Source organism: Conger conger, chromosome 16 (assembly GCF_963514075.1).
Source record: "Conger conger chromosome 16, fConCon1.1, whole genome shotgun sequence".
In the NCBI taxonomy this organism is placed as follows: domain Eukaryota; kingdom Metazoa; phylum Chordata; class Actinopteri; order Anguilliformes; family Congridae; genus Conger; species Conger conger.
Genome location: NC_083775.1, coordinates 33,776,872 through 33,837,819, shown reverse-complemented (window position 1 = coordinate 33,837,819; position 60,948 = coordinate 33,776,872). Strand labels below are relative to the sequence as shown.

Below are 60,948 nucleotides of genomic sequence, written 5' to 3'. Positions count from 1 at the left end.
TGTGGAAGCGATGGACCAGCGGATGGCAAAGATCTGGCCCATGGTCCGGGAGCACATGCAACAGGCCCAGAAGGAGCAGGCTAGACTGTACAACCGAACAGCCCAGGTGAGAGAATTTCAGCCGGGGGATAAAGTCATGGTGCTGATCCCCACCAATGAGTGCAAATTTCTGGCCAAATGGCATGGGCCCTACGAAGTAGTAGCCAAGGTTGGGCCAGTGAACTACATGGTAAGACAGGTGGGCCGGAGACACCAGCTCCAAAAGTACCACATTAACCTGCTAAAGAGGTGGCACGAACCCGTGCACGACCCTGCTCCCCTCTGCTTAACCACAGGCGGCGCCACCGGAACACCAGAAGTGGCCACTGGAGACCTGCTGACCGACCGGCAGCGCCAAGACCTCCGCGAGCTGGTGAGTCAACACCGGGATGTGCTCTCCCACCTCCCGGGCCGGACTACCAAGGTCCACCACGACATCGTCACGGAGCCAGGAAGGAGGGTTCGACTGCGGCCCTACCGGATCCCGGAGGCGAGAAGGCAGACCATCCGGGAGGAGGTGGCGAGGATGCTGGACCTGGGGGTCATAGAAGAATCCCAAAGCGCCTGGTCCAGCCCGATCGTGTTGGTCCCAAAACCGGACGGCAGTTGGAGGTTCTGCAACGACTTCCGGAGGTTGAACGAAATCTCCCGGTACGACGCCTACCCCATGCCCCGGGTGGACGAGCTGATCGAGCGGCTGGGACCCGCTCGCTACCTCAGCACCCTGGACCTCACCCGGGGGTACTGGCAGGTACCGCTGACCCCCCAGGCGAGGGAGAAGACGGCTTTCGCCACCCCGGATGGCCTGTTCCAGTACCGCGTCTTACCCTTCGGAGTGCATGGAGCCCCCGCCACCTTCCAGAGGCTCATGGACAACCTGCTGAGGCCCCACAGGGAGTATGCTGCTGCCTACCTCGACGATATCGTCATCCACAGCGCTGATTGGGAAAGCCACCTCAGGAGGCTGGAGGCGGTGCTCGGGGCGCTCCGGGAAGCCGGCCTGACAGCTAACCCGGCTAAGTGTCGCCTGGGCCTGGAGGAGGCCGACTACCTGGGCCACACCGTGGGACGAGGGTGCGTCCGACCCCAGAGTCAAAAGGTGGACGGGATCACCAACTGGCCACGACCCACCACCAAAAGGCAAGTGCGCACATTCCTGGGCCTAGTGGGGTACTATAGGCAGTTTATACCGGACTTTGCCACCAGAGCGGCCCCCTTGCACGAGCTGACCAAGAAAGACCACCGGCACACGGTGATATGGACCGAAGCCGCCGACCGCGCCTTCCTAGACCTGAGGGCCGCCCTGGGGAATGAACCAGTACTGACCACCCCTGACTTCTCCCAAAAGTTTGTTTTGCAGACCGACGCCTCTGAAACCGGACTTGGTGCGGTCCTATCCCAGATCCAGGACGCCACCGAGCACCCGATCACCTATATCAGCCGGAAATTGCTGAAGCATGAGAGGAATTATAGCACGGTGGAGAAGGAGTGCCTGGCCATAAGGTGGGCAGTCGGGAAGCTCAAATACTATCTGGTAGGAAGGGAATTTATCCTTATAACTGACCATGCCCCATTGCAATGGATGTATCGGTGTAAGGACACTAACGCCCGGGTGACCCGATGGTTTTTAGAACTACAAAGTTTTAAATTCACGGTGGAACACCGAGCCGGGAGACTCCAAGGGAACGCGGATGCCCTGTCCCGGATGAACGAGGGCCTCTTTGGTGACGCTCCCGCCGAGGGCGTGGAGCTGAGGGGGAGGAAATGTGGTGGCCCGATCGGAAATCGGTACACCACTGGTGTGGAACGGCCCGTGCGCCGGCGGCTTCTGCTAGGAAAAGTTATTAACCACGTGTATTTCCCCAGGTCGTATCTAACAGAGCCGCACCGGAGCGAGAGCCGGCGAGGAGTCAGAACCATGGCCAGCGACACGGGGAAAGACGCGTGGGGAATGTGAGGAAGAGACAATTAACCCTTCTCATTGGACAGGCGCAGCCGGACCGACTCCGAGAGAGAGCGGAGCCGTACAAAAGGCGAGGCGCAACCACAGAGCGGGGCTGAGTACGGAGGGAAACGGAGGCGAAGCCCAGTGAGGAGGAAACAGCCACGGGAAAGCAACTAACGACACCACGGTGGAAGCGGGTCTTCGGAGGCCCTACCAAAAGGCGCGGCCGGCACGGACCACCCAGAACCACCGACGGACCGGGAAACCTAATTTTTTGGCCGGTGACTTTTTTTTTCGTTTTTGTGAGAAAGGAAGTGTTGTAAAAGTGCCCTGAAGGCACACCAGAACCTCATTAAAACTACCCGTTGAGGAACTACTCTTGCTCTCTCTGCCTCTCTCTCCCCACGGGGCGCCACAATACGAATTGAGAATCATTTGAATTCCAAGCAAAACAAAGCATTGTTGCTGGCCATGTGCAATACCTTCATGACGATAATTTTTCAATCCGATACTTCCAGCAGGGTAATGCATCGTCACAAAGCACACGTCATCTAAAGCAGGTCCCACATACATTCCTGTGTCTTCACTATACTCCACTGGCCTGCACATTCCCCACAACTCAATGAAATAGAGCACCTTTGGGTCCCTTTGGGACCAGGAAATTCGCAGTATGAATGTATAACTGCTTAATGCTATCAAGGCAGCATGGGCCAAAAGCCCTATGGAATGTTTCCAGCACCTTGTTTAATCCATTACGAGACGAATTGAGGCTGTCCTTGAAGTAAAAGGGGTCCTATCCAGTATTAAATTCATGTAGGCTCCCTAATAAAATGGCTGGTTAGTATATATTGTAGAGCACATTCGTAGCCTATAATTCACATGGTCACTTAGGTTCATTTGATTTAGTGAACACATTCCTTGCAATCGTAAGGATAAATGAATGCAACTAAAACTTTGCACGGAAAACTGACACAATGCTCGGGGCGTCGTTAAGATAATGTTTGATAAATATATAAGTGAAATCGGTTTAAAATAAAGGGCACGGAGCGTTATCTCCGGTAAGTTGAAAAATGTAAACGCAAAGGGCATTACACATAAATTAGTAGAACTATAAGTAGGCAGGTTACTCACAGGTTGCTGAATTATCTGAACATTCTGATGATCTGGATACAACTGTTGTGTCTGGGCGTATGTGTCATCTGCCCACGCCATTGGAATCAAGTAAAGAAATAAAGTAATAAATGTAACTGCGGCGTAAGTGGCACCTAGCTCCAGTGATACAGCTTCGCCGTGGAACAGGTGAGCCGGTTGAGTTGTCATAGCGCCAGAATGAAAACACTAACAATAAACAATCCTCTTTTGCTACAGCGGCGACCGAGCTCGCAAGTTTGTGCACACCGCACATATGGCGAAATGATCATTTAAATTATCAAGAATAACACCGCTTATGACCAGCCTTGAGACCAACTATATACGAAATTCCGTGGATTGATTTGGTCATAACTTAACTGTTATGACTTAAACACAAAAATAGGTTGCCTATGAAGCTGAATGTTCACAGGGGTGAGGCTCACCTGCCCATTGTTCCCTTGCCTTGATGTCCAAGTGGTCTTCTCAGTTGTTCAACTGAGGGCACTTTGCCCCAAATATTCAGAATACCCTCAAAGTTCTATACATAATTTAATCAATAAAAATATATTATGACTGCTCGAATAAGATGAATGTGTCTGCTTTTGTCAGGCCAGTCACCCTGCTGAACATTCCAGCTAAGACCAACTGATTCTAAGCTGGTTCCAGCTGTGTCTTTGACACTTCTAGCTGATCAAAACTGGTCTCTAGCTAGACAAAGCTGACACGCTGTTGGTGAAGTGTTGGACTAGCTGACAACATAAGCTTGTTGATCAGCTAAAAGTGTCTAAACTGCTTCTCAACAGTGTGTCACTAACATGTTCTCTAGGTTGATATTTTTGCTAGTTTCGTTTGGCTACGTAAGCTGTTTATTATTCCTACATAAGTGTATATCATTCTGTTGCATTATGCTGTATAAATACTGTTTTAGATATAATCCATTGTCAGATTCATCAAATAGGCCCTAGTCCTTATCTTTGTTGTGCACTTGAAATTGTACTTCCCTCTTTCAGCGTGATTGTTCCTGGTGATGCGTATGCACTTTTCACTTTGTTGTACGTTGTTCTGGATAAGAGCGTCTGCCAAATGCCAATTATGCAATGTAATGTAAAACATGGCTTAACCCTCTTGTATAGTCTTAACATTCTCTATACTCCTATTGGAAAGGGTAAAAAATGACCCACCTTCACTAAACCCATAAAATAAAGCAGCTTAATTGAATTTTAAACTCCAAATGTATTTTGCATGATGAAACACCCATTCACTCATCACAAACTTTATCATCACATTTCAAGTTGAAAAAATATCTTTAGGGGGTTTTCTCTGGTTTTAAACAGAAAATAGTATTTTATGCTATTCTAAGCTGAGTTCTAATTAATGTTTCACTTTCAAAATTATTTATATGTACATATGACCGGTTTAATTATCCAAGGTTAAAGTGGATTTTTTTTCCTAAGAATGTCAGTTATGATCACTGGGTGTTCCTGGCAACAGATGTTCCGAAAAGCAAGTGTCACCAGATAAATATGAAACACAATGTCTGCAGCTGCCAGTGTTTGTATGCTTTTTGCCTTCCTCATAACCGCCAATCCTCTCACCCGGTGAATTCACTCTTCATTAGGCAGGAGATATATAGGAGCATAAAATGCACAACCTCTTGCTTCAGTAAACTTCCCTGAAGCCATAAGGCACTTTAATTCAGCTCATAGCTTTTAGAAACACATCAACTTCTTGATTGATCTGAATTTTTCTATGATGATCCTGTGATGTTGGTGTATTGTATAAAGTTATCGTATGTTGTCTTGTGTCTCTGTTTTCAATCTGAGCTGCACAAAGACAAATTCCAATAAACTTTGTGTTGACATGTTAATAATGCATTGAATTCAATTATCTTTATTATTAATAAAAATTGTGGAACTAAATCAAATTATTATTACATTATTTTACACTGGATCACTGAGGCCATGTGTTTGGTTTCTGATAACTCTGCACTGAGCATCATTACATTACATACTGGGCGCTGACTTCAGGTGTTTGGATCCTGATTACATTTAGGTGCGGGACACTTTATACACAATATTTCCTGTGCCCCCAACTGCCACACAACCCCAAAGCGTAATGGATCCACCTCATTGCTTCACAGTTGGCAAGGTGTTCTTCTCTACGAAGGCTTCACCCTTTTTTCTCCAAACATACCTTCTTTGGTGGTGGCCAAAAAGTTCAATTTTGGTTTGGTCAGTCCAAAGCGTAAGGCTTCAGGCTTCTCAATGCTTTCTTTTGCATACTTCAGATGCTTAATTTTGTTCTTTCTGGCAACTCTGCAATGTAGGTCTTTGTTGTTTTAAAGTATGTTGTATTGTTGTCCTGTGAACAGCTAGACCTGTGTTTGCTACTCTTTTTTGCAGGTTTTTTGCAGCCATGTGTGCGTTCTTCTGAGCATTTCTCACCAGGCCTCGGGGCATTCTATCTGAAATCAGTCTTGGTCTTCCAGACCTTGCCTTGGCTTCAACTGTTCCATTTATCTTCCATTTTCTAATAATGTTTCTGACAGTGGAAATGGGTAGTTTGAAACATTGAGAGTTTTTGTAGCCTTCTCCTTCTTGGTGGAAATGAACCATCTTCATTCTGAAATCATTTGGCAACAGTTCAGAGGAACCCATGGTTGTTAACAACAGGCAGAACAACCACTGCTGGATACTTTAGAAGGCATCGAGTTACATATAAATAGTTCAGCCCTGGAATTATAATCGCCTGACACATTGAATAACTTACAAATTGTCGGGAGTGTTGCTTTGATGGGGTGCGAATGTTGTAACATGAATATCTTTTGTAGGGAATGTATTGCTCTCTGAACTTGATTTTAAATGTATTTAAAAAAGAAAAACTCTAACACCTCCACCCTCCTAGATAGCATTGGTTCACCGTCCACCTATGGGGAGCAGAGTGGGGTAGTTATGTTTGACACCAACAGTCTTGCATTCCTGAGCAGTATTTGTGATTATATTTTAAATGACTGCCACGCCTGTTACAGGCCGAAATGCATGCTACTGTCGGAACAAGTATTATTTCCCGGCCGGGGGCTTTCTTGCTGCAGAGGCAAACCGGTGAATGAAATACAAAACCACCGTACCATCCTTTTAAAAATGGCCCACCACCACCCACACTTCCAGTCCACAGGGGGGAGCAAGAGTACAGGCAGAAAGGCAAAATAAGGTAATTCAGCAAAGGAAATAAGACAGGAACCAGGGAAAACACTTACATGTATGTTTTATTTATTAGATAGAGTACATTATCAGACCAGAAAAAAGGGGTTTGGGGAATAGCAAAAGGTCCTGCCCCACACACAACATGCCGCTGACAGCACCATAGTGGTCAGCATATTAGCATGCAGCATGAATGCAGGGAAACATAAACAAACAACACCACAGGGAGGTGAACTTATCACCTTATCACCTATCAAAATGTGCTGTTTTGATTCTGAAATGGGTGAAGCAATTGCCGCAGGACTACACAATGTTGTCGGCTCTTCAACCGATTGTTGGGCCAAAAGTAAGGAAGCCAATCATGTTATCAGCAGCTCCGTCACTTTGGGAACCTAGATGCACATGGCAGCTGACAGTGGAGTCTGACCACAGAACTGTGAGTTCTGTATGAGTTCCACCTTACAGGAGGTAAAAAGTGGTGCAATATCTCTCACATGTAAACTACCTGTAAAGGGGACAGCGTCCCCTGGTGAGATTGAGGTGTGAAAGTAGTCTCCATGGGTCAGGTTGGGCTTGGGAATCCCTACATGGGCCTGCAGGCTGAGCTGTGGGGAGACGTGGAGCCGATCATGCAGCTTCTCCAGGTCTCCTCTGGAGTTCAGACTGAACTGCTTCAGCTGCACGACCAGAACTCCAAGTTATCCTATTTTAACCAGGTAAGTACTGAAAATACAATAAACAAACAGCACATTAAAACATCAATTTAACTTCAAGTACTTTAATTGATTGCAAACAAAAAAGGCCCCTGTGTTTAGTGGAGGTTTGTATTTTTTCTCAACACCAGTATCATCATTCTAAATTTAGGCGATGAATGACTTCTTTTTTAATGACAATACTGCTACGGGTAGTTTTTTTTTTTACTCCTGATTGTAGTATGCAGATTTTCATAGTTGTGCAAGGTCATTTTATACTGGATGATCAACATATAAAAACTAAGAACAGACATTGTATCTTTAAAATACTGCAACTAAAGGCTATTTTCACTTATTTGGAGTTTCAGTCATCAGCACTCGCTTATCAGGTTACTTATTCAGGTGGTGCAGTATGATTTTTCTGCCTCATCCATTTGTACTGTTTTTGTTCCAAAGTCATGATTCACCACAGTTTTTCTCAGCACACTTAATACCATCTAATTTGAATTTAATATTGCAATATCTCTTTGCCTCCATACCCATCTGTAAGCTAGCTACCGTACATTGGCTGCCATGGGAAATTGACAAGCTGCTTGCATGTTACCATGGTGATGTATTTTCTATGATCAGAACTGGCTTTTATTTTCATTTTTATGTTTTTGTTCCCTTTCCGCTATTAAAAGAGGCTGGGTTTTACAGACTCTGCATGTAATGTGGGTTTTATGATATACATGAAAAAGGATTTATGCTAAGTTAATGAAAGTTCATTTTCATATTTCATCACTTTCTCCTGTCAGTTATCCTCAGGCTACTGGGCAGATTAACTGAAGGACTAAAAGAGAAGGAAGAGGCTGCACCTACTGAGGCAGCAACTGTAACACCTTCTCAACAGAGGCCAACTGTCCAGAGAAAACACAGTAACAACAAAATACAGCAACACATTTAACACAGAAATGTCCCCTGGTCTAAGTCCCCAGAAAAACTGTTATAATCCTCCATTTTGCACACTTTCACCTTGCAGCTTTTGAGAGGGACCCACAGAGACACAGAACTTAATACTCACAGCCAAAATAAAATCTGTTTCTGTTTTTAGATTACGATTTCCTGAACTGACAAAATTGAAATGAAACTGACACACCAGGCCTGACTCATCATAAATCACTGATTTACTTAACACAACTTTCTTTAGGCCTGCCCTTCAGTTCTCTGGCCCTGTTTGTGATTGGTGGACATCCCCAAATTTAAATCAAGAGAGAAAGTGGATGATTTATTTTAACTGAGCTAATAGAAGAGACTGCAGGTCATGGCTCACCTCAGGCATGTTCTGGTGGACAGCAGGTAAAATGTCAAGTTTTCCCGGATGCTTGTCCTCAGGGAAACCCCCACCTCCTTCAGCTGGGACAACAGAATGTGTCCTACAGGAAGACGGGGAGAACTCATGAGGGCAGGAGCAGGTCTTAAGGCTTCAACAGTGACCTTATAGACATAGTCTACAGGCCCTAGCTCTTAGAGACATGGTCTACAGGCCCTAGCTCTTAGAGACATAGTCTACAGGCCTTAGCTCTTAGAGACATAGTCTACAGGCCTTAGCCCTGAGAGACATAGTCTACAGGCCCTAGTCCTAAGAGACATAGTCTACAGGCCCTAGCCCTGAGAGACATAGTCTACAGGCCCTAGTCCTAAGAGACATAGTCTACAGGCCTTAGCCCTAAGAGACATGGTCTACAGGCCTTAGCTCTTAGAGACATAGTCTACAGGCCTTAGCTCTTAGAGACATAGTCTACAGGTCCTAGCCCTTAGAGACATAGTCTACAGGCCTTAGCCCTTAGAGACATAGTCTACAGGCCTTAGCCCTTAGAGACATGGTCTACAGGCCCTAGCCCTTAGAGACATAGTCTACAGGCCTTAGCCCTTAGAGACATGGTCTACAGGCCCTAGCTCTTAGAGACATGGTATACAGGCCCTAGCCCCAAGATACATAGTAAACAGGCCCTAGCTCTAAGAGACATAGTAAACCGACCCTAGCCCTTAGAGACATGGTAAATAGGCCCTTGTTCTTAAAGACATGGTTCACAGGCCCTGGTAGAGACATGAGTCCTTAGAAAATGAGAATGAAGATACTGGAGACTTGAATTCATAGAACAGCTGTTTCCTATTTTAAAGAATCAGTGAGTTATTATTCTGTTACTGTACATACAGTACTGTGCAAAAGTTTTTGGCAGGTGTGAAAAAATGCTGTAAAGTAAGAATGCTTTCAAAAATAGAAATATTAATACTCTATTTTTATCAATCAACAAAATGCAAAGTGATTGAACAGAAGAAAAATCTAACTCAAATCAATATTTGGAGTGACCACCCTTTGCCTTCAAACCAGCATCAATTATTTTAGGTGCACTTGCACAATGTCAGGGAGTTTGTGGGCATATAATCAGGTGTGTGATTAACCATTTATACCAAACAGGAGCTAATGATCATCAATTAAATATGTAGGTTGAAACACAATGATTAACTTAAACAGAAACAGCAGTGTAGGAGGGTTAAAACTGGGTGAGGAACAGCCAAAGGTGAGGTTCTAAGGTGAGGTTGCTGAAGACTGTTTAATGTCAGAAGTCACCATGGCAAGACTGAGCATAGCAAGACACAAGGTAGTTATACTGCATCAGCAAGGTCTCTCCCAGGCAGAAATTTGAAGGCAGGCAGGGGTTTCCAGGTGTGCTGTCCAAGCTCTGTTGAAGAAGCACAAAGAAACGGGCATCGTTGAGGACCGTAGACGCAGTGGTCGGCTAAAGAAACTTGAAAGACACATCATGCTTATTTCCCTTCGCAATCGGAAGATGTCAAGCTGTGCCATCAGCTCAGAATTGGCAGAAACCAGTGGGACCCAGGTACACCCATCTACTGTGCGGAGACGTCTGGTCAGAATGGTCTTCATGGAAAAATTGCGGCCAAAAAGCCACACCTCCGACGTGGAAACAAGGCCAAGCAACTCAACTATGCATGAAAACACAGGAGCTGGGGTGCAGAAATATGGCAGCAGGTTCTCTGGACTGATGAGTCAAAATTTGAAATATTTTGCTGCAGCAGAAGGCAGTTGTTCGCCGAAGGGCTGGAGAGCGGTAGAAGATTGAGTGTCTGCAGGCAACAGTGAAGCATGGTGGAGGTTCCTTGCAAGTTTGGGGCTGCATTTCTGCAAATTGAGTTGTGGATTTTGTCAGAATTAATGGTCTCCTCAATGCGAATGCAATGAGAAGTACAGGCAGATACTGAACGATCAACCAATACCATCAGGGAGGCATCTGATTGGCCCTAAATTTATTCTGCAGCAGGACAATGACCCCAAACACCCAGCCAATGTCATTAAGAACTATCTTCAGCGTAAAGAAGAACAAGGAGTCCTGGAAGTGATGATTTTGCCCCCACAGAGCTCTGATCTCAACATCATCGAGTCTGTCTGGGATTACATGAAGAGACAGAAGCATTTGAGGCTGAAGCACAGAACTGTGGCTAGTTCTCCAAGATATTTGGAACACCTACCAGCCGAGTTCCTTCAAAAACTGTGTGCAAGTATACCTAAAAGAATTGATGCTGTTTGGAAGGCCGAAGATTTATTTTCGGCTGTACTTACAAACATCAAAGTACAAGCATGGACTGACGAGGCAGAGGCAGTGTCCACCTTCTTATAATCAAAATTAATAACATGCTTAATTCTACCTCTAACTGGTACTGGTTACCAAATAAAGACATGCATGCAGTGTTTATGACTAACTTCTTGCTTTTATTGGGAGGCTGATACCCAGAGAGCACAATAGAGGTAGGGAGCGAGACCTTGAAGGTTTATTTGGAAAACTTGGGACTTATTGCTCTACCTGTTCCTTGAGAGGCCTGGCAGGAGGCATGATTTTAGCGGTGAAACAATTTTCAATACTGCTCTTCCCTTCAACAGTAATTATTACTTAACTTAGTGAGCTGTCCTGTAAAGGTTTAAATTAAACATGACACTTAAATGAGTAATTCTGGTACAAAAGAGCTAAGGAGCTGGCTGAAGATGTGGATCAGTGTTTTGCACAATGAGAGCATAACCTTTTCATGACTAATATTTTTTTCAGTATTGTTTCATGGTTTCATTTCACGGACAACAGGTATTTTGTTCATTACTCATTACTACAATGTTTTCATTCATGAATACAAACTCTACCAACTGGAGAATAAACCTCCTCTCTCTGCATCAAATGGAAAGAGTATCCGTGGGGTTACTACAAAAAACTATGGCATAACCTAAACTGAAAAACTTAATTGAAAAAGCCCATCAATGTATGCTCATCACATATCAGTTGCAATCTTGAATGAGCTTTGAATTTAATCATTCAGTCAATTTGAGTACAATCATGTATTCCCTGATAAGCATTATCAGGAAAAGAGACAAGTTGTCGGTGGACAAATGATGAATGAAAATCACGCCTAGCTCTGCTGAGCTGAAGGATGACATTACAAGCTGAAACCAGACATCAAAGATGACATCAAAATGGCAAACAATTGCCAACAGGCAAAACAATTGGTCTTGTCTCTGATAAGAAAGTTCAAATTGAACAAAGGGATTTATGAGGATAGAAAAATGAAGCAGACAAACAGTACCCTCAATAATGTGCGCCAAGATTAATCCATTATTTCAACTGGACAAAGCAGAGCAGAATCATCTGATTCGATTTACCAGTCATTTGAAAAAGTGACACTGTTCACAGAATCACAACACCTGTTTTACAACAGGCCAAAAACAGTAAAAAAAAAGAAAAAGGTTGCTGGAGATTGCCAAGGTTTCCTTCAAGTCAGGAGTACTTGGCCTTTAACCAATTCCACTCTTCCAGAGGGCAATTTCCACCTATTTGGTACTAGTCCTATAAAAGTGTCAATATCTCAAAAACTATTTACTGCACACACATGGTTGAAGATTTTAAATAAAGAAAAGGCTTGTATCATTCAAACATTTGAGACAGAACAAATTTATATCAGAGCATGTACAACTCAAGGAGCAACCCATAACTACTTTATATTTGAATATGACACATTCGACAACCTTAGACATTATATGGAAAGGGTAGGAAACCCAATACAAGAAACCTACCATGTTTTACATTAATTTGGTACTGAATTGACATAGCATTGCATTTGAGCAACAATAAGAAGTAGTTCAAGACACCATTCGCTTAGGTATACTCTGGGCAAAAATATAGATCTCTCGAATATGGCTGAATGGATGACGAAATAAAAATCAACTGGAGTAAGAAAACAGTTGAAGCTTCATAACCAGGTGTTATTTGGTTCCATAAATATGTCTATCAAATAAGCAAATAATGAGCAAAACAAACGTATATATCTACCAAACTCCAGAATCAGTGTCTGGAGCGACATGGCAAGGTAGTAAGAGCTGTTGTCTGGCAGTTGGAGGGTTGCTGGATTGATCCCCCGCCTGGGCTGTGTCGTAGTGTCCCTGAGCAAGACACCTAACTGACAAATGATCCTGATGAGCTGGTCAGTGACTTGCACTGCTGCCAGGTGCTGTCGGTGTGTGTGTATTAATGGGTGAATGAAAAGTATCAATCCTTTTGGATAAAGGTGCTATATGAATGCCAACCATTGACCAAACCAGAAATATGTTGGTTGGACATGGAATAAAAATGTTCCATCAGGAAACTTTGGAATTGTATATATTTTTCTGATATTAGAACAGAATTATTTTACATTGAGAAATGCTATCATGGATTGCGTCAATATACTTTTTACTGTCTGACTCTGTGGCAAGGCAAGGCTTGTAAACAGTAAGCGTGGCATGGGGGAGGCTGGAGTAGAATTGCTCGGCTTTGCAAATGAGAGGCCGAGCATCTTTAAAAAAGTGGTAGAGCATTTGACGACAGATCACGAGGTCCCTTGTTCAAATCTGGGTGCCCCCTTGTGAAACTACTTGGGCTTTCAGATTTTAAGTTTGGAGACAAGCAGATGTTGTCCTGAAGAGTTCTCATGGTCGTGGGTCTTCTGTAACATCATGGGTGCAGCTTTCGCCGCTCCACAGGACTATTGACGATATCAAAACAGGAGGCATCATTTAATGAGTAACACCAAGGCGAATTTAGCTTTGATAATTTTGTAAAAATTTGACTCTTTTGGGTGTGGTGTCAATTTCTTTGGTTGAACAATTTATTTTCCAGATTAATTCACTGCAGGAACAGAGCCAGTATTTTTATGGAATTCCTGGACTTTCACTTTGTCCTGAGGTCATATCATTTGTAGCCTTTTTTTTTTCCATTGTTTTGATAATGACTGGGCAGTGGGGGTATAGCTCAGTGGTGGAGCATTTGACTGCAGATCAAGAGGTCCCCGGTTCAAATCTTTGTGCCCCCTTTCAGACTGTGTGAATTTTCTGATTTTAGACCTGGAGAAAACCAGACTGGAGAGTTGTCATGGTGGTGGGTCTTCTGTAACATCATGGGTGTAGCTTTCACCGCTCCACACGACTATTGACGATATCAAAATAGGAGGCATCATTTAATTAATAACACCAAGGTGAATTTAAGCTTTGATACTTTTGTAAAAATGTGAGTCTTTTGGGTGTGGTGTCAATTTCTTTGGTTGAACAATTTATTTTCCAGATGAATTCACTGCAGGAACACAGCCGGTATTGTTATGCAATTCCTGGACTTTCACTTTGTCCTGAGGTCATATCATTTTTAGCAATTTTTTTTACATTCTTTTGACAGCTTTTTTACAGTGGGGGTATAGCTCAGTGGTAGAGCATTTGACTGCAGATCAAGAGGTCCCCGGTTCAAATCTTTGTGCCCCCTTTCAGACTGTGTGAATTTTCTGTTTTTAGACCTGGAGAAAACCAGACTGGAGAGTTGTCATGGTGGTGGGTCTTCTGTAACATCATGGGTGTAGCTTTCACCGCTCCACACGACTATTGACGATATCAAAATAGGAGGCATCATTTAATTAATAACACCAAGGTGAATTTAAGCTTTGATACTTTTGTAAAAATGTGAGTCTTTTGGGTGTGGTGTCAATTTCTTTGGTTGAACAATTTATTTTCCAGATGAATTCACTGCAGGAACACAGCCGGTATTGTTATGCAATTCCTGGACTTTCACTTTGTCCTGAGGTCATATCATTTTTAGCAATTTTTTTTACATTCTTTTGACAGCTTTTTTACATTGGGGGTATAGCTCAGTGGTAGAGCATTTGCCTGCAGATCACGAGGTCCCCAGTTCGAATCTGAATGCCCCCTTTCACCCTGCATGAGTTTTCTGATTTTAGACTTGGAGAAAACCAGACTGGAGAGTTGTCATGGTCGTGGGTCTTCTGAAACTTCATTGGTGCAGCTTTCGCCGCTCCACAAGACTATTGATGATATCAAAGGAGCAGGAATCATTTAATGAATAACACCATTGCGAATTTAACTTTGATAATTTTGTAAAAATTTGACTCTTTTGGGTGTGGTGTCAATTTCTTTGGTTGAACAATTTATTTTCCAGATTAATTCACTGCAGGAACACAGCCAGTATATTTATGGAATTCCTGGACTTTCACTTTGTCCTGAGGTCATATCATTTGTAGTAATTTTTTTTCCACTCTTTTGACAATTGTTTTGCTGTGGGGGTATAGCTCAGTGGTAGAGCATTTGACTGCAGATCAAGAGGTCCCCAGTTCAAATCTGGGTGCCCCCTTTCAAACTGCGTGAGTTTGCTGATTTTAGACTTGGAGAAAACCAGACTGGAGAGTTGTCATGGTGGTGGGTCTTCTGTAACATCATGGGTGTAGCTTTCACCCCTCCACACGACTATTGACGATATCAACACAGGAGGCATCATTTAATTAATAACACCAAGGTGAATTTAAGCTTTGATACTTTTGTAAAAATGTGAGTCTTTTGGGTGTGGTGTCAATTTCTTTGGTTGAACAATTTATTTTCCAGATTAATTCACTGCAGGAACACAGCCAGTATTGTTATGCAATTCCGGGACTTTCACTCTGTCCTGAGGTCATATCATTTTTAGCAATTTTTTTTCCATTCTTTTGATGGCTGTTTTGCAGGGGGGCTATATCTCTGTGGTAGAGCATTTGACTGCAAATCAGGAGGTCCCCAGTTCGACTCTGGGTGCCCCCTTTCAAAATTTGTGAGTTTTCTGATTTTAGACTTGGAGAAAACCAGACAGGAGAGTTGTCATGGTGGTGGGTCTTCTGTAACATCATGGGTGTAGCTTTCACCGCTCCACAGGATTTTTGACGATATCAAAACAGGAGGCATCATTTCATTAATAACACCAAGGCAAATTTAACTTTGATAATTTGGTAAAAATGTGACTCTTTTGGGTGTGGTGTCAATTTCTTTGGTTGAACAATTTATTTTCCAGATTAATTCACTGCAGGAACACAGCCGGTATTGTTATGCAATTCCGGGACTTTCACTTTGTCCTGAGGTCATATCATTTTTAGCAATTTTTTTTACATTCTTTTGACGGTTTTTTACATTGGGGGTATAGCTCAGTGGTAGAGCATTTGACGGCAGATCAAGAGATCCCCAGTTCAAATCTGAATTCCCCCTTTCACCCTGCATGAGTTTTCTGATTTTAGACTTGGAGAAAACCAGACTGGAGAGTTGTCATGGTCTTGGGTCTTCTGTAACATCATGGGTGCAGCTTTCGCCGCTCCACAAGACTATTGATGATATCAAAGGAGCAGGAATCATTTAATGAATAACACCATTGCGAATTTAACTTTGATACTTTTGTAAAAATTTGACTCTTTTGGGTGTGGTGTCAATTTCTTTGGCTGAACAATTTATTTTCCAGATTAATTCACTGCAGGAACACAGCCAGTATATTTATGGAATTCCTGGACTTTCACTTTGTCCTGAGGTCATATCATTTGTAGTAATTTTTTTTCCATTCTTTTGACAATTGTGTTGCTGTGGGGGTATAGCTCAGTGGTAGAGCATTAGACTGCAGCTCAAGAGGTCCTCAGTTCAAATCTGGGTGCCCCCTTTCAAACAGTGTGAGTTTGCTGATTTTAGACTTGGAGAAAACCAGACTGGAGAGTTGTCATGGTGGTGGGTCTTCTGTAACATCATGGGTGTAGCTTTCACCCCTCCACACGACTATTGACGATATCAAAACAGGAGGCATCATTTAATTAATAACACCAAGGTGAATTTAAGCTTTGATACTTTTGTAAAAATGTGAGTCTTTTGGGTGTGGTGTCAATTTCTTTGGTTGAACAATTTATTTTCCAGATTAATTCACTGCAGGAACACAGCCGGTATTGTTATGCAATTCCTGGACTTTCACTTTGTCCTGAGGTCATATCATTTTTAGTAATTTTTTTTCCATTCCTTTGACAGCTATATTCCCGTGGGGGTATAGCTCAGTGGTAGAGCATTTGACTGCAGATCAAGAGGTCCCCAGTTCAAATCTGGGTGCCCCCTTCCACCCTGCGTGAGCTTTCTGATTTTAGACTTGGAGAAAACCAGACTGGAGAGTTGTCACGGTCGTGGGTCTTCTGAAACTTCATTGGTGCAGCTTTCGCCGCTCCACAAGACTATTGATGATATCAAAGGAGCAGGAATCATTTAATGAATAACACCATTGCGAATATAACTTTGATAATTTTGTAAAAATGTGACTCTTTTGGGTGTGGTGTCAATTTCTTTGGTTGAACAATTTATTTTCCAAGTTATTTCACTACAGGAACACAGCCGGTATATTTATGGAATTCCTGGACTTTCACTCTGTCCTGAGGTCATATCATTTGTAGTAATTTTATTTCCATTCTTTTGATGGCTGTTTTGCTGTGGGGGTATAGCTCAGTGGTAGAGCATTTGACTGCAGATCAAGAGGTCCCCAGTTCGACTCTGGGTGCCCCCTTTCAAACTTCGTGAGTTTTCTGTTTTTAGACTTGGAGAAAACCAGACAGGAGAGTTGTCATGGTGGTGGGTCTTCTGTAACATCATGGGTGTAGCTTTCACCCCTCCACACGACTTTTGACGATATCAAAACAGGAGGCATCATTTCATTAATAACACCAAGGTGAATTTAAGCTTTGATAATTTTGTAAAAATGTGAGTCTTTTGGGTGTGGTGTCAATTTCTTTGGTTGAACAATTTATTTTCCAGATTAATTTACTGCAGGAACACAGCCGGTATTGTTATGGAATTCCTGGACTTTCACTTTGTCCTGAGGTCATATCATTAGTAGTAATTTTTTTTCCATTCTTTTGACTGGTGTTTTACAGTGGGGGTATAGCTCAGTGGTAGAGCATTTGACTGCAGATCATAGTGCTCCCAGGTCAAATCTGGGTGCCGCCTTTCACCCTGCATGAGTTTTCTGATTTTAGACTTGGAGAAAACCAGACTGGACAGTTGTCTTGGTCGTGGGTCTTCTGAAACTTCATGGGTGCAGCTTTCGCCGCTCCACAAGACTATTGATGATATCAAAGGAGCAGGAATCATTTAATGAATAACACCATTGCAAATTTAACTTTGATAATTTTGTAAAAATTTGACTCTTTTGGGTGTGGTGTCAATTTCTTTGGCTGAACAATTTATTTTCCAGATGAATTCACTGCAGGAACACAGCCGGTATTGTTATGCAATTCCGGGACTTTCACTTTGTCCTGAGGTCATATCATTTTTAGCAATTTTTTTTACATTCTTTTGACGGTTTTTTACATTGGGGGTATAGCTCAGTGGTAGAGCATTTGACTGCAGATCAAGAGGTCCCCAGTTCAAATCTGAATGCCCCCTTTCACCCTGCATGAGTTTTCTGATTTTAGACTTGGAGAAAACCAGACTGGAGAGTTGTCATGGTCTTGGGTCTTCTGAAACTTCATTGGTGCAGCTTTCGCCGCTCCACAAGACTATTGATGATATCAAAGGAGCAGGAATCATTTAATGAATAACACCATTGCGAATATAACTTTGATAATTTTGTAAAAATTTGACACTTTTGGGTGTGGTGTCAATTTCTTTGGTTGAACAATTTATTTTCCAAGTTATTTCACTACAGGAACACAGCCGGTATATTTATGGAATTCCTGGACTTTCACTCTGTCCTGAGGTCATATCATTTGTAGTAATTTGTTTTTCCATTCTTTTGATAATTGCGTCTCCCTGGGTGTATAGCTCAGTGGTAGAGCATTTGATTGCAGATCAAGAGGTCCCCAGTTCGACTCTGGGTGCCCCCTTTCAAACTTTGTGAGTTTTCTGATTTTAGACTTGGAGAAAACCAGACAGGAGAGTTGTCATGGTGGTGGGTCTTCTGAAACATCATGGGTGCAGCTTTCGCCGCTCCACAAGACTATTGATGATATCAAAGGAGCAGGAATCATTTAATGAATAACACCATTGCGAATTTAACTTTGATAATTTTGTAAAAATTTGACTCTTTTGGGTGTGGTGTCAATTTCTTTGGTTGAACAATTTATTTTCCAGATTAATTCACTGCAGGAACACAGCCAGTATATTTATGGAATTCCTGGACTTTCACTTTGTCCTGAGGTCATATCATTTGTAGTAATTTTTTTTCCATTCTTTTGACAATTGTTTTGCTGTGGGGGTATAGCTCAGTGGTAGAGCATTAGACTGCAGCTCAAGAGGTCCTCAGTTCAAATCTGGGTGCCCCCTTTCAAACAGTGTGAGTTTGCTGATTTTAGACTTGGAGAAAACCAGACTGGAGAGTTGTCATGGTGGTGGGTCTTCTGTAACATCATGGGTGTAGCTTTCACCCCTCCACACGACTATTGACGATATCAAAACAGGAGGCATCATTTAATTAATAACACCAAGGTGAATTTAAGCTTTGATACTTTTGTAAAAATGTGAGTCTTTTGGGTGTGGTGTCAATTTCTTTGGTTGAACAATTTATTTTCCAGATTAATTCACTGCAGGAACACAGCCGGTATTGTTATGCAATTCCTGGACTTTCACTTTGTCCTGAGGTCATATCATTTTTAGTAATTTTTTTTCCATTCTTTTGACAGCTATATTCCTGTGGGGGTATAGCTCAGTGGTAGAGCATTTGACTGCAGATCAAGAGGTCCCCAGTTCAAATCTGAATGCCCCCTTTCCCCCTGCATGAGTTTTCTGATTTTAGACTTGGAGAAAACCAGACTGGAGAGTTGTCATGGTCGTGGGTCTTCTGAAACTTCATTGGTGCAGCTTTCGCCGCTCCACAAGACTATTGATGATATCAAAGGAGCAGGAATCATTTAATGAATAACACCATTGCGAATTTAACTTTGATAATTTTGTAAAAATTTGACTCTTTTGGGTGTGGTGTCAATTTCTTTGGCTGAACAATTTATTTTCCAGATTAATTCACTGCAGGAACACAGCCAGTATATTTATGGAATTCCTGGACTTTCACTTTGTCCTGAGGTCATATCATTTGTAGTAATTTTTTTTCCATTCTTTTGACAGTTGTTTTGCTGTGGGGGTATAGCTCAGTGGTACAGCATTTGACTGCAGCTCAAGAGGTCCCCACTTCAAATCTGGGTGCCCCCTTTCAAACGGTGTGAGTTTGCTGATTTTAGACTTGGAGAAAACCAGACTGGAGAGTTCTCATGGTGGTGGGTCTTCTGTAACATCATGGGTGTAGCTTTCACCCCTCCACACGACTATTGACGATATCAAAACAGGAGGCATCATTTAATTAATAACACCAAGGTGAATTTAAGCTTTGATACTTTTGTAAAAATGTGAGTCTTTTGGGTGTGGTGTCAATTTCTTTGGTTGAACAATTTATTTTCCAGATTAATTCACTGCAGGAACACAGCCGGTATTGTTATGCAATTCCTGGACTTTCACTTTGTCCTGAGGTCATATCATTTTTAGTAATTTTTTTTCCATTCTTTTGACAGTTATTTTCCAGTGGGGGTATAGCTCAGTGGTCAGCTCCCTCCTAGCCGGTCTCCCAGCGTGCGCCATCAAGCCCCTCCAGCTGGTCCAGAATGCTGCAGCCCGCTTGATCACCAGTCAGCCCAGGTCGGCTCATGTCACCCCGCTTCTCATTGGCCTCCACTGGCTTCCTATTGCCGCACGCATCCGATTCAAGGCCCTAGTGTTGGCATTTCAGGCTGCTAAGGGGACTGCCCCACATTACATACAATCCCTGATCACTCCCTACTCCCCAGCTAGACCACTCCGGTCTGCCAGCTCTGGTCGCCTTACGATTCCCTCTCTACGGGCACCTGGCGGTCGAGCTGCACGTTCACGCCTGTTTTCCGTTCTGGTTCCTCAGTGGTGGAATGACTTGCCTACCACTGTCAGGACAGCAGAATCCCTCCCCCTATTTCGACGCAGACTCAAAACACACTTCTTCAAACTCTACCTTAGTCCCCCCTCCTGACTTACCCCGCCCCCCCCTTCTGATACCCCTATTCCTGTCTAACCCCCCCCCCCAAAAAAAAAAAAAAAAAAAAAAAAAAATTGCACTTATGATGACGACTATATGTTTAAAACAGCAGTCCAGGTGTATTTTTCTAGTTCTGGATGTGATGCTTTGACTTGTGGTAGAACCTATGCACTTGTAAGTCGCTTTGGATTAAAAGCGTCTGCCAAATGACTAAAATGTAAAAAATGTAAATGTAATGGTGGAGCATTTGACTGCAGATCAGGAGGTCCCCAGTTCGGCTCTGGGTGCCCCCTTTCAAACTTTGTGAGTTTTCTGTTTTTAGACTTGGAGAAAACCAGACAGGAGAGTTGTCATGGTGGTGGGTCTTCTGTAACAACATGGGTGTAGCTTTCACCCCTCCACACGACTATTGACGATATCAAAACAGGAGGCATCATTTCATTAATAACACCAAGGTGAATTTAAGCTTTGATAATTTTGTAAAAATGTGAGTCTTTTGGGTGTGGTGTCAATTTCTTTGGTTGAACAATTTATTTTCCAGATTAATTTACTGCAGGAACACAGCCGGTATTGTTATGGAATTCCTGGACTTTCACTTTGTCCTGAGGTCATATCATTAGTAGTAATTTTTTTTCCATTCTTTTGACCGGTGTTTTACAGTGGGGGTATAGCGCAGTGGTAGAGCATTTGACTGCAGATCATAGTGCTCCACAGGTCAAATCTGGGTGCCGCCTTTCACCCTGCATGAGTTTTCTGTTTTTAGACTTGGAGAAAACCAGACTGGACAGTTGTCTTGGTCGTGGGTCTTCTGAAACATCATGGGTGCAGCTTTCGCCGCTCCACAAGACTATTGATGATATCAAAGCAGCAGGAATCATTTAATGAATAACACCATTGCGAATTTAACTTTGATAATTTTGTAAAAATTTGACTCTTTTGGGTGTGGTGTCAATTTCTTTGGCTGAACAATTTATTTTCCAGATTAATTCACTGCAGGAACACAGCCAGTATATTTATGGAATTCCTGGACTTTCACTTTGTCCTGAGGTCATATCATTTGTAGTAATTTTTTTCCATTCTTTTGACAGTTGTTTTGCTGTGGGGGTATAGCTCAGTGGTACAGCATTTGACTGCAGCTCAAGAGGTCCCCACTTCAAATCTGGGTGCCCCCTTTCAAACGGTGTGAGTTTGCTGATTTTAGACTTGGAGAAAACCAGACTGGAGAGTTGTCATGGTGGTGGGTCTTCTGTAACATCATGGGTGTAGCTTTCACCCCTCCACACGACTATTGACGATATCAAAACAGGAGGCATCATTTCATTAATAACACCAAGGTGAATTTAAGCTTTGATACTTTTGTAAAAATGTGAGTCTTTTGGGTGTGGTGTCAATTTCTTTGGTTGAACAATTTATTTTCCAGATTAATTTACTGCAGGAACACAGCCGGTATTGTTTTGGAATTCCTGGACTTTCACTTTGTCCTGAGGTCATATCATTAGTAGTAATTTTTTTTCCATTCTTTTGATGGCTGTTTTGCAGGGGGGGTATAGCTCTGTGGTAGAGCATTTGACTGCAGATCAGATCTGGGTGCCCCCTTTCAAACTTTGTGAGTTTTCTGTTTTTAGACTTGGAGAAAACCAGACAGGAGAGTTGTCATGGTGGTGGGTCTTCTGTAACATCATGGGTGTAGCTTTCACCCCTCCACACGACTATTGACGATATCAAAACAGGAGGCATCATTTCATTAATAACACCAAGGTGAATTTAAGCTTTGATAATTTTGTAAAAATGTGACTCTTTTGGGTGTGGTGTCAATTTCTTTGGTTGAACAATTTATTTTCCAGATTAATTTACTGCAGGAACACAGCCGGTATTGTTATGGAATTCCTGGACTTTCACTTTGTCCTGAGGTCATATCATTTTTAGCAATTTTTTTTACATTCTTTTGATGGCTGTTTTGCAGGGGGGGTATATCTCTGTAGTAGAGCATTTGACTGCAAATCAGGAGGTCCCCAGTTCGACTCTGGGTGCCCCCTTTCAAACTTTGTGAGTTTTCTGATTTTAGACTTGGAGAAAACCAGACAGGAGAGTTGTCATAGTGGTGGGTCTTCTGTAACATCATGGGTGTAGCTTTCACCGCTCCACAGGATTTTTGACGATATCAAAACAGGAGGCATCATTTCATTAATAACACCAAGGTGAATTTAAGCTTTGATAATTTTGTAGAAATGTGACTCTTTTGGGTGTGGTGTCAATTTCTTTGGTTGAACAATTTATTTTCCAGATTAATTTACTGCAGGAACACAGCCGGTATTGTTTTGGAATTCCTGGACTTTCACTTTGTCCTGAGGTCATAGCATTTTTAGTAATTTTTTTTCCATTCTTTTGACTATTGTTTTGCTGTGGGGGTATAGCTCAGTGGTAGAGCATTTAACTGCGGCTCAAGAGGTCCCCACTTCAAATCTGGGTGCCCCCTTTCAAACGGTGTGAGTTTGCTGATTTTAGACTTGGAGAAAACCAGACTGGAGAGTTGTCATGGTGGTGGGTCTTCTGTAACATCATGGGTGTAGCTTTCACCGCTCCACAGGATTTTTGACGATATCAAAACAGGAGGCATCATTTCATTAATAACACCAAGGTGAATTTAAGCTTTGATAATTTTGTAAAAATGTGAGTCTTTTGGGTGTGGTGTCAATTTCTTTGGTTGAACAATTTATTTTCCAGATTAATTCACTGCAGGAACACAGCCGGTATTGTTATGCAATTCCTGGACTTTCACTTTGTCCTGAGGTCATAGCATTTTTAGTAATTTTTTTTCCATTCTTTTGACAATTGTTTCCCAGTGGGGGTATAGCTCAGTGGTAGAGCATTTGACTGCAGATCAAGAGGTCCCCAGTTCAAATCTGGGTGCCCCCTTTCACCCTGTATGAGTTTTCTGATTTTAGACTTGGAGCAAACCAGACTGGAGAGTTGTCATGGTCTTGGGTCTTCTGAAACTTCATGGGTGCTGCTTTCGCCGCTCCACAAGACTATTGATGATATCAAAGGAGCAGGAATCATTTAATGAATAACACCATTGCGAATATAACTTTGATAATTTTGTAAAAATTTGACTCTTTTGGGTGTGGTGTAAATTTCTTTGGTTGGACAATTTATTTTCCAGATTAATTCACTGCAGGAACACAGCCAGTATTTTTATGGAATTCCTGGACTTTCACTTTGTCCGAGGTCATATTATTTGTAGTCATTTTTTTTCCATTCTTTTGACTATTATGTTCCTCTGGGGCTTTAGCTCAGTGGTAGAGCATTTAACTGCAGACCAGGAGGTCCCCAGTTCAAATCTGGGTGCCCCCTTTCACCCTGTATGAGAGTTCAGATTTTAGACTTGGAGAAAACCAGACTGGAGAGTTGTCATGGTGGTGGGTCTTCTGTAACATCATGGGTGTTGCTTTCACCGCTCCACAGGACTATTGACGATATCAAAACAGGAGGCATCATTTAATGAATAACACCAAGGTGAATTTAATCATTGATAATTTGGTAAAAATGTGACTCTTTTGGGTGTGGTGTCAATTTCTTTGGTTGAACAATTTATTTTCCAAGTTATTTCACTTCAGGAACACAGCCGGTATTTTTATGGAATTCCTGGACTTTCACTTTGTCCCGAGGTCATATCATTTGTAGTTTAAAAAATCTCCAGTCTTTTGAGAGTTACTTCTGAGAGGGGGTATCGCTCAGTGGTAGAGCATTTGACTGCAGATCAAGAGGTCCCCAGTTCAAATCTGGGTGCCCCCTTTCACCCTTTGTGGGTTTTCTGATTTTAGCTCTGGAGAAAACCAGACTGGAGAGTTCTCATGGTCGTGGGTCTCCTGTAACATCATGGGTGCTGTTTTAGCCACTCCACAGGACTATTGATAATATAAAAACAGCAGGCATCATTTAATGAATAACACCTAATTTGGGCGTGGTGTCAATTTTTTTGGTTGAACAATTTATTTTCCAGATTCATTTACTGCAGGAACACAGCCAATATTTATATGTAATCTATGGGCATGCACTCTGATTCTGATTTGCCTTCTTTTGCCATATGAGAGACAGAGTGGGGTGTAGCTTAGTGGTAAAGCATTTGACTACATACACACAAGAGAGAAAAGGGATAAAAGATCACAACTGATGAGACACTGCTGAACAGAAGAACCAAACTACGAAGACACAGGTGACAAAACGAATAGAATAATTTATACTCATAATCACAAGGTGGGAATATAGAGCGCAATCATTTTGCATTCAAATTATTTGGCATACTATTGGCTTGCACAAATAGGCATCCTCTGTGTGCCATAAGCCCACAATAATGACACAAACATTTTGCTTGCCCTCACACAGGTAGAATATCAGCAATCCAAATACACCTTTAAAAGGCCGACAATGAGAAACATGAATAACCTGTTATCCTACAAGACAGCAGCCAATCACATTATGACACGTTATGATTAGCGACATTGCCAGAGTAAGCATGAAAAATGTCGCTTTTTAATCCTAGTGTAGCCTACTATTGACATTGCTGTGGAGGAGGTCATTCAGAATGTTCATTTTACAGGGTACAACCTTACCGCAGTAATACTAGCCTTCTCTTTTACAGCTTGCAGTAACTTCTTTGATGCACCAATTGCCTACAAGAGTCATATTTTACCATTTTCAACAGGATGACACTCAGGTCCTTATAATAGAGGTAAGAATAGGTAGAAACATGTTAGATATGCCTCCCAGAAACTTTATTTTATAGGAGCATCATTTTTTCATTTTTGAATAAAATGCTAATGGATGGCATCCAAATTTGCCATGTTCACTGGGTAGGATTCAGATAAAATTCTGTAGGTATTGTTTCCAATATCCAATGTCTACCAAACTTGGGGAATACAAAAAAATAAGTTTGAAATCCATCCTGGGACCAGCCAACCCCTCCTGCAGGGCCACCTCCACAACCAATCTATCGTACAGGTTCTCTATATTCCAGAGGTTTTAGGAATCTATGTTTTGGAGCTTAGTTTCTTAAACCTTTCTTGGATTATTATTCTCCACTGCCCTGATTAATGAGTCATTAAAGTATTTAGTTTTATGTTCCATTATCTAGTAGGGTAGTACCTATTCTTGACCACTAGATGGTTCTGCTAGGCGGTGAATAGTCAACACGGTATTTTAATGCTGCTTCTTTAAGTAATGATTAATCACACAATTATGAGTTTACAACATTAAATTCTCAACCCTTAAAGTAAAGCCACAATATAATTTTCATATCGAAAATTTTTAGCATTATGGTCGGAAACAGGTAGGAAACAACCAGCACGTATCAAAGAATGAAAATCTGTCCAGAAAGAATGATAGCAGACACAAGTCTTTTAATTTTTGGCTAATAATTTAGAGAAAAGCTAAATAACATGGAGTGAACTCAAAGGGTGATTGGAGGTTGGATAAGTCATCAGTCAGAAGAGAGATATTTGGCTCATAAAGCAAAAAGAAGCCTTTTCTTCTTAGTACAGGAGTAGGAATGTCTTGTAGAACTAAATCACATGGCCATTTGGAAACTATTTTAGTTCAACATGTTTCTTCAATGGTGATTTCGGATTTAAAAGTATTGACTGACTCATTCTGTTTGGGAGGTTTTAAGGAGCCAAAGTCTGATATCATTGAGTTCCTAACAACAGATTAGAAGTATACAGAATTTTCTGAAACTACAATTTATATCTTTTGTACACTTTTCAGTTGACTTGCCTGAAGTTGTTTATCTTCTTATTCAGTGTGTTTTCAACAAGATTGGTAACATGAGCAGAAATGTACTTATATTCAAACCTGTATTTTCATTTCGGAACTGGCTTATGTAGCATATTTTGGTGAGGGACAACTTCAACAATGACAGGGCAAAGATCAGAAATTAAGATGGTATTGTACTCTGGAGAAACCGTGGTATCAGTTTAGAATCAATAAGATCACATGGGCTTGCAAAAATTATAATCCCTGAAGCCTCCAGATGTCCATCACTTTTATTCTCTTCAGTAAATGATTAAAAACTGGAACCGAATTTAGGCTGGGCAGCGCATGAGAGGAGAGTGTCAGGGTCGAAAAATCAATTAAAACCTCCAACAGTAACACGTCCAAAGTCCAAAGACATGCAGGTTAGGGACTACAGACGAAAATCAGCTCATTAGCTAACTCTGCCGCATTTACATTGATGTGAAAACTGAAAATGTTGATTAATGTGCACTGTCCCTGATAAATAAAATAAATAATAACCAACTTTGTGTCACTGAGATCAAGGTGAAAATGAAATACCTTTTGAAAAATGCTTTGGCCTTGGTCCTGGATCGTGAGACCATAAATATTCAGAAAAGCATTTGGAACTCAGTGAATATGGCCTCAATGAAGCAATCGCTTGGGTTGGTACTGGTTGTACTGCAGTATTGACTCCCCGTTACCAGTAAAAGAGGAAAGCCAACTTGGATCATTCTCAACTCACAGTTTGGAGAACCAGGAAAGATGCAGTGCCAATAGTTAACCGGCGGTCCCTACCCCCCTGCTGTTCCACCAACCGCAGTGATGCCTGGCATCCAAACACTCCAGCAGTTCCTATGATTGGCCGGCAGCAGGCTCACCAGCAGGGCAGAACTTATTGGGCAGTGAATCTAGAAATCGTTTGCGCAATGTCAAAATCAATGCCCTTTAATGAGTTTGTACATGAACATTTTTACTTGGTTATAACTTTTAGCGAATATGGCAGTTATGATACCAGTACTAGGAACATAAACCTGGGAATAACTCGCTGGTTAATGGGTAGAGACCCCAGGGAAGACTCACGATACACTGGAGGGATTACATTGATCATGCTGTCCTTGGGTAAGAATGACAGTTCATTCAAACTGTGATGGATAGAGAGCCCCCTGAGCTATGTAAATGTGAATATATAGTCAGGTATTTAGATTAGAATTTCAGGCAATCTGGACTGCTTGATTTAACTGCTCTACCTGGCTCTATTATTAGATTGTAATAACTTCCTACCTGTCTCTGAGACCCTTGATTTCAGTCTCTTTGGAAAACTCTGTCAGTTCATGTTGTGATGGTAGAAAACAAGCCCATTTTACTGGGCATGAATGACCCTATTATTATCCAACTTATGGACAGCAAGAGTTAGGATGTGTTCATGTCACTGACACAGGTTCCCTAATAGGCTATTGGAAACATTTATTATGTGAATTTGACCAGAGAGAAAATCATCCCTGTGTGTTGTGGAGAGAGAGGTCAGGGTTGAGTGTGTTACTGTGCGTTGTGGAGAGAGAGGTCAGGGTTGAGTGTATTACTGTGTGTTGTGGAGAGAGAGAGGTCAGTGTTGAGTGTGTTACCGTGTTGTGGAGAGAGAGAGGTCAGTGTTGAGTGTGTTACCGTGCGTTGTGGAGAGAGAGGTCAGTGTTGAGTGTATTACTGTGTGTTGTGGAGAGAGAGGTCAGTGTTGAGTGTGTTACCATGTGTTGTGGAGAGAGAGGTCAGTGTTGAGTCTGTTACTGTGCGTTGTGGAGAGAGAGGTCAGGGTTGAGTGTGTTACTGTGCATTGTGGAGAGAGAGGTTATTGTTGAGTGTGTTACTCTGTGTTGTGGTGTGTGAGGCCAGGGTTGAGTGTGTTACTCTGAGTTGTGGAGAGAGAGGTCAGTGTTGAGTGTGTTACCATGTGTTGTGGAGAGAGAGGTCAGTGTTGAGTGTGTTACTCTGTGTTGTGGAGAGAGAGGTCAGTGTTGAGTGTGTTACTCTGTGTTGTGGAGAGAGAGGTCAGTGTTGAGTGTGTTACTCTGTGTTGTGGAGAGAGAGGTCAGTGTTGAGTGTGTTACCATGTGTTGTTAAGAGAGAGGTCAGTGTTGAGTGTGTTACTGTGTGTTGTGGTGCGAGAGGTCTGTGATGTATTCTGTGACTGCCGTGCTCTCACAGGTCTGTGAGGCAGAGTGTCAGTGCCAGTGGGGCTCTGGGCAGTAGGCCTCTGTGGAGCCTGTGGAGGATACCTCACAGGAGAAATGTGATGGAATATGAAATTGAACTTTTGTTAACTACATAAATGTGTTTTTTTTACTGTGTATCATTCAACTTCCATCAGACTAGGAGCGCATAATAAAGGATGATCCATTTCAGAATATTATACATAAGGAAGGACAACACAAGCTGTGGTAGATTCAGTCTGCTGGCAGCTTCTTTGCCCCAGTGTTGTTTCACACTGCATTTTAATTACCACAACATGTCTGCTGTATACTCTCTCAATTGGACAATTACCCATTTTAGACAGCCTAGCCAGCCCCTCATGAACGTATACTCTTTGTTATTTCAGCCCTATCATATCTTGATCTGGAAATTTGCATAAGCACCACCTTTAGCTGCAGATGAGTGTAAGCTGTATCCTAAAGATTTTATAACAGTGAACCAGCATAGTTGGCTCAGTGCTCAGAACATACAAATGGGTATGCAAGCAACAGGATATTGTAATTAAATGAATTAATTAAAAATGAGATGTTATTGATTATGCTGAGAAAACACTTTGGAATTGTGAGTGTGTGAATGGACTTAGTCCCATTTCAAATTGATCACCTGATCATGCTGTTTTGCTCAGCTATGAAAAGCTGTAGTCTGTTACTGATAAAGGCAGTAGTAGCCTAACTTGAACCGACATTAAGAAACACCATCAACATTGGCCTCTGACAAACACCGGTTGGGCTTTTTGTGTTGCAATCAATTAACCTGATGGAAGTTTATGGTAATTGCTGTTTTGTTGTCATATATTTGAGTACTTACCATGCTAAAATATGATCCCTCTGTGTGGAGTTCTGTTCAGCTGAAGCAGTTCAGTCTGAACTCCAGAGGAAACCAGGAGAAGCTGCACGATTGGCTCCATGTCTCCCCACAGCTCAGCCTGCAGGCCCAATGTATGCAGGCTACATGACCCATGGAGACTGCTTTCACACCTCCCCCTCACCAGGGGGCACTGTCTCCTTTACAGGCAGTTTATGTGTGAGAGATATTCTATCCCATTTTATCGTCTGTAACGTATAAAACACTTATTTTCTTTAAAACCTGGTATGAGTAGTATAAGCAGTGTGCTAAGTATGCGATTTCGTACACAGCCTTTGACTCAAGCGGCCCCAAAACCGACCTTCTTTTTTAAAACTCATTTCCTGGTCTTGCTGAGAGACAGTGCTCGCTAGCACCACTGCGGTTGGCTCCAGTATAGCTCAGTTAGACTCATTTTCAATGTAAAGTCAATGGTACAATTGCGGTAAAATGACAGAAATGTATCCCCCACAAGTAAATGTGTAAATTTGTGTTTTTATTTCATCTAATGCCTCCCCATGTGCCAATTTTCTGTAGGTTATTGTGTTGTTAGGATAATACAGTAGCAATACTTTGTGGACGAATCGGGGACAGACTACGTCTCTCTCTCTTACATTGTTCCAAGGCCTACATTGGCTAATGTTTAAGAGGAAACCACAGAAACCTGCAGACAATGTGACTCTGCAGAACCTGTTACTCAGTGTTAATAATCCAGAACTGAGTATCTAGTGAGTGTGCACAATCTATGGTAGTGATTAGGAGGCAGGAGGCCTGCTGGTGTTTCTGGTTTTTAGAATCATGTTGAATTCACAAACAAATGTATGTCATGCAAAAATTCTCTCTTGTTTATAGAGAGGTTAGGAACTTCACATTGCAGACATTTAACACATACGCAGACACATAACACAACATAGACACTTACATCCAAAACAACTGGCACAACCTTTTGCATTTTGTACATATAGTAGCATCCATTTATACATATTGAAGCTGTGTTGGTTAAGTACAAAGGCACTGTATCCCTGGAAATTGAACCTGCAATCCTACGGTTTCACGGCCAGTTCCTTAACCGATACACTACACTGCCACAAGTGGTCTGTTTTACAAAGCAGTTTTTACCGGTCTTACTCCAGGAATCACTGTCACTCACTGTTTGCTTGAACACTGTTATCTGCTCTGCTAGCTGAGAGAAGTTCCACTGACCTAAACAAAATGAGTGTTCCAAAGCCAGCAGTTGGTGATCAGGAGTCTGAACCACTGTAGTGGAAATGGGGCCTACTACATTACTGCTGTCCACCATGTGAGCAGATGATGTCAACAAACTAGTGGCTGCACCAACATGTCTGCTGTATATGCTGTATAGCAAAAGTATTTTATCTTTTTTTACATACATAACCTAATAAGATGCCAAACATGTTGCAGTGAAAGATTTTCAAAAATATAATTTTATTTGTATTGAATGCCCCTTGTAGTCTATTTCAGCATAGTAGAATATACACTGACGGAGCACTATATTAGGTAAACCTGTACACCAGCTTGCTAATGCCAATATTCAATCAGCCAATGTGGCAGCAACTAAATGCATAAAAGCATACTGACATGGTCTAGAGGTTCAGCTGTTTTTCAGACCAAATGTCAGAATGGGGAAGAAATGTGATCTAAGTGACTTTAACCATGGAACGATTGTTGACACCAGACAGGGTGGTTTCAGTATCTCAGAAACTGCTGGTCTCCTGGAATTTGGCACAACAGTCTCTGGAGTAGTGAATAGTGCAGAGAATAGTGTGAAAAACAAAAAACATACAGTGAGCAGCAGTTCCGTGAGAAAAAAAGCCTTGTTAATAAGAGACATCAGAGGAGAATGGCCAGACTGGTCAAAGCTGACAGGAAGGTGACAGTAACTCAAATAACCTCACATTACAACAGTGGTATGCAGAAGAGCATCTTTGAACACACAAAGCATCAAAGCTCTAAGTCAATAGGCTCCAGCGGCAGAATAAGTCAAATAATATGTCTAATAAAGTGCTCACTGAGTGTATGGTTCTTCACATTAATACCAGAGATTCATGTCTCCTACAGGGGACTAAAAGTCATTGCCGGGTTGTAATAGGCTTTGGCAAATTGCCGATATAAGAGTATGGAGCAAATGGTCACGACGTCAGTACAGAGACCCAAGTGCAGACCAAAGGATAAGCAGAATTGTAGACCGTAGTTCATTTATTTGTTTCAGATTTTTCCCAATTTCGTAGCCTCTATTCCAATTATTTATATTTATTATATTTTATAATTATTATATTTTATAATTACAGTTATTGTTAGATACACCGTCCACAGGACTCCCCTTGGCGGCCCGACGCCTTCATCAAGGACGTCACATCTCTGTAATCGCGTCTGTGAATCCGCGGTGCTTATGGTGCGGTGATCAGCTAACCCTGCCAAGACCCTCCCTCTGGAGCAACAAGCCAATTATGCCACTCCACAGGAGTCAGCCAAGCTTGGCTTTTGACAGGACCAGGAATCGAACCCCGCTCCCCAGCGTGCAACTGCAGCGAACTGCAACTGCAAGTCTGCTGCATCTTAGTCTGTTGCACCACCACAGCCCCTAGAATCACAGTTTTACACACAGTGCCAAATCGAGTAGCAAAAAGGACGGTAAGTAAACAATCCAAAGTCAAAAAATCCAAAAAGCAGAAGTGCAAAAGTACAAAGGGGTAAGGCAAGCGGGAGGTCGAAAAACACAAAGCAAAGGTCGAAAAACTCAGAGAGGCGACAAAACAAAAGGGCAAAGGCAAACTCGAAATTGGGCAAAGGTGTGTCTCAGGAATCTCAATCGATACAGGCTTACACAAAATCGGCACTGGAATGAAGATCAATGTTCTGACAAAGAACCTAACAGAGACTGGGGTTTAAATACATGAGGGGAAGTGACATACTTGGCGGGGCACAGGAGTGAGGAGGGATAACAAATAAACACCAGGTGAGGAACATAATAGAGTAATATAGCAATAACAAGGGGGAAATGAAAACGTGAGCTGGGTACACATAGACCAACACGTAATACAGACGGCTCCGGATAAAGGAGTGGACAATTGCATAGAGTTAGGAGATGTAGTGATAGTGGGAGGCTGAATCAAAGCAAGTAATCAGTGAGAGAATAGAGAGGCGGAGTTACAGATTTACTTGCTTAAATCTAAATTACCCAAAACTAGTGACTGTTAGTTAATTAGTTAGACAGTGCATTAATATAATTAGTACTGTACAATATTTATGTTAGTTGTTATTAGTAAGTTTCTTGCTGTACAACATGAACTAACAAGAAAGCAGGAAGTCAGGAAATGCGAGGCTGAGAAGGAATCGTTGAAACCCCGAAATTTTCGAAACCACCCGAGTAGTGCAGCACGCAGACAGGGGAATGATTATGGTTCGGAAACATACAGACACAGACATAACAGGGGATGACGAATACAATGAACAGTAATGGATAAATAAACAGAAGACCAGAAATGAATATGAAAAACAATAAATTACAAGAATGACAAAAATAAACTAACAGACATATTTACAGGAACATACCAGTGGTGTTGTGATTTGGCACTAAGAATTGCCATTTTAATTTGCACAAGCTAATTCCTTCCATAGGAGCCTGACAAAATATTATGTTAGCATAGCTAAGTACCCACTTGTCATTTCTGCCCCATTAGCAGAATGGCTAAGGCTGTATCAGGTAAGCAGAAGGCATCAGTTCAGTGGCGCTGGGTCATTCTGACCCATGTGCTTTGACCACTCCATTGTCCAGCCGTTCTTATCCCAAAGGTCTGAAGAACGCGGGGCTATCATTGATTAGCATCGCATGTGCTTGTAGTACAACACCGGATTTATGGCATGACTGTTCCTGGATGCTGGGTTCATACTGAAATCCTGTTGAAGTGGGCATGTGTGCTATTGTACTCGAGCCCCATTGTGCTGTAATTAAACATGGCTGTAACTCACCAGCGGGAGAAGCAGCCAATATCTTGCAACCTATTGACAACATGCAGGTGAAACATAATGGCGGGATGAAGCACGTGAAGCAGGGCAGCTTCCCCCGGCTAATTTTAAAACTAGCGACCGGGTCGGCCAGGAGGCCATTTCACCTGCGCTTACAACACCCACCGTCCTCATAGTGTTCTCTCTGTCTGACTCTGCCCGCGTTCCTCCCTCCTTCCGCCTCTCCCTCCCGCCCCGCACCGTCTCACTGCTTCTCTCTGGCACCACACGCTCGCCCCCCCCCCCCACGGCACGAATCCGAAACCGTGTAATTAATCAGCGCGTGGCGGCGGTAATCTGGAAGGATCGACTCTATTTTTAAAGGGGGTTTGCCACCGTGGGGGCGCAGCGCGACAAAAGGAAGCAACAGGGAGGCTGGAATGACTGCGGTGCCAGCAGGTGACGGGGGGAGCTGAGGAGGAGAAGGAGCAGCTAGCGCCGGCCTGCTGCTTCGCTTCAGAGCTTTCCTTCCTGTTGCTTTCGAACTGCGTCTGTCGAGGATGTGCGCCGCTGTCTGGGCTGACGAAAGTGCTTATATGGCTAACTTTGGGGCGTCAGTCTCGGATGTCAATTGCAAGGGGGGGGGGGGGGGGGGGCGCACCTAATTCAGACTTGAACCCCCATGACGGAATTAAAAACAAAAGATTAGAGGGGTTCTGAAATCTTTGCATTATGTCAGTGATTCTAATTGGGTATTAGAATTTAGGTGGTATTTCCCTAGTCTGTTGTAAAATCTCAAACACCCCGACAGTTGGTCATACAATTTTTTTTGATCGTTAGATTTCCTGAATGAACTTGACTCACTCATCAAATGAGTACATTCATTTTTAAGAGAGCATGTACAGTAGGGTTGGAGTAGGGGAACTAGAGTTCAGCCCTAAAAAGAGACTTGGGCTCCCTCAAGAAAGATCTGAAGCCCCCTTTTCAGTGATTACAATTGCAGCCCACTGCCCACCTCTTCAAACTTTCATCCTGTCTTAATGGCGGACATACTCCCACTGACCAAACAGGTAAAATGGGATACAAACTTTTCAAGCAGAAGTTATCTTTAATTATGAGGCAATGACAAGTAGCTGGCTTTATAGTAATAATAATAATAATAATAATAATAATAATAATAAATGTACTTTATATAGCGATTTTCACGGAATACAAAGACACTTTACATAGTTAATCGAACAAAGGTATTATCTAATTTTTAAATATACTGTATATTTATGTATTGTGATATTAATGAAAGTATTGAAACTACTCTATTTCCCAGATTCAGTAAATCCTCCTGCCTGCCAGACCCAAGTGTCTCCCTCTTTTTCCAGGAATCTCAGAGCGGTACTCTAACTGGACAGCAACCTGCCCCTCTCAATAACTCTCTTTTGATAGAGAAGAGAGAATCATCTTTTTTGTCTGATAGTAGAAATTTGATTACTGCTAATCTGCACACTGTATAGGGGACGGTGGTCTGTATAGTCAGAGTTGCCAAATGGTCTTTTGTGATGGGGACTGTCTGTCACCTCCCAGGTAAGCGGTGCTGGGGCAGCAGGGGGGCTCATCCTGTAGATGAAGTCTTCAAGGTTGTAGATGAGCTTCAATTTAGTCAATTGCTATATTGTATGCAGACCGTGTCAACAATGGAAACTCGCAGGGTGACCATAGTGGCCATATTGTCACCAGGGATGGAGAGAGTCAGAATGTGTCATCGTATGTGTCCTTAGGGCCTACAGTCTCTTGAGCTTAATTTTATGATATGAAAGGGGCTACATAAATAAATTATAATTGTTATTATTGTTATTATCATTATTATTATTATTATTATTATTATTATTATTATTATTATTATTATTATTACCAATTTCAGGCTTAAAAGCTGGTTCGGGTTGGGCTGGAAAGATGTTGGACTTAAGCGGGTTAGGACCTCATTTCTAGCTCAGTGTAAACCTGTAGTCTGAGAAAGAAATGTAAGAACGAGTTGCAGGTTCAGATTTTAGGTGGGACACTCAACCATACCCTTGAGTATTAACCTGCCCTGGTGTATTAAGTTAATTGTATGTAAAGAAAAGTGTAACCTGTGCATCTCACTCTGGAAAAGACTGTCTACAAAGTGTACCATGGCCTTCGCTTCCAGCTCTAGATATTCTCTCGGGCTTTCGTTTAATGCGCACTAATGCAGACCACTAAATTATAACTGAATCCCGGCTTCTGCTTGCTGTCACAATTTGTTTAGCGTGAGATGACATTTTCTAAAATAGACATGGGTCAGAGCAAGTTGATGCATTAAAGATAATTTATTAATGAGCCAAATTTCTGATGAGAGCAGGGGCCTGTGAAAGTAGGTTAGGCTTACAGCAAGCACAGTTTGTTCGAGCTTTGAGCTTGTTTGAACATTCCCAGTCAGGCACTGGGGGAGAAAATGAATGCAACAGGCATTGTAACAGCTGATTACTGTCTGATTAACATTGGTTTTATGGGTCTGTGGAGACCCTACCTGACCTTCTAACGACCTGAAGACTAATTATAATGTTGATTGAGAATCACTGTACACGTGCACGTAGCAATTTACATCGTCGTATTGATTAATTGATTGATTGTGTATTGATTGCCCAAGATTCATTTTCATTTTCAAGGTTCTGATTGGGCAGATGATCAAATGCAAAATTATGATAAGGTGAAATGTGACATTTATTTTACAGTTTTTTACAATCACTTTGACATTAATTTCAGAACCTTGAGGTCATCTTTCAAAACTGTAGCCACAAAATGTCAATTTTTCAAAACTAAACACATTTTTTACATTTCATGCAGCTTGGCACAACAGTTTATTTAATTCACAAAATTGATCAAAACTACCAAACCACTGCAAACATGTCTCAAAGGAAAAGCACCAGCACTGGATTTTGATCTAATGAGTGGCATTACAGTAGATGCACTATTTTCTGTCAGTGATTTGAAAATTGGACTGTAGAAATGTATAATATTTGGTGGTTCAACCTCATTTTTTGTAAAAGTAATGACAATGGTTCACATACAGTGCTCTTGTGCAAACTGTGTGAAAGGTTCTAAAAAAGTAAACTATCAAACAAATGCATGTTTGCAGTTGTAAAAAAAACCTATGAAATAAACCCACAGTATGTTCAGATTTTATTCAATGATTCCACTATTTCCTTTATTTAGAACCACAAAAAATAACCGTATTGAAACATGTATCTAGTATTTCTAACTGCAATATTTAAGTATTGTAAAAACAACTAAACAGAGAAGCTATAGGTATCTTGTGTGTGGGTGATCGAAACAAATGTTCCAATAGTATTTCACAATAAATGAGTTACTTGAAACAATGAGTTTGGAAATGCAAGATTTCTTCAAAGATATGAAGATTTTGAAAATTGAGCATTAACTTGTGAGATTAGGGTCAAAGTGATTGTTAAAAACTGTAAATTAGTTTACCCTACCCTTATCCCATTGGACAGGATGATGATGTGTCCTCTGTGTGTGTGTGCGCGTGCGTGAGTGTGTGTGTGTGTGTTTGTGTGTGTGTGTGTATCTGCATATGCAGGTGTGTGTGTGTGTGCGTGCGTGAGTGTGTGTGTGTGTGTGTGTGTATCTGCGTATGCAGGTGTGTGTGTGTGTGCGTGCGTGAGTGTGTGTGTGTGTGTGTGTGTATCTGCGTACGCAGGTGTGTGTGTGTGCACGTGCGTGCGTGCGTGAGTGTGTGTGTGTGTGTGTGTATCTGCGTATGCAGGTGTGTGTGTGTGTGCGTGTGTGAGTGTGTGCGTGTGTGAGTGTGTGTGTGTATGTGTGTGTGTGTGTATCTGCGTATGCAGGTGTGTGTGTGTGTGCACGTGCGTGTGTGCGTGAGTGTGTGTGTGTGTGTGTATCTGTGTATGCAGGTGTGTGTGTGTGCGTGCGCGTGCGTGCGTGCGTTTGTGTGTGCGTGTGTGTGCGCGTGCATGCATGCGTGCGTGAGTGTGTGTGTGTGTGTGTGTGTGTGTCTGTGCGTGTGTGCGTGAGTGTGTGTGTGTGTGTGTGTGTGTGTCTGTATCTGCATATGTGGAAATAGGCCCTGCTTTTAATTTCCCGGAATAGCTGCTTTGAGGTACAGTACTTGTGAAAACTTTCTAATGACTGTGAAAAAACATAAATGTATGGGACATAGATATTAAGTTGTTAAGACAGTCCTGACATTTAGGACAGTCCTGACATTTAACTGCCTTCTCAAATAAATCATTCAAATTTGCATCTTTCACCCACCAAAGCAGATCCACTTTAATTTAATAAGCATTCGTTTGGGAGAATCAATAGCGCCAAGAGCTGTACTCTTTTCTACCTCGCGTCTTGTCATATGAAAATGGTTAAATTCTATTTTTGCCATTTTGTGAGTTCTAAATTGGTGGCTTGTGATTGTGAGTCAAGTTATAATCGTTTTGGAAAATAACAAATCCACGCTTTTACACCTGCATCTCCAGTCTCCAATTTCAGTCACCCCAGCCCTCCCTCCACCCCCATGCTGCCATCCCAGAATCCCCCCAGAGACCAATCAGACACAATGCCATCACTTTGCCTTGTTTCCATGGCAACCATAACATTTTATTTCCAACCATAGGTGGCCTGACCGCACGCTTAGTTAACCTAAGGCTGATTTTAGCACACAATACACATTTTGTGCGTCTGCATAGAAAAGAGGTAGCAGTCATCAGCCTCCCCCCACCACCCCTCCCTTCCCGAAGGCGACCTGAGATTTGGGCTCTGCGGGGGGTCAGAGCTCCACACGTAGGCCACACGGGGGGGGGGGGGACTGACATTCAGCTTTTAATGAGACCCGCGGCGAGGCCGGTGCGTGTCCTGCCAGGAGCGAGGGCGCAATTTCACAACCCCGGATTTTCAGCCACGGGGGTGGCTGCATATAATGTAGATTCTTCTGGGAGGGGGGTAAGGAGCAGTTATTCCGAGCGGTGTATTTTTGGATATGGAATTGGGCTGTGGGGGTGCTGTCTGGGGAGGGTGGTGTGTTTGGGGGGGGGGGGGGGGGGGGTGCACTGTCGCCCGAAAACTACCTCCACAGGAAGGGCGCATTTAGCCCTCCTTTGACTCTTGCTCCCTTGATTGCTAGCTCTCGCGGACGGTGATTGAGACTATTGTCACGCAGAGAGCGAGGGGAGCCTGGGAGAAGGGGGCCCGAGGGTCGGGCCGGCGAAGGGCGAAGTCGCGGAAAAAGCGTGCGCGCGAGTCCTCCGCGGAAACCCGGCGCGGACTGACAGCCCCGCCCCCGGGGGAGCCGCGCGCCACCCGCTGCCGCCGCGCTCCAATTAACACTTCCTCCGCTCCCTCGCCGAGCTCGTTAATCCGCTAAAAAAAAGCTGATTCAGTCCATTAGCCGCCGACGGCAATTACCCGCCGCGGTCCGCTGTTTACCCATTACCGCCGGAGCTCCGCGGGACCTCGCCCGCGATGTGTCGCACAGCGCTAAGCCCGCCGGCCGCTTCAAACGCAGGCTTCATGCACGCCGAGGAATCACGCGCGACTGCTAGCATCAGCGCATAGTGTCAGTGTTTGCTTTGGCCCTCTCAGAATGAACGATTTCATATTTTTGTTCTCACCTGGAGAATAATTGATCTATTTCGACACTTCAGCCCCAACTAGAAACTGTACAAAGCCCCACCTCAAATAGTGATGTCACCCAGCTATAACTCCTCCCCATTCCCCCAATATAGAGAATAGATTCCGATATTTAGTGGTTCTGCAGTTTAAGTGAAATTAAAACAAGATGTTTAAAAACAGTGCAATTAATACCTTATAAAGTGCTCACTGAGTATATATTATAACTTCAGATATGCTGAGAAACAATGCATTTTGTCACCATTGGTGTACAGGTCAACCTAGCCGGAATGATTCTGTCCATGCTCCTCTGATCTCTCTCATAGAAAGGAGTTCCTGGCAACAGAATTGCTACTCACTGTATATTTTTTTGTTTATTGCATCATTCTCTGCAAACTCTGGAAAAACTCCAGGAAAGCAGCTGTCTGGGATGCTGGAACCACCGCATCTGCACCAACAATCACACCACTGTCAGAGTCACCTATATCACACATCTCGCCTAGTGTTTGGTGGATCAAGAACCGGAAAGTCTTCGGTCTTCATGTTTTTTTTTTAATCCTTTATTTTAATAGGTGGTCACATTGAGATATGAAAGCATTTACATACAGAATTTTAAAAATCAGTATAAAAATCCTTAAAATTATTTAACGGGACAAGGGATCTTAGTTTGTGCGTCTGGAAAAGAATTCCAGATAAAAAGGGCAAAGAATTTAAAGGAGGAGACCATTCGCATCAATGCATTAATGAGCTGGTGGACCTAATGAAGTGTCTTGTGAAATAAGAGGCCAGTTAAAACCAGAAAGTGCGCTGCATTATCATTTAAGCAACACTCTGGGGAAAGTGCCTCATTTGATGAACCAAACATGAACAATTATTTGCTGTAACTTTCCACAAGGTTCATTTTCAATTGTTCATTGGTGTTCTGAGAATGCAATATGTTCATTTTTCATTTTCAGATCCAGTCATGTATAAATAATAAATGGCTAAATATATGCGTGGGCGTGTGTGTGTGTGTGTGCGTTCGCGTGGGAGTGTGCCTGTGCCTGTGTGTGTGAGCCTGTATCAGCGCGTGTGTGTGCCTGCGTGTGTGGGTTGTGCAGGGAGAAGTGGTGGTTTTTCACGGATCTGTCTCATACAACAAACTTTCAATAAAGTGAAGCCCGTCAGTGTGAATGTCATCCGAAGCATCAGTAAGGAAGCATTCATTCCTCTGCCGCCGCTTTTGTTAATACGCCCTTGGAAGAGAGGGCTCTAATGACACACAGGAGCGCCGGATGGATGGCGTCGGTTTCGCAGTGCGTGTTTCGGAAAAGAGAGGGTCGGGAATGGAAAGAGGGGGACGTGGGAAGGCGTGGGCAGGAAGTCATAGCTGGAGGAGTGGGAGAAACCTGCGGACAGGGCTGACAGCTCGGTCCAGGGCTCAGCAGACAAAGGCACATCTCCCTGCAGCTGATAACGCGCCCACCGCAGATCTGACAACAGCGCTTATAATGAGACATCTCAGTACCCAGCCAGAGCCCAAACGTACCCCCGCACCATATCAGGAAAAGATATTTCCAACATAGACCAACCGGCAGGGGCACTTCGTAAATACTGGTTCTGGGTCCTTTCCCTAGCACTAGCCTCACAGCAGCCAGTCATAGCGGGGAGGTCTACTTGGACTAATTTGCTTAATTTTTCATGAGGCGTTTCCCGGCGGAAGGCGAGGAGCGTGTGGTTTTCTCGGTTTCTCGGCCGGCGCGGTATCTGTCACTGACAGAGCCGGGAGGATCACAGGCTCCCGTGGCGGAGGCAGCGATGGGGGAGAGCGCGGGGGAGAGAGAAGAGAGGAGGGGAGGGTTTTCTGTTCCGCGTTTCCATTGTCTGTGTCACCCAATCAGCTCTGCCAACTCAGCCTCTCGCTCCGTGCCAATACGTTCTATTAAAAATTAATTTGCTCCCATTTGGAGAGGCTTTTTTTTTCTCATGAAATATTCCCTGCCTCTTCACAGAACATAAGCATTGTAGAACGAAAACAACTTTCTCCACGAGACCACGGAATAAATAAGCATTTTTTTTCTCATAAAATGACAAAAGAATTTGTCATTTTACCAGGATACATGTTATGTTATGGTAAGATTTTAGTCACGCTTTCATGTGCTGGGTCAAATTGACCCCAACAGTTTGAATTAACACAAAATTATTGTAATAGAAAACGTTTGATACTTTGTATGTTGACTTATTACTGTCTCCCAAATGACTAGCCTTTTATCCATAAATATTAAAAATCTGTGAGAAACTGAGGCTGAGGTAAGTGAAAGTTTGACACCTATATAGGAAAGTGCCACCAGAATCACCCATAAAATATATAAAAATAGAAATAGTTGTTTATTTTCTTAGATTTTATACAGCTAACCCCACCTTTGTATGCAAAGTTTGTAAAGGACTTTTGAAAACAGCATTATGTTTATTTCATGTTTACTGTTCAATCCCAACAAATTAGAAAAAATGAATTTAATTCAATTCAATTAGAAAAATCATGCAGTATCAAGATTAAACTGGCTTATAACAGATGTCAAACACTGAATGTTGTCAAATATGAATTTGATGCTTAGTGAAAGGCACTTTGTAGAATAGGAGAACTGAATGAACATCGTAGTAATACTACGATTCTCTGCATTGTTTTTACAACAGCTATGGTCTGCTGGCTATTTAGTTGAGGTGCCTGTTGCATGTTTTCATTACCATTTAATTTTGTATTGCCTGACTTACAGGCAATTTCAACTGGTTATATAGCCCAAGGTTACAATATAATGACTATAGGGCCCAAATGTCACCTGTGAGGGACGCCTGGGGTTATAACTAACTGCATACCTGGGAAACCCGAAGGCAACAGCCAGGAGGACTGTCCCAGAGATATACCTTAATTTGCTGTGTCAGAGACTTCATCTTATAGACAGAGCTCAGGTTCTGGAGCACTAGCATTAGGGGCAGTCGTACCTGCAGATATTTAACTGCATCACAAATGCAGCAGAAGCACTGGGCAAAACTTAAACATGCTTCAACATCTAAGGGATTGTGTTGATATAATAGTGTCAAGGGTGACACAGTCTGGATACAAAAATAGAAAATAAAATTTGAGCATGTGTGGGTGTGTGTGTGTTTGTGTATGGAGGCAGAGAAAGACCGTGTATTCGCACATTAATTTTACTTCAAGTGCTGGATTCTGGCTCGGGGGAGCTTGTATGCGCTATGGGAATATTTCCCACACAGACTTTTCTATCACATCTGCCAAAGTATTTCTCACTCTTACAGCTGAAGGTCTGCAGTGGCATATGGCTCTTAAATGCCGTATTTCTACAGTAAACAAGCTGTCTGTATTCTGTAATAATTCCCACTAGAGGTTTCCTTTTGCAATTCATAACACCCAGTCACTCCCTGCAGCTACCCTGCTGAGCTGCCACTTTCAGATCATCTGTCCGTCACTTTCCCTGGCTTCTCATTCGCTGTTTATCATTCGGTATTAACCCGCCCTTGTTTTCTGCCACTTGTTGCTCATTGTACTGAGTCACAACCTGTGCCAGTGCTTGATAGTGAATGTGTCTGAGCAGGCCTCCTGAGGTCTTGAGTCTGCGCAAGCCACTCGCTCTGTCTGTTGTAAGCTCTGACTAAGAGTCCACAGTGGTTCAGTTGGCTTCATCCCAACAGAGTAAGGTTTTGAGTTAAAAGGGAAATCTCAAGTCAAATCTCTTTGTTTACTCACAGAATAATTCATGCAACCGATATTTCTTGAGTCAAAATTCATTGACAAATAATTACACTATTTCTCACGTGAGGACTCCCTTTAAGTTGCCCTGGGTTCCTTGGTCACCACTTCCCCAGAGGGGTCCAGCTGTGCACATACAAGGTAGCAGTTGTCATTAGGAAATCTCTTCTAGTCAGTGCTCACTTTCCCGTTGTGTACTTTCTGTCTTTAAGTGTTGAAAATAGACACTGACTTTGAGGTTAGTGTGATACAAGAGTGCACATATCAAAAGAGTGCACGTATCGGAAGGGTGTACATATCAGAAGAGTGCACGTATCAGAGGGTGTACATATCAGAAGAGTGCACGTATCAGAAGAGTGCACGTATCAGAAGGGTGTACATATCAGAAGAGTGCACGTATCAGAAGAGTGCACGTATCCGAAGAGTGCACGTATCAGACAAGCGCAAGTACAGTGTCAGAGGATGGCTCATATGAGAGGAGAGCATGAGCCAAACTGCAGGGCTTCTTGTGTGGAGGCAGTTGGAAAGCGGTAATAGGTAATACAGTTTAGCACAATGGCAATTCAATAAAAAACTGGAATAAAAAAGGGTAAGATAACAAAAAATGAGTTTGCAGCAGGCTTCTTAGCTATCGTTCCACAAAGCTGACAAATGCAACTACTAGATGAATATCCTGTAGAGCTGGACTACCTCCATTTCCAATCTTATTTAGCATAAGCTCTTAGCTAAGGACAACTTCCAGAGCTCACACTTGCCATGTTTTCTATCCATATAGCTGCTTATTTCAAGAAATCAAGTACCCTTGAGCAAGTTCTCACTGAAGGAAAAAAATACTAGAAAAGAAAGGTTCAGTCGAGCCAATTTTCTGAAAAGGGAAGATGATTCCTCGGACTGCACTCAAGCACACTTCCCCAGAGCAGGATATGACAGCAGTAATCTCAGACCGGCTTCTGGCTCAAGTACAGATTGACAGGCAACACCCCTCTCCCAGCATCCTTATAGAAGCTCACAAACTGACCTCAGTCATCGCAACTTAACTTTACCAGTGAAGACAGTGAGTCATAGAGCTCACTGGGTAACGGTTCGTTTATATCAGACGAAAACAAACTCCCTCAAAACAGATTTTCATCTGTTATTTCTCATGTTCGGAGCGTAGGGTCATATTCAGGGGCTGAAACATCCTGTCACAGAGCCGCTTCTTTTCCTAGTGCAGTCTACAAGTTGAACAAGCAAACCGTGGGATCCCAATTGACCAGCAGGGGGTGCTGGTAAGCAGTGAGGTGCCCTTAACCTAAACCAGGCTAGCTGACTTACCCCCCTCCGCCCACCCAGGCAACTTTATGACCAGTTTATTTCACCGTGAGAGTCTGCTGGCCCCAGTCAGTTGTTAATTTTGTTATTACTTTTGTGTGCTACAAGGTTTTACCTGTGCTAACGGTCTTAGTAAGTCAGGCCCCCCATGTTTAATGAGGGCCAGGTTATTAGTTTTGTTATTCATTTTGTGTGCTACATGGTTTTACATGATCTTAGGAAATCAGGCCCTCAGTGTTTAATGAAAATTATAATGTTTATGCATTCACATAGTCCCTTAGGTCAATATCTCAGAAAGCAGACTGTCAAAGAGCAACTTCTTTGCATCAGTACACATTTTAGGGGAAATTAAAAAAAAACAATAGATATAAACAATCCCCACCAGCTCTGTACTGTGGCTGTCTGTCCATAAAACATAATTAGTTTAATACTTTGTGATCAGGAGTATTCTAAATCAAATCCATTGACATGACAGTGCTATGAATTTGTGTATGATATACATTTGCATGGATGTTTTTATTAGAATCACATACAAATGTGAGTGCACTCACACATGCTTGCATACACACACACACACACATGAACACACAAGTGGGAAATATATTCAGAATACAGACAGCTTGTTTACTGTAGAATTAGCCATATGTCACTACAGACCTTCAGCTGTAAGAGTGAGAAATACTTTGGCAGATGTGTTAGAAAAGTCTGTGTGGAAAATATTCCCCTAGCGCATACATGCTCCCTAGAGTCAGAATCCAGCACTCCAGGTAAAATTCATGTGCAAATACACGCTCTCTCTCTGCCTCCACCAACATACACACACACACACACATATACACAAACACACGCACATGCACACACACAACAAGCCGCTGCATGCAGATGTACACCCAGGCGCACACACACACACACACACACACACCACATACAAACAAGCACACAAATGCATTAACACACATGCCTTGACGTTTCACATATCACATAATTAAACAACAGTTCTTAAAGGCGGTTGTCTTGTTTTTGTTCTGTTGGTCAGTGCATGTACAGTATATTACATTATATTATGTATGGGGCCCTTGGCTTGGGACTAGCCCAATGGGCTAGTCGTATAACACAGCAGACTTCCCCCTGTTGCATACACACTTTGTATTCAATGCTGCTTGTCAAACCCAGAGCCCTTATGTCCTTTTATGCTATTTTTAAGCTTCAAAAGGAGTCGATGCACCCAAGCTCATGTAATTTTGCGAAATGACCATGTTTGGTGTGCAGTGCACTGTTGAATGTTTTCCGCTACTGCTATTTAAATGCTTTTCCAATTAAATCTTCACCGCCCTTACCCACTCTTGTCCTTCTGCCAGTTCGGTACAAAGGGTGACCGATGTGTTTCTGAAGGCTGGTGTCGTGGTAACGAGTTAGACTCAACACCCTCCATGCGCTAAATATAGTACAGTTACATCATTCACCTGTCAATCAACGGCCGGCTGCCTACTGGCATACGCGTGCTCTCCAATAAAACTTTGTAAAACAAAGAAGCTTGGCAGCTGAGATGATGAGCAAATTAAACCGGAATGAGCCAGGATTAAAAACTGGCAAAACGTACTGCACTGTATAGCAAAATCCATTCAATTTCATTTTTTTCTATCTACCTCGCATTCTCAAAATGACCTGTTACCCTACGTTGACGATGACCCGTCTGTCTATTTAGGATAGGGCAGACACATACAGGGAAGCTGCAAGGTCACTGCAGCCCACAGTCCACCATTTTGTTTTTTTATTTGCTTCTGTTTAGAAATGAAGACATATAATGGATTCTTCTACAGAGGAAAACCAAGGAACCCTTTCTTCTGAGCGTGTTGGTAAATGGTAAATGGCTGGCATTTGTATAGCACCTTTATCCAAAGTGTTCTGGGAACAGCCAAGAACAGGACTGGCGCAGGCAGAATCTGGCACCGGTCCACAGGGCCCGGCCGCACTCTGGAAAACTGATTCAACAGAACGACGCGGCCAGCAGCCAGAGTGCTTTTTAATTAATCTCATCGCTGTTAACAGTTGGAGTCTCTGTGATAATGAGACCGTCGAGAAAGGCTCTGGCTACAGTCTCCAAACCCTGTTCATTTTTGTTTCTGGCAAGAATAGCTTTCAAAACGGAAAGGCCTTGATTAACTCAGCGGCAGTACTGGTTATTCCCCGGGTGCTGAGTGGATCTGGTCAAATGAAAACGGTTGAAAGTGTGAAGCGCAAACTGTCAGAAATTGTGGAACTGCGAATCTGTGAGCCTTTCCGTCGTTCTTTCTTTCTCGCCCGGAGAGCGCTGTTGCAGCATGGGATAGCGCTTCAGCAGATACGGGACTGGCGGCGCTCTTCTGAGAGAACGAGGGAGGCGAACAGAGGGAGAAAAAGGAGCGAGGAGCGGAAGAGTGAGACAGATTAGGGCCATTGCGAGGTGCGGGAGAAACAAGAGCATCGCCTTCTACCCTGTTCACATCGATGTTATTAATATAGCCATAGAGAGGTGAAGACGTGACCCCACACACACACACATGTGCGTACATACACACACGCATGTGCGCAAACACCCCCCCCCCACACACACACACACATGCGCAAACACCCACACGCCCATGTATGTACGCAAACACACACACACATATGCGCAAACACCCACACACACACACACACACACATGCGCAGACACCCACACGCCCATGTATGTACGCAAACACACCCACACACACTCACACACACATGCGCAAACACCCACACGCCCATGTATGTACGCAAACACACCCACACACACACACACACACACACACATGCGGAAACACCCACACGCCCATGTATGTACGCAAACACACACACACCCACACGCATATGCGCAAACACCCACACACACACACGTGCACACACACTCATGCACACATGCACAAAAACGCACCTGCACACAGACAGACACGTACATGCGCACACACACAAACACACGCACACACACAGACACACAGACACACAGAACACTCAGCATTGGTCCAAATACAGGAGGTTGGGGCCTTTATATACAACAGAGCCCACTGCCTGCTTCTCAAGCCCTTATTGGGACATTGAGACCACAATAGAGCTGCACTCAAAAAGTCAACACAAGGGAGAAAAGAGGCACTTAATCTGGAAGAAAAATGATGGATTTCTCTCCTACTCAAAGAAAAAGGGACTTGATACAAGTGTTGGGCAGTTGGAGCTTGTGAATGTGCTGTCTTCTCTTCTCTGTTTGTTCCCAAGGCTGGGGGTCCCAGTGGGTCAATCATATGTCTTGTTGTGGGGAGAGGCTGGCAAGATCATTGGATGAAAACCCACAGCAGACCCCGTTACATACTTCCTGTTGATTCAGTGCTGTTCGCCTGCACCCCAAGCCTTTACAGTGATGTATTTTTACGAGTGAACATTTCTTACCCCATTGGCAGACTGCAATTTTTTTGTCTTATTTTTTGTATTATATATAAAATATTCAGTCGTATTATTAGTGAGCCCCTGAAAGGGCCTTAGATATCTTCTCCCACGTCCCATAGCAGTTCGGGTAAAACTGAACCAAGTTTATATTGATGACATCCAAGCAAAAACAAGTGCTGTGAAAAGAAATGACAATAAGTTCACTTATCACATGCCTCCAGAGTGCAAAAGCACCAACAAAAAGCAGAAAAAACACTTCCATGATTCAATGTGTCATTCTGGGATTTCCTTTTCCCAATACATATAAAACAAAAAGTTTGTGCAGCTAGCTCAGAGGTGTGCTCAAGAAAGCGAATGTGAACTATGTTTGTAGCAAACAGTTACTGTTGAACGATTTTAAATGAATTCCATTTAGTTCGCAACTTTTTTTTTTTAAGGTAAGAACTAATATTGATTAAACTGATTTGATTCAAATTGATGAAAGTGTATTATAACAGCCAAATAATTGTCAACTTTTCTTCTCTCCGTGTCTTCCCTGTCAGCAGCCATTTCTGTTTGTGGTGCACTACCTTTTCAAATAGTTAGCCCACGTTAGCTAACGTTCGTGGCAAACAGAAAAAAGTTGAATATGTGTGTGAATGTCAGCTAACCTTAGCTAATGTTTTACGATCTTGAACGCACCTCAGGTATAATTTAAGAGGTCTATGTTTCGGGTGGTAAAACAATGATAGCAGCACAATCACACCACCAGTCTTTTGAGAAAGACTTTACCAAAACCTTTGGGCTCAGTAGTATATAAAAATGTACTGGTATTGCTCTGTATTGGACTGGTAGAATGTATCCTAATAAATGGTAAAACCTAATTGTGGTTTATTTATACAAAAAAGGTTTAGAAAAAGAAAGAACTACATATTTGTATTCTGAATACAAAAAAAGATAGCTCTGGTGAATGAAATGTGAATGTTACTATCTCAAACAAACATATATTCAATTACATTTCATCGAGCATAGTCAAAAAAAAGATCAAACTATGTGTTCATCAATTTTACTTGTTTTTCATTATCTCCCATTCTGTCCATCTAGTGAGCGTGCCTGCACAAATCAGGTCGTCCATTCAAGGTGAGAAGTTGACAAAATGGCCCCCTTCACATTTGAGCCGATAATTAAAGACCTTTCATACCACCTAAGCCAGTTAAGGATTCTTTGAAACAGCTTCAGCATTCTCAGCATTCTCTGGGGGGGTCATTTATCATTATTTGACATCGTACTCGACAGCCTATGCTGTTCCATCAGTACAAAGACACGTAAATAATATGACCAGCTGTAACATCAATGTGGCTTATGACGTGATCATTGAAAAAGAGCATTGCAGGCGAGGTGTCCATCCATCCATTATCCAGCCTACTTATTCCTCAGGGTCGGGGTGGGAGGGGGAGTACCCCAGCATGCATTGGGTGAGAGGTAGGAAGATATGCTTGACAGGCCACTGATCCATCACAGGGCACACACACCATTCACTCACACACTCATACCTGGGGGCAAGACTGTCCAATTAACCTAACCTGCCTGTCCTTGGACTGTGGGAGGAAACCGGAGTACCCAAACGGACACGGGGAGAACACGCAAACTCCTGAAGGACCTTCTCGCCGTGAGGCGAATGCGCTACCCACTGCACCACTATGCCATCCCAGATGTGTGGCTCCTAATAGACCAGGTCTGCTGTGACAGTGCTGATATCGAGGTAGTGACCACACAAATGAGGAGGCCTTTTTATTCAAAACCAAGCCTCAAGAAAGGGTTTGTCAAATATGTTGAAACGGAATACAGGAGTGAGAGATAGTGAGGGGTTTGTTTGAGCATTTGGAAGTAAACACGGGAGAACTTTCAGACGGACAGAGAAGTTATCGGTTCATTTTTATTGGCGGGCAGGCAGGGATGAGCTTGGATGATTTCAAGTGGGCAGGCAGAGGCAGGAGAGCGAGAGAGATTGAGGGGGAGAAGAGAGGCAAGAAAATAAGGAAAAGAAGAAAAGAAGTAAGAGATGGAGAGAGAGGGGGAGCATGATAATCTAACTTTTTTTATATTTAATAATCAAACGAATACCTACTTATTGATGTGATTATTTAATCAGACAATTGGGTGGCAGCAGTGCAATGCATACAATCATGTAGATACAGTTCAGGAGCTCCAGTTAGTGTTCACATTAACCATGAGAATGGAGAAAAATGTGATCGAAGTGACTTTGACTGTTGGCTGATTGTTGGTTCCAGATGGGCTGGTTTTGAGTATTTCTGTAACTGCTGATCTCCTGGGATTGTCATGCACATTCTAGAGTTTACTCAGAATAGTGCGAAGAACAAAAAACATCCAGTGAGTGGCAGTTCTGCGGATGGAAATGCCTTGCTCATGGGAGAGGTCAACAGAGAATGACCAGACTAGTTTGAGCTGACAGAATGGCTACAGTAATTCAAATAACCACTCTGTACAATTGTGGAGAGCAGAAAAGCACCTCAGAATGCACAACACATGGATGGGCCATAGCAGCAGAAGACCACGTCAGGTTCCACTTCTGTCTGCAAAGAACAGAAAGCTGAGGCTGCAGTGGGCACAGGCTCACCAAAACATGGTATACAAATTGTGGGATCAGAATTGGCGCCAACAGCATGAATCCATGGACCCAACCTGCCTTGTGTCAACAGTCCAGGCTAGTGGCAGTGTAATGGTTTGGAGAATGTTTTCTTGGCACACTTTTGGCCTGTTAATACCAATGACACAGCCTATTTGAGTATTGTATCCCTTCATGGCCACAATGCATCCATCTTCGAATGGCTACTTCCAGCATGATAATGCACCAAGTCACAAAGCAAAACCAATCTAAAACTGGTTTAATGAAAATAACAATGAGTCACTGAATCCATCAGAACACCTTTGAGATGTAGTAGAACGGGAGATTCGCAATATGAATGTGCAGCTGACAAATCTGCAGAAATTGTGTCATGCAATCATGTCAACATGGAACAGAATCTCAAAGGAATGTTTTCAACATCTTGTGGAATCCATGGCATGAAGAATCTTTTTAGAGCAATGTCAGGTTTGGGGGACAAGCGCAGGGTAATGGGAAAATAGCAGGTTTAAGGACATAGCCAGATAAAGGGGCAGACAGAGCGTAATCCAAAATGCAGGCTGGGTACAAAAACGGGGTAGTCAGTCCAAACAGGCAAAAGTACAAAAGCGTGAGTCCAAAGAGCTAGGCAGGATGTCATGAAACAGAAATCCAGAAACAACCAAAACAGAACAGAATATAAACTGACATAAAACAGTCTGGAACGGAATGGAATGGAACGGAAACAGAACTGGCAAACTAGCAACAAGAACTGAAGAAGACAGGCTTAAATATACTAACGAATTAACTTAAACGATGATCAGGTGTAAGTGCTGGGGAATAATGAGATCACAGATAACGAGAAACAGCTGGGACAAGACAGGAAGAAAGTGCATAGCACAGTGCATATATAAGGAGTGGTAGGCGGAGACACGAAATGGGGAGAGAAGTAAAACAAGGACCGGAGTGAAAAGAGAGAACATAGTGTGACAAGCAAAGGGAGGCCCTACCCAGTATTAGTGTTCTAATAAAATGCTCAGTGAGTATGTGTGTCACATATTTAGCTCTTGTGTTTATACAGGGAAATAATGTTTATGTCCATATATTAGATTTCCATATGGGGAGACAGGGAGGGAGATAAACAGACTGGAGAGAGAGAGAACTTCGATTCCTGTTCATAATGAATAAACTATGAGCAGAACAAACACAACAAGATCCACAAAACCCACAACCCCCCCCCCCCCCCCCAAAAAAAAAGATTTCTAAATAAAAGAGAAATGATTGAAAGAGAATATCAGAGAGAGAGAGACACAGAGAGACAAAGAGAGAGACAAAGAAAGAGAGACAGACAGAGAAAGAGAGAGAGGGAGAGAGAGAAAGAGAGACAGAGAGAGAGAAAGAGAGAGACAGACAAACCGAGAAAGAGAGAGAGGGAGAGAGATAGACAGTCAGAGAAAGAGAGAGAGAGAAAGAGAGAGACAGAGAGAGAGACAAAGAGAGAGAGAGAGACAGACAGAGAAAGAGAGAGGGAGAAGGAGAGAGAGAGAGAATATGAGAATGTGCTGTGACAGGCCGTTTGAAAGCCACGCTGACACCCAGAAAATGCCAGCTCTGTGTGAGATCCCACATAAGTCTGAGAAAGCTTCATAATCTGCTTCGCCCTGCCTGTCTCGGCTTCAGTCCATTATTCCGGTCTGGTGGAAGAGGCCGGAGAATTCCCCCCGGGCTGGGCTAAAAGATTACAGTTCTGTACATATTGTGCTTCGGCTGCTGTCGGGGGTGTCCTGGGTCCTCCTGGGCAGCAGTGTGCTTTCAGAGGGCAGGGGGACCTAATTTAGCAAACTTGTTTTGGACTGTGCTCCTTGGGATACTGTAAATGTTCTAGACTGAATGTCAATTCTTTTAAATAAAATCCAACAAAAATATATCAGCATTAAAGCTGCAGTAGGATGCATGAATTTCCATTAACTAATTTCGTTGTTAATGAATTCATTATGTACAAAATACATTAAGCGTGGAATTAACTTTTCATTTCTTAATGTATTTGTTAACTACTATGTTAACTAATGTATTAGTCACATGAATATTTATAAATGAGCAAACCATAGGATGAAATTATAATTAGTTAACCATTAACAAATGCATTAACTTTTTTTTTTTTATTCCAATATGAATTGGCATTGAATAATGTGCTGAATTAATGATGAACAAATACATTACAAGCTGTATAGATTAATGTATCAGGAGTTAGCTTGTTAACAACTACATTAGTTGAAGCCATTTTATATTTACACTGTCTGACCTAGCAGCCTATTATACAACTAGAATAGCAAGGCATGAAGATACAGTACTTGCGTACAATATATAGCCACTGTAGCTTGTTACCCACTGAACAATGTCCAGCAGAGTGTCAAATTTTAGCTCAGTTTATCAAATAACTGTTAGTCTGGGATAGAGGTTAGCCTTGTTACATGTGAAAATAGCTTGCAAAGGTTAGTTATCAGAACACATCAGGAACACTGCTGGCTTTAGACTAGCTTGTGAACTTAACAAAACCACCACTTAATTAGCTACCGAATTCAGTGACTAAAATGTTTTGTTGTTTTGTTTTATCAGTGAACTCTGCAACAAAAACAAGATTCCATAGTTTTTGTTGGACACTTGGAGCTCACATTTTAGTTTAGCAGCGCCATTCTGTAATCCCTTAATCCTGCTGGCTAAGAAGTCATAGCTTCGATAGAAATATTGATGTCTGTCCATGACGAGGTGTGTGGAGATGCAGGGGGTGGCAGGAATGTATCTCTGTGGGCTGGGCTAACAGGTGTTATGATTTTTGGTGACAATGATGATTGCTGAGAAAGTTGCCTACTGCAGCTTTAACGTGGTACTTTGCTAGTAGTCTCATCTGCAGCTACATCTCAAACTTTGGGAACTGTTTTGTGGCCGAGCCTTGTAGTCATGGCTTCTTATTTCACTGGGGTATAAAATAAGGTAACACACATGTAAAATACATGTGTCATCCATTACCATGAGAGAAGACAACAAACTATCCGAAGGCACAAGACAAAGGGTCGTTGAGGAGTTGCAAGCAAACAAATAAAAAAGCTAAGAAGTTTAAAGCCATTGCAAAGCTGGTAAGCTTGACTGGAAAAGTGCACCTTGCCCGCAAGCACAGTGAGTCCGATGATTTTGGAAGCAAAGAGAGAAGGCCACATTTTACAAAACTTGTTTGCTCAGTGGAATTGGAACTTGAATTGGGAATGGGTGATATAATCACATCAGACCAAAATTGAGCTTTTCAGCCATGAATGCCAGTGGTGGGTTTGTCATCAGTTTATCCCTGCCTTATTAATTAATAATTATAAATATTATGAATAATAAATAATAATAATAATAAATAATAATTTGCTGGTATGTATCCTAATAAATGGTAATACCTAATTGCAGTGTATTTATACAAAAAGGTTGAACAAATAAAGAGCTACGTATTTATATTCTGAACGCAAAAAAGATAGCTCAGTTGAGTGATGTGTTCATCTATTTTCCATGTTTTTCATTATCTTCCATTCTGTCCATCCACAGAGTGACAGAATGCAATATGCCTGCTCAAATTAGGTAGCCCATTCAAGGTGAAAAGATGACTAAATGGGACTCTTCACATTTGAGTCGATAGCTAAAATCCTTTCAAGCGTTATCCTTGTAAAGGGAGGGTACTGAAATTTACTGAAAACAAGAGTGTGAATATTTGTAACACTCTTTGGTTTTGGGAATAAATATACGATTTGGGAAGAGTTTTGTATTGTTCTAATCTGTCGTATAGTCATAGAATACATTCCATGTTTGAGAACAGAAAATATAGCTCAGTAGCCTTTTTTTGTTTGTTTTTTGTCTTTTTTGTTTGTTTTTAATCAAGGGTGTGTGAAGGACACTGCCCACACTAAAACACACAGTCATACACGTTCCACCTGTATGGAAAGAAAGACAGTGGGGAAAAGACTCCCGCAACACTGTCGCTCGGGAAACAAACGTCAGCAGGTTGCTTTGCCTTGCTCATTTGGTCACAAGTTTGCGCCATGAGAATTGCCCCCCAAAATGTCCTGTTGCAGCCCTGCTACTGATCATTTCTGTCATGCAGGCATGTCCAGGACTTTTAAACATGACACTACGCATGTCGGGATGTTATTTATTTAATTGTTAGATGAGTCACCGTCTTTGCATCGCAAATATTTGTCTCTCATTCACCCCGGTGTTTCCACTTTTTCTGAATTAGCGAGATATATTAACAAGATCCATGGTTATGTTCATAGCCATGACAATATCTTAATAAACTTTATTTGTAAATATAACTTTAGCATAGATTACAGGTTACTTTCCTGGTAACATGAAAACATAATAAGGGAGAAACTGATCATGCAACCAAGAAGTTAAAAATCACACAAATTCTGAAATATTTTGTCTGCCTTTTTCGCAGGATTCTTATTTTTCAGTAAACCAGCAATCTTGCTGATCGCATTCAAAGATAATATTTTTCGGACATGGGCTAGCATGCGGGGACGGAGCTGGCAGTTGTCCCTTGAAACAGAGCATGGTCACTGAGATGTCAGCCTTGTTTAGTTCATCACGCTGGAACTGGAGAGATGTGCACGGTTATGATCGCGGGGCCAGCTCCTGTCTGGAAGACTCCAGCTTGCGCGGGATGAGGACCGTGATGACTAGTGAGGACATTGTGTTAGCTTCACTTTACCCCATCCCTGGCTTGTCTGGCTTGCCGAATGTGAATTCCCCCTGGAAGAAGACCAGGCAGGTTGAGATTCACCACCTGTCCATCCCTTTTAACTCCCAGCAAAATGTGTAAAACAAAATCACATTTGACAAGAGTATGCATAAAAATGGTTAGTGTAAAATCAACTGTGATAAGGTATACAGAAAAACTGTTAATGAAAGGTAAACTACTGATTGCGTACATGTACGTGACTTATATAAACACTGTTATGCTAAAGCAATGCTGAATATTTTACTGTGTACCTCTACTCTGAACTCTCACACAATGCATTTAGACTTCATTGAGCTCATACAAAATGTATTGGTTTAATTTTAGGTAGTTCTGGCTGAATGGGAGCAGGCTGACTTTAGCCAGGAATATTCTCATCACTTGTAAAATCCACTGAGTTTAAATAACATTCCCACTGATGTGATTTATTCTGCGTATATGATTCAGGTTTGTTCAGTGGGTTCTCATATGCTGGGGTCAGAAAGTTCAGATAAGACTAGTAGAAATGTCCTGTCATATCTTTTCACCAGCCTGTAAAAAAGTCAATAAAGCAGCATTTTTGCATTCATTTTGGAGGGACACATAGATTTATAATATTGCATTGTGGGATACAGCATGCTTATGACTCTCCTAACTTTTAAAAATCTAAATCTCAGAATAGATTAGATGAAGCACCGATAGACAACAGCATTAATTCCCCAACAATAAAGCCTGAGAAATCTACTGCCTGGCACAAATCAGTCATAATAAATAAAAATAAGATTTTTATTTTGTCTTTTCCATCAAAGTAACATCATTGTTCACAAGTATAATATAGTGAAATGTCACTTTGACACATGGCATTTTGATATTATTTTTTGCCAGTGTACAGATCATTTGGGTTAGTATTCCAGTTCCCTATTAAATCTGTATTCGCGCAACACGGATTTTGTTGTATTCATGAGAATTTGTTACATGACCTTGATGCAGTTTTCAGGTCATGGTCGTACATATTCAGGTTTGTACCACATAGCGGGTTGGGCACATGCCAAATGCGCGGGGAACGTATACGTCAAAGACGTATACCATCATGGTCTGGAACACTAAGATCAGTGGCGTGCATTTAAGTAAATTATTTAAAGCATGTGCGCTCATGCGTGGGCATAAGAGCGACTTAGAAATTGCGTTGCATGCTCTCCTGTCGCGTGTCAGTTATTCTCTGAATAATTACAAAAAAATCTACCAGACGTTAATGGAAGATTTTTATGGTAATGTGGTTCAAAAAGGCCAATCGCGTATTCTCGTGTTTAAATGGGGATGCGGCTGATCTGTGCCCCCAGCAATAGTTTTTAGGGGTAAATACATTTTCGAAACACACAAATAGGATCCAAACATTTTAGGAATCCATCTAGTTGGCTAGATGGAGATACAAGTGCTGGATGTGTGTCTGGATAACAGCAGATCCAAGACCATTTCGCAACTGTTTTACCTTAGGCAGCGGTGTCACCTTTTACAAACTGCCTATGATTTTGTCGAACAACTCGCTCCATCAACTTTTAAATGGCAAAAGATCATTATGACAAATAAACACCAGACGTCAGGCCTATAGGCGAATCGACTTTCTTGTTCCGCGGCTTACTAGTTAAATGAGCCAATTAAACTAAATAATAGTCTGGTCAGAAGTAGTCTGAGCAGTAGGCCAACATGCGCGTATGTCTTTAGCTTTCAGGGCACATACATATTGTTGCATACTGCTATTAAGATGAAATACATGCTGCTTAGCAACTAAAATATGAATGTTCAACTTTTGTTGAAAACTCCTTTTCAGTCGTTTTTGATGGTATGGTAGGCTAACTACTAAACGCAAACAGCTCATTTAGGCATGTTACAAATAATAAACGAGCGGCCAATGAAAATTCTTTATTTTTAAAACACGTATCACAGATCATTCAAGTTTTACTGTTGCAAGAAAGTCATGCAGTTTGTTGAGAATTTCAACGATGTGCAAAAACGGTGAAGTTTAAATTCACCGTAAGTAATCACCATCGCGCATGCTTCTTTATGTTAAACACCCGTTTAAAAAAATTGCACAAATAACATGCGGAATTGATAAACGTGCACATACTTCCGTCTCAATAGTCATCCCCGAGAGTGCATATTAAAATTAGCAAATCTTCGAAAAAGAAACACTTCACATTTGTAGAGCACATTAAAAAGAATATACTGTTTACGGATTCAGTCAATGAATCAGCATGCATTGGGATCTTTCCTCAATAAACACGTAAAAAAATACAGCAGACACGAATTACGATTTCATTTCGAGATAAAAACGTGTAAACATTTTTTTTTTTACCCAAATAGTCAACACTTTAGCAGGAAAACGTTCAGGTAGAAGACAACCACGCCTAACGGCTGCTTTCCGTCTCTCTACAACAACGCAATCAGTAAGTCCTTTTTCCAAAAAGCATACTAAAACGTAAAAACGCGACATGTACAAACTTCATTTCAAATAAACTTTTCTCAATAAAAACTGGAGCAAATAGTCAGATGAAGGCTACGTCGACAGACTCTCCAATCACCGCGTTCGTTGGCAGCTCAGTTTGTTTTTAGGTTAAAAACGAATTCCACTGAGCACCGCAAAACGGATCCGGCAGCATCCCCTCCTTGAACAACTTTACTCAGTTAAGTCCGATGATTACCGCTTCCACATCCTTAGACGGTCTCCGCTCCCGCACAAGAAAGTTTATCATGCTTTCAGATTTGATCATGAGATTGCAGCCGAGAAAGAAGATGCCAAATATTACCGTCAGTGACAGGACGCACAGTACGGCTATTTGGACAACCCGCATGATAAAGAGTTTCCGCTCGTCCGGAGGCAGAACCAGGGATCCGCCGTCAGTGGTGGCGATGCCACTCCCGTTGCAGCAGTCGACCAGAGTTCCCGCGAGGTCTTCGCTCCGGTTGAGAAAGAGGCCGTGCGTCAGGAAGGTCTGGTTGAAAAGGGAGCTGTTCATCTTTCCGTGGTGCTGAAGTGGGCCGACAAGAGACGGCATACAACTCCGTGCAGGCAGATGCAAATCCTGATCTGCGATTTAACTTTGTCATAAAAACGAATAGCAAAGTTTAAAAAACCCTAATGGTGCCAATGCTACGTTTTATTAGCAAAAGTCCAGTCATAAAGTAGTTATCTTCAATGCAGCTTAAGCAGTAATCACAGTCTGCGCTCCCGCTTTGTTACCATTAGCATCGCGGCTAAGTATAAGGTTGGCATATTGTGATAGGTACCAGAAGGGCAACTTGTTCGCAGCTCAGCCTCAAACAAGTCCCTTGGGCATGTCGTGTTAAATGTTTTTATTTCTCAGCCAGGACCTATGGGAGGCTACAGCCCTTGCACATGTGCTCGCGTGTGCTCTTAGTCAAACGCTGTGCGTCCTTTCTAAGTGGTTTATGAATTCCCCTCTGACCACACCATCACAACTCCACCCCGCCCCCCCCCCCCTCCCCGCCCCAGTTGTGGAGTTTTCACCGTCATGAGCGCGCAGCAACGAGCTGCACTGCCTGTCAAAACGAGACCGCAAGGAACGTGTAGGCGAATGAATGAAGAAGGCACTTCTAATACCTACGATTCTATTCTGGAAGATTAACATAAGTCCAAACGCTCCAAAGGCCCCCCCTCTGTGGATCGCTCTTTGTTCGGTGTCTTCAGGTGTTTGAAACATGTGCAATGTTACCGGCGGAGGGAGAATGCATGGGGCAGTATAATTTCGTTAAATATAGGCTAGTTCTTTGATTTCTTGCAATGCCGAAGCGGTATAATATAACATGGAAACTGCAAAACACTGTACTGCGGGTTTAGACACGTGTATAAGACATGCACCGTCTTCGAAATGTAAGCTACAGACGAAAGGAAGGGGAAATTCGTCGCTTTAGTTTGTAAATGTTAAGATTACAATTATAATATTCCAATAATCGTCTTAATGGAGTACAAGGACGAGTTCAGAACGGAAAGGAGTATAGCCTATGCCATACACAGGCGAAAGACAACGCGAACATAAATTTTAACTAGCAATGCATACGGAATCCATGGAAACAAACCAGGAAACATGGCTGAACTCCTCCCCATTCAACTTTTGGGGTTGCTTGGGTTTAGACCGCAGCGAAGTTGTCAATCCCACTACAGATTTCAGACAGCAATTTATTTTTGTCAGTGATACTTCATAACATCATATTTTTGCAGGTGCTCTCATCTACCACAACTTTACACAGGTTATCTGTTTAAACAATTTACACTGGGTGGTAAGTAGAGTACTTTATTAAAGACAATGGGCCAGAATCAAAACTGCAAGCTGAGTTGCAAAGGAGATTGAAGAAGCCAGTTCCAAAACCATGATATTCACTCCCTGTCTGGATAAATTCGGGCAATGCCAAACACTTTGTGTTTTTCAACCTTTCCATATGCAAAACTACGTCTACTGACAAATCCCCAGAGATGCCCTCGAGATGAGCGTCCATTCCATGTTCTCTCGATAGTCTGTACAGCACTCCTACTTGGGTGCACAGCTAACACTGCAATTGCTTGACATAATCCATTTCAAAGCAAGTAATACACATGTGCTTGCTGGTTTATTATGTGACGCACACTCGAGACCAAGTCGCTTCCTGGGTACCCGTCGCTCCGTTCCTTGGGGTGTTTGAGGAACACTCAAGGTAGCACTGGTCATATTAAAAACAGGAAGCACAGGTTTTTGTCCACGGAGGGTACGCGGTTGGGAGTTCCGTTTTTATCGTAATACAGGTGTTCCCAACAGAGGCCGTACAAAATCCCAAGAAGTTATTACACAGGCAGACAAAAATAGTAGCATCCTACAACAACACAAAAGCAGGAGCATCAAAAGCACCTAAAGGAAGTAGGGATTATTTGTGACCATACATGACATTCTTCGATTAGCGGACATCATACATCGATAGAACCCACGCAATTTCCTTCCACTGGCAACCAATTACAATTTATATGTCGCCGTATTAGCGGTTTCCGGAGTTATTGCCTCATCTGTTCAGCAGCTCCAATTAACACCGGTCCCCTTCCCCGTTCGCTCATCCAAGATTAAAAGTGTTGTCTTTTGACGGCTATAGGCACGAAAATGCGTGGCACTGAAAACCAATAATCTTTAATCAGTTCGTCGTGTAATTTCGCATGGGTTATATTCTAGAAATCTGGGTCACGTGATTCTTTGGACAACGACCACAAAAAGGCCTACAAATCCTACAAATCCACAACATAATTATAATCAAATCAATTATTATTACCTTGAAAGTACACAGATCTACTACACTTGCATGATCTTAGATGACTATGTACCAACACAAAGTTGTTAAAGGAGAGGTAGAGAGCCAAAAAGAGAGACGTTGACTTTTTATGTACTTTAATATACATTTCACAAACAAATCTACACACCGCACCTAGAAATAAAAACAAATACCACCTTTTACCCTCATAGCCAACACATACCTGCAGAACGCCACACAACCCTTTAAAAACACCATGCAAGTAACAAGTACGAGAGAGAGAGAGAGTGAGAGCGAGAGATGGTAATTTCTTATTGTTGCCAGGTGTTACATGGAAAATATTAGTCATCCTCCTCTGACTCTATCTCTCAATGCACTTATCCCTCGGTTGCGATGACACCAAGTTCATCCCAGTTCTCTCTGCAGCAAAGCTATAATAAGTAGCCTGCGCACAGTGAGGTGGCCACAAAAACAGCTTTATCATTCCTTTATTCCTTTTTGTTCTTAACTTCAAACAACAGGTCACCAGCTAACACGGTCTCCTGAAGGACTACAATAGAACACTTTCATTCTTCCTTTGCCTGTTCCCTGTTTAGTCAACCACCAGGGTTTTTGTATGAGAAAATGCTTTAATAGGCCCTTCGCCCACACAAATCATTCAATAAAACACTCAGTAGATTTTACACATTATATTACTGTAGTATTGTAAAGTTTAAGAGCTGGGTAATTATTGGTGGGCCCTAAAATACTTCAGTATGAGTCTATCAGCCCTGGGGTCAACACCCTCAAAACAAATGTGTCATTTTTATCACACCTTCATGTCTAGTGGAGGACATTACATGACATTTTATTTAGCAGATGCTTTTATCCGAAGCGACTTGCAAAAAGGTTTCAATGATCAATTACCCTATTATTACAATTATCATCTTCAGAAACGGTCC

At 42.3% G+C, this 60,948-nt stretch overlaps 1 protein-coding gene and 14 non-coding genes across 15 annotated transcripts; 14 read left to right on the top strand and 1 right to left on the bottom strand.

The window, feature by feature from the left end:
- The first annotated feature begins 13,768 nt into the window (after positions 1-13,768).
- On the top strand, positions 13,769-13,840 carry trnac-gca (transfer RNA cysteine (anticodon GCA)). Its single transcript has one exon. It is a non-coding gene; the product is annotated as a tRNA-Cys (tRNA).
- Positions 13,841-14,647: 807 nt separating this feature from the next.
- On the top strand, positions 14,648-14,719 carry trnac-gca (transfer RNA cysteine (anticodon GCA)). The gene has a single exon. It is a non-coding gene; the product is annotated as a tRNA-Cys (tRNA).
- Positions 14,720-15,964: 1,245 nt separating this feature from the next.
- Positions 15,965-16,036, top strand: trnac-gca (transfer RNA cysteine (anticodon GCA)). The gene has a single exon. It is a non-coding gene; the product is annotated as a tRNA-Cys (tRNA).
- Positions 16,037-16,404: 368 nt separating this feature from the next.
- On the top strand, positions 16,405-16,476 carry trnac-gca (transfer RNA cysteine (anticodon GCA)). Its single transcript has one exon. It is a non-coding gene; the product is annotated as a tRNA-Cys (tRNA).
- A 367-nt stretch (positions 16,477-16,843) lies between these two features.
- Positions 16,844-16,915, top strand: trnac-gca (transfer RNA cysteine (anticodon GCA)). Its single transcript has one exon. It is a non-coding gene; the product is annotated as a tRNA-Cys (tRNA).
- Positions 16,916-17,721: 806 nt separating this feature from the next.
- On the top strand, positions 17,722-17,793 carry trnac-gca (transfer RNA cysteine (anticodon GCA)). The gene has a single exon. It is a non-coding gene; the product is annotated as a tRNA-Cys (tRNA).
- A 368-nt stretch (positions 17,794-18,161) lies between these two features.
- trnac-gca (transfer RNA cysteine (anticodon GCA)) lies at positions 18,162-18,233 on the top strand. Its single transcript has one exon. It is a non-coding gene; the product is annotated as a tRNA-Cys (tRNA).
- Positions 18,234-18,600: 367 nt separating this feature from the next.
- On the top strand, positions 18,601-18,672 carry trnac-gca (transfer RNA cysteine (anticodon GCA)). The gene has a single exon. It is a non-coding gene; the product is annotated as a tRNA-Cys (tRNA).
- A 368-nt stretch (positions 18,673-19,040) lies between these two features.
- On the top strand, positions 19,041-19,112 carry trnac-gca (transfer RNA cysteine (anticodon GCA)). Its single transcript has one exon. It is a non-coding gene; the product is annotated as a tRNA-Cys (tRNA).
- Positions 19,113-19,479: 367 nt separating this feature from the next.
- On the top strand, positions 19,480-19,551 carry trnac-gca (transfer RNA cysteine (anticodon GCA)). Its single transcript has one exon. It is a non-coding gene; the product is annotated as a tRNA-Cys (tRNA).
- Positions 19,552-21,501: 1,950 nt separating this feature from the next.
- On the top strand, positions 21,502-21,573 carry trnac-gca (transfer RNA cysteine (anticodon GCA)). The gene has a single exon. It is a non-coding gene; the product is annotated as a tRNA-Cys (tRNA).
- A 1,232-nt stretch (positions 21,574-22,805) lies between these two features.
- Positions 22,806-22,877, top strand: trnar-gcg (transfer RNA arginine (anticodon GCG)). The gene has a single exon. It is a non-coding gene; the product is annotated as a tRNA-Arg (tRNA).
- A 368-nt stretch (positions 22,878-23,245) lies between these two features.
- On the top strand, positions 23,246-23,317 carry trnac-gca (transfer RNA cysteine (anticodon GCA)). The gene has a single exon. It is a non-coding gene; the product is annotated as a tRNA-Cys (tRNA).
- Positions 23,318-24,124: 807 nt separating this feature from the next.
- Positions 24,125-24,196, top strand: trnac-gca (transfer RNA cysteine (anticodon GCA)). The gene has a single exon. It is a non-coding gene; the product is annotated as a tRNA-Cys (tRNA).
- A 33,203-nt stretch (positions 24,197-57,399) lies between these two features.
- rprml (reprimo-like) lies at positions 57,400-57,735 on the bottom strand. The gene has a single exon (XM_061223348.1). It carries the CDS (start codon positions 57,733-57,735, stop codon positions 57,400-57,402), a length of 336 nt encoding a protein of 111 aa, XP_061079332.1.
- Positions 57,736-60,948: the final 3,213 nt, after the last annotated feature.

What these genes read in the sequence shown, in the direction of transcription:
- rprml (XM_061223348.1), bottom strand. Translation starts at nt 57,735, where the DNA reads ATGAACAGCTCCCTTTTCAACCAGACCTTCCTGACGCACGGCCTCTTT.